Source organism: Scomber scombrus, chromosome 12, assembly GCF_963691925.1.
Source record: "Scomber scombrus chromosome 12, fScoSco1.1, whole genome shotgun sequence".
Lineage (NCBI taxonomy): Eukaryota > Metazoa > Chordata > Actinopteri > Scombriformes > Scombridae > Scomber > Scomber scombrus.
In genome coordinates, this window is record NC_084981.1 from 7,272,723 (window position 1) to 7,337,822 (window position 65,100).

At 39.7% G+C, this 65,100-nt stretch overlaps 2 protein-coding genes and 1 long non-coding RNA gene across 5 annotated transcripts; 1 reads left to right on the plus strand and 2 right to left on the minus strand.

Annotated features, from left to right (window-relative positions):
* Nucleotides 1-3,075: 3,075 nt before the first annotated feature.
* LOC133991495 (regulator of microtubule dynamics protein 2) lies at nucleotides 3,076-38,613 on the plus strand. 3 transcript variants are annotated; one of them, XM_062429926.1, is made up of 11 exons: nucleotides 3,076-3,197; nucleotides 8,305-8,765; nucleotides 22,631-22,808; nucleotides 22,902-23,004; nucleotides 24,719-24,779; nucleotides 33,756-33,831; nucleotides 34,369-34,446; nucleotides 35,913-36,011; nucleotides 37,331-37,384; nucleotides 37,527-37,607; nucleotides 37,778-38,613. In XM_062429926.1, exons 2-11 carry the CDS (start codon nucleotides 8,314-8,316, stop codon nucleotides 37,829-37,831), a joined length of 1,236 nt encoding a protein of 411 aa, XP_062285910.1. In that variant the 5' UTR covers nucleotides 3,076-3,197; nucleotides 8,305-8,313; the 3' UTR covers nucleotides 37,832-38,613. The 3 variants fall into 3 exon arrangements, with proteins under 3 accessions (XP_062285910.1, XP_062285911.1, XP_062285912.1); XM_062429927.1 differs by lacking the exon at nucleotides 3,076-3,197 and adding an exon at nucleotides 4,505-4,592; XM_062429928.1 differs by lacking the exon at nucleotides 3,076-3,197 and adding an exon at nucleotides 4,558-4,597.
* Nucleotides 38,614-38,751: 138 nt separating this feature from the next.
* LOC133991496 (uncharacterized) lies at nucleotides 38,752-41,797 on the minus strand. The gene is made up of 2 exons (XR_009927006.1): nucleotides 39,955-41,797; nucleotides 38,752-39,885 (listed from the first exon to the last, which is right to left on the minus strand). It is a non-coding gene; the product is annotated as an uncharacterized LOC133991496 (long non-coding RNA).
* A 2,332-nt stretch (nucleotides 41,798-44,129) lies between these two features.
* Nucleotides 44,130-48,830, minus strand: LOC133992025 (cytochrome P450 1B1). The gene is made up of 3 exons (XM_062430674.1): nucleotides 47,550-48,830; nucleotides 44,191-46,845; nucleotides 44,130-44,153 (listed from the first exon to the last, which is right to left on the minus strand). The coding sequence occupies exons 1-2, from the start codon at nucleotides 48,539-48,541 to the stop codon at nucleotides 46,233-46,235; spliced, it is 1,605 nt and encodes a 534-aa protein (XP_062286658.1). The 5' UTR covers nucleotides 48,542-48,830; the 3' UTR covers nucleotides 44,130-44,153; nucleotides 44,191-46,232.
* Nucleotides 48,831-65,100: the final 16,270 nt, after the last annotated feature.

Consider the following 65,100-nt stretch of genomic DNA (forward strand, 5'->3'; position numbering starts at 1 on the left):
GTGGATTTGTGTGTGTGTGTGTGTGTGTGTGTGTGTGTGTGTGTGTGTGTGTGTGTGTGTGTGTGTGTGTGTGTGTGTGTGTGTGTGTGTGTGTGTGTGTGTGTGTGTGTGTGTGCGTGTGTGTGAGAACCTCGGGAGTGAGGATCTGGTTCTTGTTTAACAGTAAACAGTAAACTGGACAAACTTGACATTCATTACAACTTAGATTAACAGTGAATTAACAAAGATAAAACATCTCTGATATCTGAGCTTCAACAGTGGGGTGCAATGACAGCGCAATGGTGAAAGCGGTTCAGTGCAAGGCCAAATTCTCTATGCTAGAGGGCTATTATTACAAGCATGATGTAGCACAGTAATTTCAGGGTTGCATAGTCATGGACGGGACTTTGCTCAGAGGTCACGGGCTGTTCCCAGCAAACAAAATACTGCTGAGGTGCCCTTAAACAAAACATTCATTCAAGTCCGCTTCGAACAATACAGATAACTGCTTGCACATGACTGCCTGAAGAAAAGATATGGAGTGAAACTAAAGTTAAAGACTTTCTTTTTGTGGAAGATATTTTCATTTGTCGACACATGAGCAACTAATGACATCATTAACTGCTACATTGCATTTAAATAACTACTGAGATGGACTACCACCTGTTCTTTTCCTGCTATGACATGTCAAAATGCTGGGAAAAAAACCATATGAATTAGATTAATTTGGCACTGATATACAAAAAGGTTTCTCATGACTTAATGTAAAACATGCATCTTCAATTATATTTCACTAATTTGACTGGGCTTCTTTTTAAATAAGTTTCCCAATTACTAGTACTAGAATACAATGCAATACAATACATTACAATAAAATAGAATAGAATGCCTTTATTGTCATCGCATGTTATCAAACAATGACATTTGCTGTCTCTTTAAAAAAAAAAGGAAAACTGTACCCCATTCACTCTACTCATCCGACCATTCATTCACATGCACGCACATTGAAAGAAACTGTGGGTTGAATGAGTAAATAACTATAAAAATATAACATAAAATAGAATATTAATGAATTTAAAGTGCTTATGCAGTTATTGCACAATAGTGTTATATGTTTCCATTGTAGAATGTCCTACTAGATGGTATACATGCAGTTAATTTACACTGTGGTAGAGTGCAGAATATCAAACTGGGATCACTTTGGGGAAACTATTCATGAACTCCACCTTAATGGCTGTAGTCTAATGAAAAGACAAAGTGATGGGTGTTTCAGTCTCATCGGATGTTGATAACACCAGTTGAACTCCATGTTTTAGAGTTGAAGCCTGAAAAACTAGTCTGGGCCCAGGGGTCAAGATCGAGTTAACTTGCCATACAGCAGGTTAGTTTCAGGGTATTGTTTGCAAATCTAGAAAACAGAATTTTAGTAATGCTGGTTTCTAGAAGAGAAAAGACCCTATTTTTAAAACCAGCATTTCCTGAATTCCATTTTATTCCATTTGTTTAACTGGCTTCTCCCTGGAATAACCGCTGGGCCACTATTTAACCTATACAAATAAACAAACCATTTTAAAGGGACAGTTAAGCATCGCCAAGGTTGTGCCAGAAGATTAAAGGCAATATTCTACAAATACACACATCCATGTTGCAAATTGAAACTTCTTGTAGACACACAGAGCTCAAATGTGACAGTTTTCATGATTTTATTTTGTCTATGTTGCAGTTTTTGCTTCCTTGTTGACACGCCCTAATTCAGTAAGTAGCTGAGCGTCTTGGTAGGCCTAAGGATAGGAACACCGAGTACTTGCAGTCGAGATAGACATCAGCAGAGCAAGTGTAGGCTTATGAGTTGGACTTCCCCAATTCCTCACGAAGGCTATAGCTGAGTGATATTATGTCTTCTGTTACACAACACTTGCCACATCTTTATGGCTGAATGAGTCTTTTAACTATCTGTAAATACGGCACGCAACTGATACAGATGTTAGTTTTCCTCCCACTGAGGTAGGCGCCTGATGCACATGAGCAGAAAAGCCTCATACAATACTGACAGGGAACAATAGGGCTTCACACTGTGGTCTGTCAGTCAAGTACTGATAGTGATGCCTTATTTCACCCTGATTCTTCTCCCATGTATTGTTTGACAAGTGTAATGTGCTTATTTCTGTGCACAAAGGCAAATCTGAGGTTGCTTTTATTTCCCTCCCTGTGGTATGAGAGTTTGGGCAGATGTGTGGTGGGTGGATAAAACGACAGTGTTGACAATATCTGCTTATCTGACGGCTTTGACCCGATGGGAGCAAGGCCATGGCTGGATGCGCCTCCCTTATCGCCATATCTACGTCTACAGGGGCAAACCCAGAGCTGCTGGCCAAGCTGCTTTTTTTTTGCACCACCATGCCTCCGGGTTTCAGGTGGGTTTTTGTTCCCTGTGCTGGCAGAATGCAGGCTGTGGGCTAAGGAACAATACTGTGTTCAGAGAGCAAGGAAGAAACTGCACGTAGCGATCCTCACATCACGTAATGCAAGGGAACTCCCTGTTACCTCGGCATCCAAGCAAGTATGCCCATCAGGCTCTCTATAGACTCAAATAAATAACTACTTAGAGAGTTCATGTATCACTGCCAAGTCAAATAAACATCATCATCCCAGAATAAGGCCATTTATGTAATGAACCAACTCTATAAGGTCATCAAGGTCTTTGTTGTTGTTTGCTTTTTTTTTCCTGATGGAAAGTTTAACAAACCGTTAATCAAAAATTGTATTTCTCTATGTGCAGATGAATATGATAATCTGGCATCTGGGAAAGCCAAACACACACACACACACACACACACACACACACACACACACACACACACACACACACACACACACACACACACACACACACACACACACACACACACACACACACACACACACACACACAAGAATATTACTAACATGTAATAAAAAGTAAAAATATCAGTTAAAAAGTTAACAATAATAGTAATTCTTCATCCAAATGATTAAAAAAAAAAAAAAAAACCTTTTCTAACTGCTCCACAGTTATTGTCATTTGTAACACTGAATAAAACCCAGTAGGGACAGCTCCATGACTACAGGTCCAAGGTGAATGTGATAATTCATGTGTTTAGTAACTTTTTAAATGCTGGTGCTCACTCTGTCCAAGTTCACTGCAGGGACACTACTTGTGAGAGGAGCAAATCATAGAGGTGAGTGACTGTTTTCTTATGTTATATTTAAAAAGAAGTAATATCAGAGGTGTAATATAAATGAGAAACTATATGTCATAGTTTACGCAAGATAAACTATGTTATAAAAACTTTGTTGAATACAGACAGAATTAGAGGTACAAATGAGATTAGAAACTTTTTATTTGACATTTATAAAACAATTTATATTGATTGATAACTTCCTTTAAGAACACTTATTATTATCAGTCTATTTAACTTGTTTTATGCCACATAATTCGGACATTGGAACTTGTTGTGAACTCTGGTCAATCATTACTAACATGTTGTGACAATAAAGCTGATGAGAGAGAACTTAACTTGAAGAATAAAAATCTGCTGCTATATATATAGACATACATAGATAATAAATATATAACATTTGATTATTGCACACAATAAGATCAAATGTCTTAATACTGCTAATTTTACTGTATGTTTAGAGGAATAAATGGAGACAAACACAGTTGATTATGCACTTTTCCTCACATAATGGTTACAAAATGTACAGCTTTAAACATGTGATGGACATGCCTGCACAATGCAATGCTTGTTTACTGTTTCACTTTAGAGGATTTTTCGGTTATTTGACATACTGTAATCAGGACAGAGAGTTTATGTTAGTTCTTATAAAGCTTATCTGTATTCTGCCATTATATGCATGAACAGGAAAGACATTGTATTAATGTGAAAGAATATACTGTGAATCATTAGGCTTGTAGCCTTAAGTGTTGATGATACAGAGTCAGTATTTTCTTCCAAGAACAGGCATATCAAAGGACCAGCTGCGTATATGCTCAAGGAGACAATAGATGGTCCTAATCTGTTAATGTAAAGAGTAAAAAAGAAGCCTTCAGTGTGTTCAGAAGTTTGCTGGCTCCTTGTGGCAAACAAAAGAAAGTAATGTGCCATTAGGGTAATTACCATTAGAGTTAAGTGTTTAATGGAATTAGAGACAAATGCTGCCAGAAACCAAAGGTCCTCAAATTATAATGAGAGTTTTTCAGTTTTTATGAAAAATGAAACTTCATTAATTGATTTTCCATACCCGCATACAACAATTATGTTTAGTCCTGAGGCCAAACCCAACATCAAACATCCAACAGTTTGGATTTAGAGAGGGGAACTGACAACAAGAAAAAACACGTAATCTTTACATAGGGACGTATTGAGATGCAGCAGCAGTGAAGACAAGATACTTCATATATATTCATGGTCTGATATTAAATACTTAGATTTTAATTGGGGTATTCATCGTGTTCCATGTATATCAGTAGACGCGCGGAACGTTTATTTGCCCCGCCTGGACCTACACGGAATATTTTTTCGGTAACACCACAGAGCTGTCAAACCACCTCCAACCCCCTGACATCTGCAGTAAGGTCTCTAATACTGTCAATTTCGCTTTTATTTCGCCTTAACGTGTGCATGTAATGACTTGTCGTGCTGCTGTATTACTGACATTATTACCCTTAACGCTTTTTTACTGCATTTAACCCTTGCGAGTAACTTTGTTTTGATCTATGCAGCGTTAGTGGACTCACGACCTAACTTAACGTTAGCTAGCAGCAGGACTGTTTGTCATATGTGTGCTTACAGCCTACAATTAAAACACTGGCTTTGTGTTAGTAAGGATAACACATGCTTGACACGGACTGACAATGTCTTTATAGAGCTGTTGTCTGCTGTCTAACACGCTCTTTGATTCTTAGTGTCTTAATCCAATTATCTAAGTAGCTAGCTGGCTTGACACGAACGTAACCCCTTTTAAACATAAGTAACAGTTTACTACACACTCTCTTATAAGTGAATGCCATTTAATTAATCGGCTCGTATTAAAATAGTGTTAAAAAAAGAGAAAAGAATGCCCATGTACTCGATATACCATAACGAATTAGGCTATATCAAACAAACGAAGAAAGTAGCATTATTGACTGATAAGGTTTAGGTTATTACACCTACTGTGTTAACCTCATACTAAAAACAAATAATACAAAATAATAGCCCCAAAATACAACGTCTAACATTTCATTCACCATTATGTTCATACCTCATTTGTTTACTATGTAACTTTGAACTCTTTTTTTTAAATGAACAAAGTGTACTACGCAGTTTTAATTCAGTCATTTCATAAATGAAGCTCATTAACAGATACACATCTATACACCTTGTTTATTTTTAAACATACATATCCTCCAAATTCTGTATTGACTCTAATATTAAATTTTAACCAGTGTTTTTTCTGTGCCCAGTCTATTACTATGACTTCAATATGACTCTGGTGTGGCCATTCATAATTACAGTCATTTAGAGAAAACACATGACAAGAGAAAGGTGTCTGAACATAGATGAGAGAATAACCTTTTCTTGTTGCTGCGTCCTTGTGCTTAACATTGAGTTACCAGACTCTTTACAATCAGTGTTTTCTGCATGTACTGTTCATGGACATTGTTCTGTGTAACATTAATCCTCACCCAGGTGCCAGCTGACTATTAGTTAAATGTTGTTACTAAGTCACTCAGTATCAACTTGTACCCAACATCATCAGACTGTTATGGCTACTTAGTGACAACCACAGAACTGTCTCCTGACACACAATGTTGATAAAGCCTATATTGTCAAACTGAACTCAATGTTAATCACTTACAAGTTGATGCTGAGATCAGTTTAAACATCAGATGGAATTAAACCTTAAGAATATATTATAAATGATGTACCAGACAATATGATACCATGTGTTGAGATTATTTTTTTTATTATTTAATTAGTTTGACTACAAATAAAGTTACAACAATTTTGGTAATAAATTATTTGTTTAAGTCAAACAAAAAGGCCAAATATTTGCTTGTTCCACCTTCTCAAATATGAAGATTAGCTTTAGCTTTATTTGTTGGACAAACTTAAGAGGCCATTTTTAGCTCTAGGAAATAATGACACGACATGAATTTTTAAAAACACTTTCATTGGATTAATAATTAGGGCTGCAACTAAAAACTGACTCATTTTTTGTTTCCCAAAGCCTAAAATAACATCCTCAAATATCCACAACCTAAAGATATTCAGTTTACTATCATAGACGACTAAAGAAACCATAAAATATTCACATAGGAGAAGCTGGAATCAGAGAATTTGGACTTTCAGTGACTCCAAACAATCAATCAAAGTTAAATACTAGTAGTCTGTTAGAGAAAGTGCTCGTCTGTTTGTCCAGTAGGTGGTGAAAGGGTGGTCAAGAGGTCAGGAGGTCAGGATTATCTCTAATGGATAACAGTTTGTTCAGTGTCCTCCTCTCCACCATAACTTTAAATGTGTCTGGTTTGTAGTCAGTTACAGAACAGGCCTTCTTAATCAGCTTATTAAGTCTGTTTGTGTCGCCAGTGAAGTGAAGTACAGAGCACTGGTCACAACACACTGGTAGAGTTCCTGGTTCAGGCTCAGGTTGAAGAGGTGTTGCAGAATAGCAGATTGGTGGTACAGGTCCTCAGAACCCTACTGTTGATACTGTGGGGAAATACAATCTTGCTTTGTTTAGTCTGTCAGGTGGGGGGAGGGTGCCTGTAGTGTCTGTGGAGAAAAGACACTTCAAAGGTGGAGGTTTTGGGACTAAGGAACTCACCAAATGGGGATTAAGGGGGAAGGGAGAGATAGTAGTGGGCAGTTGGGAATGTTTCTCAACTGAAACGCAGTGGTCTCCTTCATTCCAGTCATCATTCTTGTGTACTTCTGCTGGAGTTTGGCCTTCATCTACCTGCTGTAGGAGGTAGCTTCACCCCCAGGTTGTACTGTACACTTCTCAGTTCTTCCCCGCCCCCACACTTGAATATTTTGTTCGTCTTATTAAGAAGTACTTTCTGTTCACAGGTGATTCCGGGCTTGTTGTTTTTAGGGAGGCAGAGTACAGTCCGTGCCAGCAAAGTTGTGTGTTCACAGAATTTGATGTATTCAGATGTATGTGATGTCCTCCATATGTGGTTCATAAAGGACATCCCAGTCTGTAGTGCCTCATCAGTCTCCTGAGTCCACCACCTCACAATCCTCGTGGGTACAGGCTGCTGTTGGTCAAGGGGGACATACTTTGGTGCCAGCAGGTCCAGGTTTTGATCAGATCTGCCAAGTAAGGGGGAAGGGCAGTGGAACTGTATGCATTCTTAGCATTTGCATACAAGTGGGGCAGTTAATATACTGATAAAGTGTTGTCATCTTCTGTCCAGTGTCATATGGTTAAAGTCTACAGTCATGGCTACAAAAACATTGGGGTGCTGAGCTTGCAGTCTTGCAGCTGTGGAGTGAATGATGTCATACACTATGTCCACATCAGCTGATGGTGGGATATAGACAGCAATAAAAATGAGATGAAAACTCTTTCAGCATCCACATACTGACCACAGAAACGTTCTTTCATATTAACATGTCTGGGATTTAGAGACGCACTGATCCAACTTTTTCTTTCCTGATACCGATACCTAGGCTTTGGGTGTCAGCTGATACTGAGTGCTGACCAGATACCAGTGTTTAATTAAAAAGCTGCGTGCCTTACTGTGTCGAAGAGACTGGGATCATTCCTTTATGTGTAAGGCAAAATCAGGCCTGACTGAAACATTGCTTTTACTACCTTTGTAAAACAAAGTGCAACAAATGAATACGTAGATACACATTTACTGAATTGTTATGTATTAAAATAATGATGTGTTATACCAGATCGGCCCATTGTTACTGATACCCAATTCAGCTATTTGAGTCAGTATCGGGCCAATATACAATATTGATATTGGTACATCTTTATCGGTATTGCACCAATCACTTGCACCCACATTTGTTTTATTTCTGATGGTGACAAATAACAGCAAGTTGGTAATTGTTATCTTTAATCTGTTTATCAAACAGGCTGCCAATGTTAGTAGCAAATGCTGCGTGCTTGAGCTTAAATGTATTACTGCATGTCTGCTTAAGAACTTTAGAACTATAATTCTATAATGAACATATATAATTATTTCTCAGTCTCTTAATTAGAGTACAACCACAAAATACAGGAAATTCAGCTAGATATTAATGAACTCAGTAGTCTAAACCTGCTGTGTTGTCTCTACAGGCCTGCAGGATGGCCCAGGCAGACAGCAAGGTGCTAGTCCTGGGAGCGCTGGCTGGAATGGCCGGCATCGGCTTGGCTGTGGTGGTTTACCAAGGCTTCAGATCCGGACGAAGAGGCTCAGGGCCGGGCTTCTACCTCAACCGCAACAACGAACAGACTACCAGCCTCATGTTGGTGGACGGTCCAGGTATGCCCAGGGGTCAGGCTGTGGTGCTGGAGCGCCTCGAGGCCCTCATCCAATGCGTGTCCGAGCTGAAGGACGAGATGAAGGCGCTGAAGGAAGCTCTGCCGACGCTGCCGGACCAAGTCAGGGAAGAGCTGAGGGGACGCGAAGGTGCAGAGGCGCGACGGGTTAGCCCACTTCACAGGACCACGCCGACACGGAGGAAAAGGGCAGCGGGCACCGTCTCCGCGGCCAGACCTTCAGGTCGGAGCTCAGAGGAAGCAGAGAGCGAGGGAGGGTGAGTACTTCTGATTATATCGTTCTCAGAAATGACTCAGAACATCTTCATTTTTGCCACTATGATCTCATCAGCTTTCTTAATATTATGCAAACCCAATTTCCATATTGACAGTAGTGAGTTTTCCCAAATTCCTCCTCACAAATTACACACCAAGTTACACTGCTGCACTTTTACTGACCCCCTCACAATGACACACACACATACTGTACTTTGAAATGTTTTATTTGAACATACTGATTGAATTCAAGTACACAGGATTTAAATATTTACAGAATTTACACACATGAATGGCAAGAAAGAAACGATATTTGATCTATTTGTTTAAATTGTGACTTTTCCAAGTAACCTTTCATTGTGTGAAATGCTCAGGAAATTTTATTCTCAGCTGTACAATTATTTATTTTCTGTGGGATGTCGATGGCAAACCTAAAAGTGACAGAGTGTCACACGACTGGCAATTTTGACCATGGCAACTACACCATAATATTTAGTTAATAGTTCTCATTGCATAATATGTTCATCTTCTGGAGATTTGACAAGTCTAAGAAAATAACCCGTGAATATGTTAAAAGTGATGTCATCATTGTTATCTCAGCTGGAGCTTGGACACAGGGTTTAATGAAATGATCTAATTGGTTGCATAGCAAGAAGTGTTGCTTGACCATTAACAGGAAATAAAAGTTAGTATATTTTGGATTTTTTTTGGATCTTAGATTTTGACCATTGTTTTCTTTCATCTGTGTCTTATGAGTACCCCAGCTTTATAACGGTGCAATACTAAATTGTTGAAGTACTACTACAATCACTTGGCTGTAAAAGGAGCTCAGGTTTGTCAAGTAACATAAATAATCCGATCATTTTTGTCTTTTTTAATAAATCCAGTCCAGTATAAAATGATGTGAAGACTGATATTAAATAAATGAAATCACTCAGGTCATAGTACAGAGACAGGGCTGGTATTGATTATGAATCAGTGTCATCATTACATAGTTTGTCCAGCAGACTCCACTGTTTACAATACTTATCAGCAGCTCATGAGCTGGCAGGCCAGTAGAGCTGAGCAGGCGTTGGTGTGGATGCTGTTCAGGGGTTAGGGTTAGACACATACCAAGTGCTTCACATTAAAAGGGCTTGGAAGGAGCAATGTAAAGCAATGTTAAAAAAAGAACAAAAAAGATGAGAGAAAAAAAACATGAATGTAAGATGTAAAATAGTAAAAAAATAGTACTAAAACAGAATATACAAAATCAAGTAAAATACAACATTTTAAAAGAAGTGCATTAGTGTGACGAAGTTTCAATTACAGTAATTAAGATGGCTTGAGATAAAGGCATGAATTAGTCTTTCTGTGTGTTTCTCAGGGGAAAACATGTTTTTCGTCACTTTGTTAAAGCGAGACCTGAATCTAAGCTCACACCAAGACTTGTAACCTCAGATTTAATTCAGGGACTTAATTTCCCCCTGATTATTGTACATCATATTAGTGTACAGTGTGCATCTTTGTCACATCTATCTGATAACAGAACATCATCCTTGCGTGTGTGTGCATTGATGTGCTATACTAGTATCAGGATCTTTTTGTTGTTCCTAATCATCCAAATATAAATATTTCCCCAAATATAACCAGTCCAGCTAATGAAAATAATTGCAGCAGACGATCATCAAAGAAGGCCTTTTATTCAACAGGTGGCCAACTGACATGATATCCTTACTTGATTTCCATCTAATTTCCACTTTATTCAATAGACATATTTGCTCAATAGACTCAACTGTCAATCAGTACGCGAAGCAAACATCTCGTGTCTACCTTACTTCACCAGTTAAATGCGCTTGCTCATTTTATGTGCTAAATTATAGTTATGACAGTACGTACATTAGCCTCAGGTGGTGCTGAGTACAGCAGACTAATCAGGGACCACATGCCCAGTCATCCACCTCTGTGCACAGCCAAATAGCCTACCTTAAACTCATGCCAATCCCCTGGATAACATAAACAACAGATGAGTTTCTTTTTGAATGGATTACCATTTAAAATCTCATCTTAAAAAAACAAATATCTCCAGTAAAATGATGACGAGTAAGTTGAGGCTTTAATGTTTTCAGCAGTGAGGCAGACTCAAGTTTTTGTTGGACGTGATTGAGTGCGTTCTCTACACGCGACTCTGCAACTGTAACAAACCTGGTGAACAAATCAAAGAAAGATGAGATTGGAATTTTATTTGCACTGCACACACACACACACACACACACACACAGACCTGGAGGGACATTTTGTCTGCCATTGGAGCACTTAGCCCAGATTGACCTAAGCTTCCTTTGTGTAGGAAGTGGTGTACGTGCGGTGCCAAGAAGACATCATAACATTGAGAGCAGCTGCTTTTACATCCTAACCACACAGTTTGTAGGTGTGCAGCGAGCCTTAAATCAGAGCTTCACGGCTCCTCTCCATCTCTGTTACCTGTTACTGTCCTTGCAATGATTAATCAATCACCTCCAAGCTGTTTTAAAAAGAAATTATTATTATTTTTACAACTACAACAACATAAAGTAGTCCAACTGAACATCTAGCGTTAAACAATGCCTGTGTTCTCCAAGAATCATATTCCACACAAAGATTGGGTTGGGTGAGTTAATGTTTTTTTTTCCAGGAAAGAAGCCAAAATCAATGTGTATATAATGTTTCTTCTACTTAAGTTGCAACCAGATAAAATGTATTGTGACTCACTCAGAGCGGGTCTGCTAGGGTGTCACCCCTTAAAATATTTCAGGTGCATTCGTCGGCATTGGACGCGAGACAGCTGGAGGACAGGTAATAAAACCGTATCATATGAGTTGCGCATGACGAATACATATTTCAGGTCACCTTATCTCTACTTACATTAGTTCTGAAGTGTTGTGAAGTGTAAGGCTGCCCTCTAGCAGATGTGATTCACGGGTTTTGAATGGCAGCCGTCGGCCGCATCAAATGCTCTTAATTACAGCCGGGGTTATTATGCTTTAAAAGAAATCACAGCACGCACACACCTCCCATAATTAAAGAACCTTCCCTGCCGCTCTGTTATTTGTATGAGGAGAGAGGGGTGGTGGGGGTTAGTGGGAATGGTATGGTGAAGAAATTCCAGCTCCTTAGGGAATGTGCAGCGTCTCTCCCCCCCCCCCCCCCCCCCCCCCCCCCCACCCAAACCAGAGGAGCCAGTTACACCCCTAATCCTCACATCCATTTAAAAGGCTCTTCATGTCTGTTTGAACACAATATCTCCACACAAATATAAGAGCGGTGATGCTGAGCTGAGGGTGGGGTAATAGCCTTTTTGCTCAATGTTTGTTGCTCGTTTGTCAAAATCTAAAGCCCCGAGAATATTTTTTAAGATTAAGCGAGATTAGCGGCATTTATTGCTTTGTGCTGGATGTGAGTTTGCAAACACAGCAGTAACATTTTATCGTCAGGTGCTGTAAATCGCTATAGAGTGAGCACCTGATTAAATAAATCACAGAAACAACATTTACTAAATGTGTGTAAGCAAATGGTAGCGGGGGCAACAGACTTTTAACAGGGGACATCATGCGTGTGTGGACAGAGCCTTCAACAAATCCTGCAGCGAGCTCTGCTGCAGAACATAATACACGCTGGTCATGAATAGGCAAAGACCTGTTTTGATTCCTCTCTGGAAATAAGCTTAATGGTTTTCCAATATTTATGCTAAAGTCTTTTTCTAGTCGCACGATTGCATTTGATTAATAAAGAGTATCTATTATTTTTCAAAACCAACTCAGTCTGGTATGTTTATAGAGATATATCAGCTGTGTCCAATGCTGGAAAATTATCTGATGTGCTCCAACCTGAGTCTGTTAAACAAAGTCAAATTTGCTTCAGCAGAAATGTTCAATAAACAGCAGAGCTTTCAGTGTGACGTTATGTCAAAATGATGGAGGTGGGTAACGTTGATTAAAACGGTGAAGATGTAGACCCAGCCACTGAAACGTTGAAAGTTGGAGCTGTTTACTCCGTTCAGTCCTCATGTGTCACAGCGGCTTCCTCAGAGCTACCTCTCTGCAGATAAGGAGAGCAATCAATCACACCGTCCGTGTGCCAAGCTGTCAGAGGCTTCATTTAAACGTGTCTTGTAGGAACTTGTAATTCCTTGAACAGTTCCCACTGAGTTTATTCATATCACGTCGTCTGTGTAGCTCAAGGACATTGCCGCTTCTTTTTTTCCTTTTCCAAAAAAAAAAGCATCCATGACATCGGATAGTTGTTGATTTAAGCCGATTCAAGCTGAAGTTTTGTTTAGTGACGGGCAAGCCTGATCAACACACAAGAAATGTTTAGAAAAGAGGGGGAAAAAAGGAGCTCATTGTCTGCTTTGTGCTTAAAAGCTTTAGTGTAACTTCCATGTGATGTCATGGGAGGTTTTGGATCCACAGCTGTCCGCATCCAAGATGTTCGCATCTATATCCTCAAATTCAGTCTTCAGTGAGAGGTATTTAGCCAAACAAACACATTTATTGACTTTAAGATTTTAGAGTACAATGTATACAGAGATCAGTGTCTCCCGTGTGTTGACTGCTTTGGAATAAAAGTGAGGAGAGACTCAGCAGCCACACATTTCTCCATTCTCTTTTTCTCTTTGAGCGTCTTCAGGTGAGGCAAACTTCATGATTAACCCCTTTCACTTTTCTCTTCTGACTTTTCTTTTGAGAAACTGCAGCCTTTAACTTCCACCCTGTAGTCAGTACTATACATTCAGCGCCACGTTGACAACTTACTGCTAACCTTTTTTCTCTGCTTGTTTGCATCCAGCATCACTTTTCCGCTGCTCGCTCCCTCACACTCGCTATACACACACATTATGCACCACCCCTTTTCTTAAAGGAGCTACACTACCAACAGTTTCCCAGGCAACGACAAGGAGGTTGACTCACATGTCGGGACAGCGCTTGCACAGAGATGCCCCCAAACACTATTGATTTCCAAATGAATGGATATTTGGTGTTATTTTTGGAATTAAAGAAAGATATTTTTGGCCTTGGCAGGAGCTCTTGTTGGTCCAATTATAGAGAAAACCCTAGAGATATACACAGAGCAGACACATTGACCTGTCTGATGTGTCCTTAGTCACCCTAGATGGCCTTTGACCCATATATGTCAAGTTTGACTTTGACCACCTACATCTCCTTATCATTTACAATTTAGTGGCTCATGATGACTTTTCTATTATATAATATGAGGATCAATGAAATATTGATCTAGCTCTCTGGATAGTATTTCTCCTACTTTCTGTGATGCATTAAAGTTGCTGTCACATTTTTATATTAACAATAGGTCACAATAGGTATTTGACTTATTGTTTTTACCTGGAGCAGGCAGATTTATACTACCTGTCCAGCACCAAACAGCAGACAAACAAAGCTCGCGACAAGCTGCTGAACATAGTGGAGTATTTAGCAGCTAAAGATCGACACATTTCCTTCAGAAGTTGGTGGAGACAAAAACAGAGCTAAGAAGAGACTCAGTATTGGACGTATATTCATCAGGTGGCCAGAAACACGACTCTAAATAAACTCTGATGTTGCAAGCTGGCACCTGCAAGTATGAGAACAAGTTCACCATTAAAACTTAACAGGATATAATACACTGGTTATTATATTTGAAATGAGGGTGGAGCACTGTGTCAAATTACTGTTTAATTGAGTGTTTTTGTAGCTTTTCTGCAGCTGACCATTCCATACTTGTAGTGACTGAGCTCTGCACAACAGTAGGCAAGGCATTCAATTTATATATTTTTTATTATTTTACATCTTTACGGTAGAAATTTCACCTTTTAGCAGTTTTTTGCATGATAATATGAACTATTGAGTTCCCCTGGATGCTTAACTGTTATATATACACTACCGGTCAAAAGTTTTAGAACACCCCAATTTTTCCACTTTTTTATTGAAATTCAAGCAGTTCAAGTCCGATGAATAGCTTGAAATGGTACATTTAAGATAAGTCGTGAACTGCCAGAGGTTAAAAAAAAAGGTAAGGTTACCCAAAACTGAAAATTATACAAAAACACTTAAAAATGTAGGTCTTTCCTACAGAGAAATTGCGAAGAAAGTCAAGGTGTCAGTGAGTACAGTTTCCTCCTCAGAAACTGGGGGAAACTCTGAAAGGAAGAGGTCTGGCAGACCCAAAGCCACAACAGAGTCAGAAGACAAGTTTCTGAGAGTCAACAGCTTGCGTGATAGGCGGCTCACAGGACAACAGCTTCAAGCACAGCTTCATAGTGGTCGTAGTAAGCAAGTCTCAGTTTCAACTGTGAAGAGAAGACTTCAAGTTGCAGGTTTGACAGGTCAAGTTTCAGCAAGAACGCCATTGCTAAGACGTCAGAATAAGAAGAAGAGGCTTGCCTGGGCCATGAAACACCACCAATGGACTACTGAAGACTGGAAGAAGGTGTCATGTACTGATGAATCAAAATTTAAAATATTGTGTTCATCACGCAGGAGTTTTGGTAGTAGGCGAAAGGATGGTTCCTCAGTGTGTGACATTAACTGTCAAATGAGGAGGAAGCATGATGGTCTGGGGCTGTTTTTTTGGATCCAGGGTCGACCACAGCATTCTGCAGCGATGCCATGCAGAACCCTCTGATATGCACGTAGTTGGTCAGGGGTTCACCCTACAGCAAGATAATGACCCAAAACATAAGTCCAAGCTATGACACAACTAGCTTAGGAAAAAAGACCAAGATGGTAAGCTTGAAAACTTTTTTTCAATAAAAAACTGGAAAAATTGGGGTGTTCTAAAACTTTTGACCGGTAGTGTATATGTGTTATTACCAGTATCAGAAGAGTCAACGTAATTTTCACCAGTCATCCTCACCAACAATGACTCTTTTCTTTCATATTTCATTTCTTTCGCTTACTCATTCCCTGAGTTTCATTCTCTGTGTCATCCCACCTGCCGCTTCAGATGTCTTTCTTACTTGTTTGCCTTTTGGCAAGACGACAATCCAAGGCGTCATGTATACAGCTGTGTATAAAAACCTCAAGCTTCCAAATTTGTTTCTTCCTGCTGCTATTTTAGGAACAAAGTATTACAACATCTTAACATAAGAGCTATTTATGAAATGGAAGTATAATCAGTGAGATGGCATGCTCACTTCAGATGAATCGCTGCATTCATTATTGAGATGTTATGTCATGATGTGTCTGTGACAAATGACAGGTTCATTTTCACTTGTCATTGTTAGAAACCCAGTGATGAATGATTAAGGGAAATTTGATCTATATATCTAACTCTGAGTTTTCTGACAGATATTGCAATTTGATTTGCGATGTAATTTTTTAAATCAAGCTTGAGTTCAATATCCACAGATTAAAAACATGTGATGGAGCATTACCACATGAGATACCAACAAAATATGAACTGCTCTATATTCTAATGCAAGGACGAGATCTTAAAGATATGAATTCCTTCCGACATGTATTTATTATTATTCATACTTTAGTTAGCATAGAACAATCAAACATATAACAATTATCAAAAAAGCTGTAACTGTGGTAAATTAAATAAATACAGTGGTCTTCCTCTCCATCATGTAGCTGTTCACCTCAGCAGGGGGGCCACAGTGCTGCTCTTAAAGAAGCAGCCCCATGAACACTTTCCCTTCTTCACAGTAGATGGCTCTGCCTCTGCTGCGCTTTGCAACACAGCGTCTGTGGTGCTGACACGAGCCCTCCTCTCCTGCAAAGCACAGGGATGAGCCTTGTCAAGTGTGATCAAAAAATACAATAAGTTATATTGCATGTGGCACCTTTTATTCACTAAACTGCACATAAAAATAAGAGGCAATCTTTAAAGCCGATTCTTCCATTTCAGTCTTCTCTCTTGCTTTGACATTTGAGACATTTTCTGCACTTATGTAGTTAATCTTGAATGAATAATCTTGCTCTGGTCCCAATCATCCTCTGCCTTGAGCCCTGGCTTGTTGGACACTCTGTAATCAACAAGTGCTCTGGCAGATTTAACCGTCAGTGCAGCCTTTTTTTTCCAACTGTGAGAGAAAGACCTGCTGCCAGATTTACTCTTGTGTCATTTTTTTTTACAGCATTTTCTTAAAATGGAAAAAAAAATCATAAACCAAAACATTAATTGTGTAAAGTACAGTATTTTATCTTTTTAGACTGAAAATGTGATAACACCAATAACATTAAAGATAATCTAAAAGACAAAAATGTTAAAGCAATAATGAGGACATTAGGCACAAAAAATAAACACAAACAAACACACACACATGCAGGAAGAGAGAGGGGAGAAAAAGGCGTACACTTACCAGTTGCAAAATGCAGCCTGTGGCCAAAACACTGAATCCTAGTTCAACAGCTCTGATAATGTTTGGTCCATTATCAGCGGTGATATATGTCTGGCTGTTGTCTTTCAGACACCAGCTGGACAAACACTCACTTAGTCCATGAGCAATATTTTCTCCTGTGTGGTCAGCAGGAAAGTATGCTGTTTGCAGGCAGTGACTCTTCAAATGAAAGTCATCACCTATGCAGTGTTGGTGAGACTTTGGCACGGATCGGTCGTTCTGCTTGACTACAGATTGATTGTTGTTGTGTGATACTCCACATTTACTTTAAACTTTTGTAAAAGTCGCATTGGGCCACTTCTGATTGGTGACCATGACAGTCAGAAAGTCATGACAGTTTAAACCCTCGCTCAGCAGTGCTACATAACATATATCCTAAATTGCTGCCTTTGTGATTTTCGAATCAAGCGTTTCAAATTGCGGTTTCGTTTTAAAATCAACTCGTCGTTGAGCCGTATCACCTACGTAGTTAAACAGCTGACTAGTGGGAAACTGGGAGTGAACCTCTAAAGAGTCAATGCCTGCTGAGCCTTTGGAAAGGGTAGAGAATAAATTACTGGACTCTCTCCAGTCAACCATTGTTGTAGAGAGAAGGTCCTGTCACCAGAGATTCGCTCTGAATAAACTGGGCTGCATGTTCCAAGGCCCGGTGATGTTGGGATGGTAACTCGGGTTTGTTTTGAACGGTGTAACCACAGAGATTGCCAACGCTAAGCTCTATTGAGTGCTCCCTTCATTGCCCCATGGGTTATTTACACTGAATGGCTGATCTCCTCTTGTGAGCACACATCCTGCTTAAAACGGAGGTTAAAGCCTTCGAGTTCTGGACAACTTTACTGTTTGTTGAGGGTTTGAGGTTGACACCGTATGGGTAGACGTAGCATACTGTGTCCTTTTAAACAAAGTGGACCATAAAGGACCCTGGTTCTGGTTGTCATTGTTATAATGAATTTTACACAATAAATATGAAGTATAAAATACAACCCACCACTACCACACACACAAAATACCCAAATTGAAAAAAAACCCCAAACCCAAATATTCAAATTACTGAATCAATTAGTTGTTAATCAGTCAGTTGGAAAACGAGTTGCCATCAATCTCCACAAAGTTAAGTCAATCTCCAATGACTAATTGTTTAAGACAACTATTAAGCCAAAATAAATATGAAGACTCCTGTCTTAACTGTTTTGTGTCATTCATTTCACTATTTTTAACATTTTATTGAACAATCAGTTCATTGGCAATCAGTATATTGATCAGTTAATGAAAATCAATAGTTGTAACGAAATGACTCGCTTTTTTAACTTAGTGAAGAATTTACAGTAATATAAAGCAAGCAACTGCTCACATTTGTAAAAACTGTAATTATCAAATGTATTGTATTTATATTTTCTAATGACCTCAATTATCAAAAGTGGTTAGCTTGTTCGTGGCTCTCTCTTATTGTTATTTTTTTCTGGATGTATGAATAGGTATATAGTTTCTTGTGCCCTTGCAAACTGAATTCGCCAGCCGAAAACAATCAGATTTCTTGTCCTGTGAAGGACCGACGAGGGCCTGCTGGTATATTATGTACCTGGTCAGTGTTGAAATAGCAATGACAATATTTAGACATGTCCTTTCAGAGCTGTGCACGGCTAGTAACATTGCAAAGGATAATAATGGTCCCTGCGCAAACATACATACATAACGTAAACACGCGCAGCCATACAAATAGAACCCTAGTGTCTTTACTCTTTCAACTCAAGTGATTCATGAGCCGTGGAATGGCGTGACAGGAATGCACTGATCACTTAGTACTCTGCTGCCTGTCTCTCCAGCTCCACTGAGTAAATAACTGTGGGGAGGGAGGTAAAAAAGACTGCTGAATGAATAAAAGAACAAAAGGATGAATGAATTAGGGAATGAATGAATGACACAAGTCGAAAGAAACGACTGTCTTACCATTGTTAAAGGCCAGGTCTGTTTTTTGTTTTTTTAAATACAGGTATTTTTAATACAGGTATTGCTCTGTATTAGACAGACAAAGAGGAAGACCACAACAGTCAGAGTAAGCACAAAAGCACTAACACTCAGATTCTTTAAGCCTAGTTGCATTGGCCAATAAATGGTTTGAGCTTTGCCTGCAGGTTTTAGGATTTACTCAGGGGTTAGTGTAGAGAGGGGGATTGTAGACGGGCTTTGGCGTACGATCCCAAAAACAGACGAAGATTAAAATAAAGATACTTTAAAGTCTCTTACGGTTATAATGAGTCTCTGTTTCCTACCAAGCCACTGGAAATGAAATAAATACAAGCCAATAGGTTAGAGAGTTCTCACTTTTATATGAAGAAATGCAGGTGGAGTGTAGCCAACAAAAAAAAAGTTACAGAACTACTGTAAATACTACCTATAATAGAGCTGCATGGTTATCTCCCACAATTTGGACATTTCAGGCAAAGATCCGCTCAGAAAAGTTTTAAGGGGTAGAATGTTGAAAATACAATCTCACTGCAGTATAGGGAATATATCGCAAAACTAGCAAAAAACAAGTGAGTATAAAGTCACTAAAACATTATTTATTCTGACAGACAAGAGTTTCCTCAGGCCATTAATAAACAAATATTGTGACCAGAAGCTTTGCAATACTAGTGACCGTAACCGTCAATTTGTACATTCCGTGTCTATATTGCCACAAGTGTCTACGTGACATAAATGTCATCATCCTTCCATGAATGTCATCATCCTTCCATGAATGAATTGGTACAGGAACATGACCTCAAGGGTTTGCTTGCATTCCTCTGATGACATCTTTGCTTAGCCCAGAATTTGTGATGGCATCAATATGCTTGAGAAGCAAAAAGGAATGCCTGTCTTGTCTACTGTACTTCGTTGTTTCCTGTTGTTCAGCAACATACAGGAACTCGGCTGCATTCAGACCAAAAACAGTCCTTTGTAAAACTATACAGGGGCTGTGTTAGTGTTGGCTTGTTGTTTAAAGTGCCTGAAAACTGATCAGTAAACTACAGCACAACAATATGTCATACTCACAGGGCCTGATTTACTGAGATCCCAAATAAATACTAAATTGCGTGTGCAGTACAATAGATTGCACGTTTGGTTAGCGTGCGTTTTCCGGGCTTCTACCAAGAGTTTGGACGAGCAGAAAGCCCGCAAGCGCAAAATGAAATGTGATCCCATGGAATTAGAGGTTCTAGTGGAAGAGTTTAACAAACATATTGAGTTACAGCAAAATAAATATTACCAGAAAAACCACTATATGGGAGAATATTTGTGTGTCAATGCTGTTATTACAACCAAAAATATTCCACCCAAAAAATATTGGAGAAAAAAAATCTGTTTTCGGTGTATTCTGTCATTGTGCCTCCGTCTCCTCCTCTCCACAGTAACAGCAGTCATTTGTGCGCAGTGAGCAGCAGGTTAATACCTGCCCTTCAAACGTATTATTTATAGACGCAGTTACCCTCAGCAAAATTACCTCCAGGTTTGGTAAATCACAATGCGCGTGCTAAATAACATTTTGCATTTGCATTTTCTCCTCCTTGTATTTTGCACACTGGGGTAAAAACGCCCCATATTACATATTCATTATGGCGAACGTACTAAATGTAGAGCACGTATTAACTTGCACCTTTGAAAGACGCATACCTTGGTGCGCTGCGTTAGTAGATCAGCTTGCACATTTCATTGCGGGTAATGTCAGGTTTGCACACGTTTTTACACACACAAACTTTTAGTAAATCAGGCCCATTGACGGGATTTCACAATTAGAAAGTTATCACGATGCAAACCTGTTTACTAGTATGCAAATGTGAAACGCATTTGTGTCTGCGGACCCCTGAAAAATATGAATGAACCTGCATCTGTGGTCTCTGTGCACGTTCACATCTGTCCACAGAAGCAGGACATGGAAGGCCTTAAAAGTAGTGTCATTTGTGGCTCAGGGGGTCGAGCGGGTCGTCTTTGATTCCCAGCTCCTCCAGTCTACCTGTCGAAGTGTCCTTGGGCAAGATACTCAACCCCATATTGATCCTGATGGCTGGTGTGTGAGTGTATGTGTGAATGAGTGAATGTGGCCTGTAGTGTAAAAGTGCTTTGACTGGTCCAAAGTCTAGACAGGCGCTATATAAGTGCAATGCATTTACCATTTATACATCTTCTATCCACCTGAGAGCTCCACTGGTCTGCAGCACCTCAGCTGCTGAAGGAAAGAGCTCTTCACCATTTTTGATTGCACATGTTTATATTGACTAATATATATATATATATATATATATATATATATATATATATATATATATATATTTATATTAGATATTTCTGTGTGACATCACCAAGTCAAATCACCAACTGTTCAGCAAAAGTTCGATAGGCTCACCTTAAAGCACATGTATTCTCATTGAAATTAGAATACAGGTGGTAGCAGACAAGTAGACATAAAACTTAAATAATGAGGTCAGAATTCTTTGATCTCAGCGCACCAACGCATGACTGAAGGTTATGTTCTTGATTGAAGGGAAACGTCTGCAGCTCAGATGCCCTCATATCACTCCTGCAATCACTGCACTCATGTTTGAAGGTGTGTGTGTGTATGTGTGTGTGTTGCGGGGGTTGAGTCAGGAAAGCAGCCTCCGGCACGAGGCACCTGTTGGGTCCATGGTGTTTCTGTCTGTGGCCCGCTCTGACACATCCCTCCAGAACCATGGCTCGCAGCCCAAAATATTCCCTTAACCGCCAATGACGCACATGCAGAGGCTGCCAACGCTTAAAAAAAAAAAAGCCTTCTCATATTTTCACTCTCGTCTGCTTCTTTCATTTCTACCTTTACCATTAATATAGCAATTTTTTTTTTACTACCGCTTCTTAAGTGTTAGCTTAGGGTGTTAGCGCATACTTACAGTAGTTGAAAGGGCACCATAAAACATCTAATGTGAGTGTTGCATGCCTCACCCTGACAAACAAGTCTGCCTGTGTTCACAGAAAAAGCCTTCAGGTATCCACGGTAAGACGTCAAGACTTTCTTTACAGCCAGTATTTATAAACAATTAAATGACCCACTTATGTAAACAAACTCAGCGTCATTTATGTGTAAACAGGCGGCGAAGATTGATCCTTTTAAATCAGCACCTGGCAGGAAAAGGGACCGTAAAAGTGCTCGTTAAGATGGGATGTTGATTGATTTAAAAAAAAAAATTTTTAAAACCCCTCCTCCGCTGAGGTGTTTTCATTCCACCTCACAAGTAGAAGATGCTTTTTGATGGAGTTACCGGGACACAGGCCATTTTTTCTCTTAATTCAGGGAAACTGGCAGAGTTTAGGCTGTTTATTGATGCTTCGTGATGCCAAGTCGCACATCTTGCTGATGGCAGGATGGAGACAGTCTGGCCCCGGCGATTGGAACCGCCAAGCTATTTCGGCGCAGCTTCTAATCCACGTCAGCAAAAGAGGAAAGTGAAGCTAGACTTTTTCCTTTAACTACACTGTGTTTGTTTGTGCTTTCAGGTATATGACTGCACTGACAGACTCTGAGGAAGAGGAGCAAAGCGATGCAGAACCGGTTGGCGAAGAACAGCCCGAGGACAAGTTGTCTTCCTTCCTCGAAAGGATCGACCGTTTGCATCAGGGCGCTGAGTCTGACAAAAGAGAAAGTCTCAATATCCTACTAGAGCAGAGAGAAGAGGTGTGGCAAATTATACAGTGTGATAAATTTATGGATGTATGCAGCCTCTTTTAGCTCAGTACCGTGTCCTAACACTTTGATGTGCTTTTCTAGTTTGGGCAGAACTCGACATTTCTTTGGCGGCTCATCAGAGCTCACTGTGATGTTCATGACGTCAGCTCTGCTCTGGAAGAAAAGAAGATCCACGCAGAAACCGGTAATCTCAACACTGTCTACTTTTGCTTTGTTTTAAAGCTCATTTGCCGAGCTTTCCACTCTGGACGCTTAAATGTCACAACCACAACAGTTTTATTGGCCAAACCTCAAATTTCAGCATCTCATCCGGAAAAACCTAAATCCATTCAAGACTCTGATTGACCTCAGTCAGCTGGTTTGAATTGTTGGCCCTCGGAAAACTGGCAAAAACAATGTTTGGCAGCTTTGACCAAATTTCTAAATTGTCTGTGTAACAGTCTACAAAAGGCCAGGTAGGATTTACTGCTTCAGTAATCTTTCAACTGTTGCATAGTCCAAATGAATCAAACAGCAAGCTTACTTGTAATCGACTCGTCCATTTCAGAATGAAAACAATCATTAGGTCTGAGTATTAATTGTCATATTAGCCTAATTACATTACATATCCCCTGTTTAGTAAACTGTTTGTTTGCTCTAATCTAATTCTAGTCAAATTAAAGGCCCAATTCACAATTTCAACCCCATCACTCACATCACATTCATTCTTCCAATTTACCTCAGTGTTGTAGAGGGCACCAACTAAGGACTGAGCACAATTTAAAAGAAGTTTTTTGTAGGTTCCAAGCTGACATCCAAAAACACACATCCTACTCGGATATTGCTCTGCTTCATATGACCTGGACACTAGTAGTAGTAGAAACCTTTATTTATACTTGTGTGACCCTCATTTAAAATGACATTGAGTCAACTGCAAAGACATAAAAGGCCAAAAATGGAATAAGAAAGAAATATAAAATAATATAAATAATAATTACAAGTGGATGTTGTAGATGTTTAAGATCAAATTTCCAAAATGTCCAAAAGGCTGTTTATTTTAAGGAGGGGTTCCACAAGCATTTTGTTCCACAAGTCAGGTGCTAATGATCACTAGTGGTATCATATGATTTACAGGGTTAACTAGTTGATCCAAATGACATTTTATTGGATAAAAGTTGAGTGAAGAATGAGTTATAAACAAAAGAAGAAAAAAGTCTCATTTGTACACTGTGCAGAACATACTGTGAACAGAACTGAACTCAACAAATAGGAAATCTTACAGTCTTAAAGTCAACTTCACAATTACAGAACCCTTTTCTCGGTAATCTCCCGCCAGGCCTTTAAAAGCCAGGTACAATGACTTTCCATGCTTGTCTGGTTTTAACTTCACAGGTTGTGAAGTAGACCGTAATGCTTTTTTCTCTCAAACAGGCTGTTCTGTGATTTAACTAAAAGTTCAGACTGGATTGACCTGTTTCTTTGTAAGCCTTCCTCATCAATGCACCTCTGATCAGAGCAGAGCAGGTGCTTCCCGCAGAGACACCTGTGTCAAAGCATCTGATGATGATAAGACACAGATATTTAAAGCACTGAGGCATCATATTTAACATTCATGTAGATATTAATAGATCAGGGTAGAATGTGACACTTTTACCATGATGATGATTTAAAAGTAAACTTCCGCCCTGGATTGCATTTCTTATAACTTCTGTTTTTATTGCTTTGATCCGCCGTTCAGTGACCTTCCTTTCATGTATCCTGTTGTGTTTTCTCAGTCAACACACACGCTCATTGTCTCTACTAATCCAGCCTCTGTTCTCTTGTCATGTGAACAAAAAAATGCGCGGGGTGAATTGCGTGTGTCGAATTTTTTGTTTTAATTGAACATCATCTGTTTTCTATCTTTCCTTTCCTCTTAGGAAAGAAAGTTGGTGAGGAGGCGGTGAAGCTGAACCCAACATGTGCTGAAAGTCATCAGTGGTAGGTACAAGTTGTTCCCCAAACTTCTTCTTTTATACACTTGGTGTTCCGTTCGATAAAGCCTTTCCAGCTGCCATCTCCAAACCCAAAACTTCACTTGACACGATCGAGGATGCTCGTAGACGCAGTTTGATGGCATGTGAGTTGCCGTTCAGCCCCATTGTGCGAATCACTCATCGTCGGACTGTAATCCAAGTTAACTTTTCAGTGAATGTGATGAGACAGGATGAAAACATGACACAGGTACTTTCCCCAGATGAGATGTTAAGGGGCTTGTGGTTTTTGAGTGGCGTGTCAGCCTGGAGCAGCTGTTCCTCGATGTCTGTCTTGGATGTTTACCTCCGGCATTTCTTTGAGAAGTTCAGCACGAATCAAGCTCACAGACGCAGAAGACAAACTTATTCGTTTGGTCGCTCCAGACAAAAATAGGTTGAAATATGCAGTGTTTATAATAATGCAATAAAAACACATTTTAATAGCTGAAAAGATAAACAAACACATATTGTCAAACGAAGGAGTAAAATAGTGGTTTTCAGCAGAGCATGGATGCACGATTTGCAGGTATGCATGTTTGTAAGATAATAGCAGCTTACATCCTAAACACCTCCTGCTTTCAGATCACCCCCCCATCCAACCCGATAGCATCACATCCAGTTTCAGGAATGTAAACACGGACTATGTTGCTCAGGTAGACCGATGGCAGCACTGGAATAACTCATGTGAATAATGGTCTCATATTATTTCAGTTCATCTATTTTGGTGGTTGCTTCACTTTATGAGCTGTACTTATTCACACATTCACATTTTTAATGCTCGGGGGTTATCCTGGTGATAAATCCTGGTCTGTGCTGCTGAGGCATTCCCACACGCAGCCTCTGTTTTTTATTTTATTTATTCACATTGCTGTTGTTTACTGTCTGATTTGCTCCATCAATTGCTGCTGGACATTTAAGGTGGTCCTCACTATATAATTAAGAGTTGAGGGGAATTTTGCAGCTGTAGGTGAAGACAAATTAAAGGAGAGGAAATCAGGAGAACGTTTTCTCTCCTCGTATACCTCCCTGGTCGCTTGTGACTCAGTTTGAAACAAAAAAAAAAAAAAATCCCCTTGCTTTTAATTAGTTGTGCAGAGTGGGCCTGATGGCATGAATCCCTTTTTATATTTGCGAAGGCCCCGGTGGTGCATTCCTTATGTGAAACACTCGCTCGTGTCAAAACTTGACTGCTGATCATACACGGAATCCACGGCAGGCAGCAGGAGAGATGAAGATTGCACCAGATGCAGCTCTGAGATCAGTGAGCAACTGCTGGAGTCTGAAAACAAGTGTGGTCCGCTTCAGACACAGCTTCAATAAAATTACACAAGGCCACTTTTTAAATTTTTTTTTTATTTTGACTTGACCAAAATGAGCATTAGACATTAGTATAATAATTACACAACGGTGTACTGTGTTAGCTTGTTTATATAATACTAATAGTTACTCCTGTGTACTTATTTGTTACTGTTAATTACATTCCCTCAATTAGTGTCCTGTGTAATTGAGCTCATGTGGTTACTTTCTGTATACATGCGTGTGAAGTTTTTCTCATGGAAAACAGGCCCAAACCGCCTGCCCAGAGCCAACAGTCCGGCTCGCCTCTGTTCGTTAGGAAATAATTAGCATTAGCTCATGCACATACCGCAGCACTCGAGACGTCAAGTGAAATAGAAGGCCGTGTTTGTTTAGTTAATTAAGAGCAACAGCTTTAAAAAAGCTTAATGCTTAATCCTATATCCACTAATGGAATTTGTAAGATTCTTAAACCGAGCAGAAACGCTGTCTAAGTTGAATGGACAGGACAAAGTAGGTAAAGCCGCACTTTGGAGAAGGGAGGAGGCAGGGACTGGGGACGGTGCCAGGCAGTGTTGCAAGGAAGTTTATGTCTGAGGTAACTGTTTACTTAGTGAACCGATGCCGTGAGAATACTTGTCACCTGTTTTCCTGAACGCTACTCAGTTCATCAAAGTTTGGCAGCTCTGATTTAGAGGTCAGTTCCTGTTCTGCCACTGAAACTACTTACATAAAAATAACTATAAATCACTTGCAACTGACATTGAAGGAGCTATTTTTTGTAATTGTAATGATATATGCACATATATATATATATGTATATATGATGCAGGCACAGCTGAAATTTGCATGCAACACACGGATGGAAATGATAGAATTTTGTATATAATAATTGGTGCAAAAGACTAACTTCACAATGAGAAAATAACAGCTGAGCCCATGCTGTCCCTGCATGAAGAACACAATTGATGAGAGCACCACACCTTACACAGTTATGGTTTTAACATGTCAATTTAACGCTGTTAACCAAATTTGTTATCATTGAGTTATGACATTCAAAACAATGCCCGCGGACTCATTCTTACTCTGCATGGTACAGTACCTCAAAGCTGGCTAAAATCCTACCTAGCCAGCTGCACCTGGACGCTCTCCAAGACATTTGTTTTGAAACTTCATTCAGTATTACAAGTTTACTGACACACACACAAACCTCGTTGAGTCAAACCAGTTTTACACATCTCTAAGAACAAATGATCAGATTACCGTTTCTGACCTATAAATAAGTTTGGAGCAAATTATGCAACTTCCAGGACAATTACAAATGATTTTTTTTTTTACATTCATGCAAACTATTTTGTAATTGTGCAAATGCATTTCTCTGAGATATTTTCATTCATTACAGCTTGTAAAACACTAGCACACACACAGGCCTTAACACCTAATAAATATTCACCGAGACATCTTTTAAGTGACAGTTTGGCAGGTGTGGTGGGAAGACAGTCTCAACAAACCTGATTTATTGTATCTGTAGCTTGCACGGCAAGTCACTGATGTTAATGTATACACTGTGTTTCCAATGAAAGGTGTTCCACTGCTACTTCTCTAGCAGTCCCAGTTTCGCTCTTCAGGTCCCCTAAACAACCCTGAAACCCAGTTATATCTGGAGTGGCAACTACAGCCTGACCAATAATTTACCGTATCGGCATGTCTTTGCCTATAAATAACAAAAATTGCTTTGTGTTTGTTTACCAGAGAAACTGTAAAGTATTCTGCTCAATAAACACCAGTTCTTTATTAACCAAATTCAAGAAACATAAAAGTATACAAATTGATACTGTTTATCAGATTTTTCTATCTTTTTTATATATGAGTATTGCTATCGTCCAGTATCAGTCAGACTCTTCTGTCTTCATTCACAAGAGTTGACATTTTGAACCCCATTCTGCAGGTTTGTATTCATTTGTGTAATGCCGAGATGATGCCCGTAGTGAAAGATGTCAGACTTGTTATCATAGAAGCGAGGATTACACTAAATAACCCAACGCTATCACACATTAAACTCCGCTGATGTGCAGCTACAAGTCGTAAGACGTTTGCGAGACTCACACAGTCAGAAAACATGCAAGACTGGCCGTTTTGAAGACCCGGAGCGATGAATGCGATGTCCGCTTAACAGTCATCACTTCACAAGAGATTACGCATACTTTCCCACTCTGTCATGTACAAAACCCCTGTACTTTTCCCTAAGGAGAGGTGGATGAGGACTCTTTTGAAGTTGGGATATGTATGCGGGCACGACTCAGTCAAAGAGCCCCACTGAGACGGATACAATCTCAAACAGTAAAACACACTCTCAACTCCTAATTTTTTTAATTCTCTATGCTTGTCAGAGTAGTTGACTCCAGTAATGTGCATCCACCTTGTCTGCTGCAGCTTTTTCTAGGCCTGCACAACTTTTTTCCCCCATGATTCACACAAGTGTGACTCAATCCTTTATCTCAAACATTGTTTTTGCAATCCATATCTTCTACATGCAGACATTATAATCATTAGCTGCTTTTTGTTTTAAAACAGACAGCTCATATGTAACCACATGACACACAAAATCAGCTAAGTGTGTTGTCTGTTCAAATTATTATCCTTTTAATACAACTCAGCTGTAGCCAGATGTAAGTGAGGGCCTTAAACACAGAGGCCTAGTGTAGTTGTGAAGGGAGGCTAATTTCACAATGTTAAAGCTGCTGTTAGCAAACCACTTTTTACACCTCTAACCTCCAGCAGGTGAGAACAGCTTCAGTCCTATGTGTGATCTCCAAGTGCCCTCATAGTCTTTAGCTTATTACTAAAGACAGTGAGGGTATTAATAACAAGCATGATGAAGTTATCTGCATTTCTGCCTTGACTGTCAACACTTTAGAGCGGTTACACAACATGAAGAACAATTGCGGGAAGGCATCAAGTAACATTTGCATATCCCTTAATGCTCGAGTGATCAGGTGACAGTTCTCCTGGCTTTATTTTTTTTAAAACTCATTCTCAGTGTTAGTTTGAATTGGGTGTACACAGCAGCACATTTTTCAAGTTAATTCTTCTCCACCATTGCTGAGTTTCTACCACTCTGACAGAGGAGTGAAACGCAGCCCTCTCTTCCTGTGTCTTTTTCATGCTGCTTAGGGTGAAATTTTGAGCATTTGTTTTGACGCAATGGTTGCTAATACAAACAAAGCAGAATCATTTCATATGTTAAATCATTTTTTTTTAAAGATCAAACAAGGGCCTGAATCAAGAAGAGGATTATATTTCGATTAATGTCGCAATCCAAACGCTTTCTAGGAAAACCACTTTACAAAAGAGAGCTAATATGTGGACCACAAGTGGGGATATAGTGTAAGATGTGTTTTTGTCTGTGGGTGTACAAATGTGCGCGAGTGCATTGGGTTACACTGGGTGCTTTCGTGACAGCGAGTGTGAAGCCTATTTGTATAATCTCCGCTGGGGCTGACGGCTGGGAGATGTGATTGCATTCTTGCATCGGCGGCTTTGTTTATAGGTGCATTTTCAGTGATCCCACTGTGTGAAATTCAGCCCATGTAAATCCCCAACTATAGGGCCTCTCTGATGGTACAAAGGCCCACGGATTAAGCAGGAAGCCTGTGGCAGTGCCAGTCAGAGGAGGGGGAGGATGGGGTGACTTTGACCTCTACAAAGACAACTTTAATTTCAAACACGTGCCTCTGTTGCCCAGTCATCGTTAGCGTCGCCGTGGCAGCATTGTGCTCTGTATCGGTAGCCGTGGAAACCCCCCTGCCCCCCGTGCGTGCGTGCGTTAACTTCAGACCTCACCGCACTATGGTTCCAGTGACAAATCCCATACTCAAATACAGCAAAAAAAACCCACTATCGCTCCTGCTGCCACGAGCAAAGTTTATCAGCGCACTTCACTCAGTGGCGCTCATTGTCTCACAGGTTGTCCTCGAATTCCACGAGTTCCTCCTCCTGTTTCTGTACAAGTTTTAGCCTGGAGTCCTGCCTGGCCCTCTTCAGCTTTGAATGAGCCCTATGTTTGGATTTGAAGGCTGAAATCAATCTGCTGTTTCCGCCAAGCAGCTGACACGTAGGCCCTTTTGTTTTTGCCCAGTAGAGTGGGGGATTTCACCGAGCCGCGATTAAAAAAAACACGGACTAACCATGCGTAATTAAGTGCTCTGTCTTCCTCTCATCCTCCCCCCCCTGTCATGTTTTGCCACTGCCCACCTTTCCTCCTCCTCTTGATATTTCCCCCTTTCTTGCCATAATAGACAGTTGAAGAAAGCTAGTATTTCAGCTCAGAGAAGAAAGGGAAGGATAAACAACAGCAGGTAGGCCCCTGAGGCGAGACACACCTCTTCTACACCTTCACATCCCCTCTCTTTATAACACTCTCCCTCCCCTTACTTCTCTCCGCCTTCAGCCGAAGGGCCCGGTGCTGTTTCACACAATGACAATGGAAAGGTTGCATGAGAACAAAAGCATCCCGCTCTCTCCTTCACCGCGCCACAAGCCATTTTACCACATAAACAACAGAAACACAGGACTGGGATGTACTTTATTTTTGTTAAATCCAAACACCCTCCAGTCTTCCACCACAGGGGAAAGTCCAGGTGGTCTGATGAGCCAACAGCATCACACAACGAGCCAATCACGAACAGCTCTGCCACCCGCACTCCTGCGTCCACATACTTCGTCAATAAACACTGCCAGAATTGCTACATGCTGAATAATGGCAGAGCAAACCAATCAGAGGGAAGTAAAAATGTGTCTTGCGGTAAGATGGATGTTGAGCAATCTACCCCCAGAGCCCTCACCTGTGCAATGCTCAATCTCAATAATGATTACTATTCCCCTCTGGTATGCTGTTTCTGGTCGCTCTCCTCATCCGCGCCTTAGATTTATTGCATTTAATCACATCAGCATATTAAAGCATGCTCTTAGAAAGAGAGGAATGTCTAACTGGTTAGCATAACTCCTTAATGGAGCTGAGTTCATTAGTTTATAATTGACTCCTCAGATTCAGGGAGCATTTTAGGTGACTTCTAGGAGTGAAGAGAAGCTGGATGCATGGCAGCAAATCATTATTTTCTTTATGGATTTATAATTTTGATTAATTGTGTAATCCAAAGTGTTCAGAAATAGTTAGTATGGTCAGAATTCGTATTTATCACACATCAAGGTGCCATCTGCAAGTAAGTAAAGGGAAAGGACCCAATTTCTCACATTTAAGAGGCTGCTACCAGATATGTTTTTTCATTTCTGCTTTAAAATTACTAATTGAAGGATTTTGAGGTTGATATCAGTTCATTTTCTATCCAGGAACTAATTGGTTAATAAACTAATTGGTAAATCAAGAAACCACATCAGTGTCCTGGCTCCGTTTCCTCACAGCAGATATTTAGTCACCGGTGACAGATTCGCTCAAAGCCTTTGCATCCAGCAGTCTGTTTTCATTGGAAGCCAGGCAGCACAACTGCAGACAGATAGCATCTGTGCTCCTGTGATATCGTGGAGCTCTGCACTCATCGAGCGCCAACCAGCGATAGCATGGCAGCGCCCTGAGCTACCCTAAGAAAATAAACACAGACCTTTTTGATTACAGTTACACACCATTCGCCTCCTTCAGTTTGCTTTGCTGTGAATATTTAGGGCCCTTAAAAGTGATGTGGTTAGTACTTGTCTTATCACTGTTCATTTTTCACACCACCCACACTAAGTGGAGGTAATGATGGTTAACATGAAGATTGATGCTCGCGTGAAATTTTCACCAAATTACAACCACCTTAATCATAGTGTGTGTGTTTTTTTTCCTTTTCACACATTTCAATCAATTACTGTCTGGAATATTGTCAACTGCAGTCAGATCATCTTTTTTTTTTTTACAAGCCAGCGAGACAGCTAAGTGTGCCCAACATCTTAAATTTGTAATTGCCTGCTAATCATGTAGTACAATTTGCTGTCTGCCACAGCTCACTAGATCTCACCCGTATTTTTTTTTATCAATTGTTTTTTTTCCCCCCTCTTTGGTGTTGTAATCCATGTTGGCATGCTGTGTCTGATCCAGAGAGTTGCAGGCGACCACAGAGAACAGTAGCCTGCTGCCAAATCATGCCCTGTTAAAAATCCATACACACATACCAGACACTTCAGTACACACACACACACACACACACACAGTTGCAGATTCCATCTACCATCAGCACCACCATGTCAGACGCTGTCGGGTGACCTTTCTACCCGCTGATCCTTCATATATAAAAAGGTGTTTGTGTCGCTCTGCGGTGTTTGACAGAGTACCAGCAGGATTAAAGCAGCCGCGCGGTGAAAAGACTTTGATCAGCCTTCTTCGCTCCTCTCCAAACCCTCAGCGTCATGCTGACTTACAGATCCCAGAGCTGAAATCGCTCTTTGTTTCCCCCTCCCACCTGCCCGCTGGTCAAAGTCAGTGTGTTAATTAGCGAGCGAGGGAAGAAGGTGAAGTGGATTATCTGTACTGATGTTGTCTAATGAAGAGTCACGCTAGAGAAGGTTGAGTGTCATTGGTTTCTCGGGGGGCCCCCTTGGGTGTGCTCATCGTTAGTGACCCAGAAAAAAGGTGGCGTGACTGAAAGGTGCTGCAGAGCTTCTTCTATCCTCCCGTCACACAAAACTTTAGTATCTTTAGTAACGTCTTTATCGTAGTAAGTAATGGCTGGGCAACCAAAAAGCAGCGCCTGTTGCTAACGCTGTATATTTCATATTTTTAAGATGTCAGAAATGCTCCAAATGTTGTTGTTTTTTTTAAGTTGGATCTCAGGTTTTCAACCAACATACAAGATCAGAGAGTTTCATATACCGTCCATAAGCATAGTAAGGACAGCGGGGATCTTGTGATACAAGGTCAATGATTCAAATAGCTGGACCAGCTGGGCGGGTGGATTAAGTGATGATGTTGAGATGCCCTTGTGCAAGACATTTGATATCCAGTTGTCTTAATGCTGCGGTGTGCTCCAAATGAAACAGCTCGTACGATGTGTCGTCCGGCCACATCTGACAGCAGCCGTGTTTATAGCCGCTCAGTCGCACTTAAAGGCAGAGTGAAATTGTAAAAGAAAGCTTGCGTTAGAAGTTAAAACCATGTGGTTGGCACATGGTTTGACCACCCAGCGAGCGCTTCGCCTGAAGCGTACTGACATCTTTAAACCGTCTCACACTTGTGAATCTATGAATCGGTGTGAACGTGAAGCAGAGTGACGTTGCTCCTTCCTGTCTGTCAGGAGAAATAAAGAGGAGGAAACGCTCTTTGCGCTCAAGCCGAGCTTATAGATCCCAATAATAATAATGATGAAAAGTCATTCATTTCTGTTTGAATTAAAATGAGAGTTTGTAACATCCAAACATAACAGCTTTTTCCTGCCAAGATCTAATAAAAAAGAGGATCAGATTTTCTGCCAGCTGTGGTGGTCAGCGCCTTCTTGCATGAGGAACAATAACGAGCTGTTGGGTGCGGTTTACATGAAATCTGCAAATCACTTCAAATCAATCTGGAAAACTAATGTTTTAGTAATAATGTTTTGGATTTTTTTTTCCGGCAATGTAACTTGTTGAATGTTTATCTGGCATGGTCTCTCCACAGGTATGCCATCATGTGTGGAATTATGGCAGAATACGACACAGTACAGAACAAGATAAGGAACGGATACATCTTTAAGGTAAAGAAATATTATGAGTATACATTTTCATACATACTATATATACTGGACATTACTTCTTCTCTTATATACTTAGAGTAAAGGGGTATGGCTACACACAAAGCCACTCCTACAGCCATTCAGTTGCATAAGACAGCGTGTGGATCAACAGCACGTAGCATTTTATCTTCTGTCAGCGGCTTTTCCCCCCAAACACTGTGTACCTGCAAAACTCTTGACAGGTGAAAGAGAGAGATAGAGTGGCGGAGAGGGAAGATATGAAAAAAAAGAAAAAAGAAAAGCGGAATCGGAGAGAGGGAGAGTGGAAAAGAACGAGGGAGGGTGCGTGACAGGCAGGAGTGTGTGGTCGCTCGGCAAGATCGCGTGTGTGAGAGGTGTTTGTGAAATACTTGTGGGTTGGTGAAGCAGGACAGATCAGGTCAGAACAGAAGGCAGTGGAAATAGCAGCCGTGTCATGAATCAACACTGCAAAAAAAAAAACTTTCTCCCTTCTCCTCCTGTCTGTCTGTCTGTCTACATGTCTGCTTCCCCTCCCAGGATCATCTGGATAAAGCCATCGAGCTGAAGCCGCAAGACCCGATGTCCTACTACCTGCTGGGCCGCTGGTGCTACGCTGTATGTGACCCCTCCCCCCCTGACACCCTGACACACCACACATCTATCTCTCCTCACATCCACAAAACAGTGAATTTACAGAGGCCGACGAGCCTGCATGGCCTTAACACACCCACGGTTTCCCCTCATTCATTTCTACTGTTTAAGTTTCCCTGAGGTTTGTTTTTCCCTCTGTGATATTCACAGCGAGCGCTACGGGAGGTTAACACCAGCCATTGTTAGATTCAAATCAGATTGTACCAGGAACATATTTTCATCTTGTTTCTGTTGGGCTCATGTTCTTTCAGTGCAGGAAGTTTTTTTTGTTGTTGATGCAACTCATGATGGTATCTATGAGCATCACGTCTCGTCTGCCAGTAATTTTATTATCACTGCTTTATTTGAATATAGCTCGATGATTTATAATCATTTAGATATAAAAGTCTGCAGCCATTCTGCCTGTAACCGTTCATGTTGTTTCACGAGCTACTTATCATGTCATTTGGTGCCAGTTGTCAAACTAACTGCCAGAAAGTAAGGAAGCTATTATAGAGATTGCTCTGATTAAATTCTATAATACTCACCTTCACTTTTGGAATCAAGTCAGTAGCGAGGGCCTGTGCAATTTCGGACTAGTAACACCTGATATTATTCAGGGATTGAGTTTTATGGGGCTTTGGTGTGTTCATGTCACAATGTTCAACAATGAACTTACTGTTTGCATTCAGCCAGCGGTTCTGTTTGAAAGAACCTGCGATGACGCCAAAGCAACGCTACACCTGCAATTAGACGTTCGCTCTGATGAATGGTGAGAGGCAGGAACATTACATGTTTGACCCAGGCTTCTCCTGGCCATTATCATCTTCTGTGAGAAGTGTCAGTGGAAAGGTATCAGTGTACAAGGAGAAATTCACAGCTGAGAAATTGTGTTTTACTAGTCTGAAAAATTAGAAAAAATTAGATGTAGCCAAACCTCTAACAAATATCCACTAAAATGATTCAACTTTGTTTCTATTAAATGTTAAAGCACTTAAATACACTGTTGGTTGCTCTGAGACATACATGAATTACTTTTAAAGTACAAAAAGGAATAAGAGATATTATAGTAGTGTTTCTAAGCAAGATTGGAGACATATTTAAAAAGTTAAATAACAAACAAATAGTTATTCCAATAAATGAAAAGTTATTGATTTCATTTTAGAAACCTCAGGGAATATTTTTCCCTTTTTTGGAAGTTTTTAGGAATTTAGGGGGAAAAAAAGTCCATTAAATCGTGTTTTTTTCTGACCTCCAGTGTTTTACCTGCTCACCTTGCAGCAGTGATGTCGTGATGCTGTGACATCACTGTTCGACGTGGTTACAGGTGCACATTTCTAACACCACCCAACCACGTCCAGCATGAAACACAGGCTTGAGTGAACCGCTTAAGTTACTCTTTAACTTCATGTGCAGAATTGACTGTTTACATTGAGGTGTTTATTTTGCAGGTGGCCCAGTTATCCTGGATTGAAAGGAAAGTCGCCGCCACGTTATTTGGAGAACCTCCAAGCGCAACAGTGGAAGACGCGCTGAAGAAGTTTCTTAAGGTACGTTGAATAATTCTGCAATCATTCGTCTGAGTAGTTTTTTTGCACCAATGTGGGGAAGTTCCACTCATTCAGGTCGGAGTTTGCTCAAAACAAACTGAGAGCTGTCATGAAAAAGGGCTGCATAAAGAGCCTGCTGTCATAGAAAGGGGGGCAAGACATGATCCGGGTTCAAATGGGGACGACACCACACACACACACACACACACACACACACACACACACACACACACAAACACACACACACACACACACACTGCACTGTTTTTTTTTTTCTAAAGTAGTTATGGTGTAGTACTTGTTAGAACACATGAAAATTGACAGAGGTAGTAAATCCTGCCTACTCTCTTACCTCTCTGCATTTATGGCCCAATCGCTGTGAGAAGTGGGTGTGATGGTTGGATCATCAGTTTTGGAAAGTTACAAATTGTTGGACCCTAACCCATTCCGAATTCTGATGGTTTCGGATGCACTTTAAGCACCTCATATGAAGCATGTTTACCAATTCAGAAATACTTGCAGCCTTTGAGTCTGGTAAATAAACAGCTAGAAAATAATGACATGACAGATATCTTCTGATTTTGCATTGATTACTCTTTTATTTTAATAATCAGTCCATTGTTTGTGTTTTTAAAGCACGCTCAGCTGCCCCTATTAAAGAAACATGTAACATACAGCCTCCTGTTTGCCTCCAGGTCGCTCCTGTACCCAGTTCCCAGTATTCCGAAAGCTGTAATCTGTGTTTCCACATTTCGAATGTTTACATAGTAGTGAAATGAATTTAGCTCCTGGCCAATATTCCTGTGCATGCCACCTCCTTCTCACGTCTTGTGTATCTCAGCCATTAATTTGATTTAAGCGATCCCTGTTGGAACACGTTGCTCGTGACCTCGGGGGGAGCCTCCAGAGAGGCTGCTGAGCTTTTTAACAAATGCATCCTACCAGGTTCAAGAAGATCCCCTGGGCTGTAACAACTGCTTATCTGGATGTGACTTAACTGTGGGAGAGTTGTTTTGGTTGCAGGAGCTGCAGAGAAAGAGAGGATGAAATGAGCTGATGGTGATTCCTCCAGTGCTTTTCATTGATCCAGATTCCAAATCCACACCATAGAAAGCGCCAATCTGTTAATGAACGTGTATTCCAGTTAAATTTGACAGCTACCATTAAAGCTTTCCTTGTGAATTGTCTTGAATATGTTATGTAAACAGTACTGCACTATTGCCTCTGTATACATAATGAACGGAGATATAGTTTCTCTCTAAAAGCTGAAAGAAAGCCTTTCCTTTCTTCTTTTCTTTTTGTCTCTTTGTTTCATTCAGGTTGAGGAGCTCCAGCCGGGATATTCCAAACTCAACTACGTGTTTCTAGCTAAGGTCAGTACCAGACACTCGCATAAATGTTGAGACTTCTTTTTCCACATCTAGTTTTTCTTGACTAAGACTGGGCTCTGTGTTCTGTGAGATCTTGCTCGGTGCAGACAAAGCTTTTGACAGTTATTGTTCTTTTCTTTGGCAGTGCTACAAAGACCTGGGGCAGAGGGGAAACGCTAAGAAGATGGTTGAAGCCGCTTGTTCGATGAATGCCGTTTCGAAAGAGGTAGGGACCCTCACTGTCCTATCACGACGTCTGAAAATCTTGCCGAGTTATTCCTTCACCCTTTTCCAAATCCTGCAGCTGTTTAGATAGCTGGTTAATCAGTGCATACTGTACTCTACTGTGTTGTACTTCAGTGTATTAAAAGTGTGTTTGTGTGTGTTTTTCATCAGGATGAAGAGGCACAGAAGGAGCTGGACTTACTCGGCCCAGCGCTCGGAGTGTGACATCACTGTGCAACACCGCAACCTTATGGGAATTTGTGTGTGTGCGTGTGTGTGTGTATTGAATTGAGAGGCCATCATTTTAATTCACTCTGTGAGTGGAGGGAGGTGAGCTGTGGCATTATATCATCATTGGGAACAATAGGCTGTTAGTCTGAACCGTCCTACAGGTTTTTTTTAATTGGTGTTTGAGACAAATTTTTTAAATGGTGGAAAACAAGCTTAACCACTTTACAAAATAATCTAATTCATTAGTTTGTCCAATCTCAAATAATCATCAAATGTGAAAAGTGGGTAAAGATTTCAGTTGATTTGAAAGATTCTACAGAAAACTGGATAAATCATAATTTGTAGTGAATTCGTTGCAACTGTTATTATGTGTTATGTAAACACTGCTGATCTATTTGTACAGCAGCTGTGTGTTACAAACGTTCTCTCTGAGGTCTGCTGGCTCTGATACGCAGTCCAGAGTGTGTCTCAAGGATACATTTCCTTCCTCCAAAGAAGGACACTTCACTTTTTGGGAAAGTGACCCACAGGACTTGTTGTTCCTTCCTGTTCCGTCCTGTTTTTTTCGTCGAGTGTCCCACCACCCGTTCAAGTGGCAATAACAAAAGCACACCAGACAATAGCGCACCCAAACAAAGATCTTGGAATGCCGTGACCACTGGATGACCTCCTGCCCTCTACACTCTGCCGAACATGAATGCTCTGTGGCTACATTTACATGCAGGCAGCAAGCTGATTACCTTCCTGACTTTATAAAATAATTACACAACGCAGTGAACACACAGTCTGTTTTATAGTGTCTTTCATGAGATCTCTAAACTGTGGTTGTTGACTCTGGCTTGTGTCCAGGAGGGAAGTGAACCACAATTCATCATAGTCTTACCTCATGCCACTCAGCTATTGTGACAGTAATGCCACTCTAGTACAATTCAGCGTATTAAACTAAGACATATCACACAGAAACAGAAGATAATTTGATTGATTTAAAGTGTAGCAGAACTGTTTTTAAATGTACCATCAACAGCCTTCATTTCATGTCTCTATTCAGAACTGTCAGTTTTTCACAGTTAAATATAATCACATAGTTAAGTTGTTTCAAACATTTAAACTATGGATTACCACCTCTGCATATTCAGGGGTTCTGAACAGGATATTGTTTTTTCCCCCAGTTGTAACCTTGCAGAAGGGTTCATCTAAGTGCTTTTGATTTCTCACAGGTTTTCCTCCCCTGTTTATATGGATTTCTGACTCCTGCTCAGATTTCATAGCTCTTACATTGTTTTTAAATCTGCGCAATCAAAAGTAGCTTTTATTGAGACATCTGGGTTTTTTTTATGAACTCCTACAGATGTCAGAGAAAGTGGAGAGGCATCTTAAACACACCACTCCAACAAGTAAAAAAAAAAATGGCTTCATGTTTATAGAAGGCTACTATTACACTGCACATATACAGCACCTAATTATACTGCTAACAGTTAAATTAAGGTTTTTCTCATGTTTCAGTTGATGTGAAAAACACCCTGCTTCACCATCCACATGATCTATAATGTTTCATACACGTAATGTCTTAAGATGTTTATTTTCGTCGAAGTAAGTGGAAACTTCCTGTGAGATCAGGTGTCATCGGTGCACTGAAGAACCAATCATGTAGCTCGATGAAGGTGCTATAAATCACCTCACTGGTTTGCATGTAAATGGAGTCACTGAAGGCAAGTTGTGTTATAGTTTTCATCTGTGTCTCTCTGTGGCAGAAATATTAGACCTATGGCTCTCTAATAATACTCCAATGAATATGTGGCTAGATATATTGGTACGATTCCACCTTTTAAAAAAAACAAACAAAAAAACCTAAATTTTTTCTTCATTAGGTTGAAACTGAAAAGTATATTCTTCATTTCACATTGAATATAACTGATAACGTTGCTTTTGATTTTACAACTCAACGTATTATTCAAAATAAAACAAATGAAAATGGCATAGCCAAAATTATTGGTACCCTTAACTTAATGCCTTTGGAGGCAATAACTGCAGTCAAGAACTATCTGTAACTCTGAATAAGGTTTCTACACTTGTCCACAGATAGTTTGGCCCGTTTTTCTTGCATGTTTGATGGGTACCTTCTCCCAACTGCAAGTATCAGCTCTTTCCATTGGGATGGGATTCAGATCAGGCCACTTCAGAGCCTCCTCCATGTCTTACAGTAGACACGGTGTTCTTTTCTTTTGAAGGCTTCATTTTGTCATCTGTAAATATTGGGTTGGTGTGCTTTTCCGAAAAGCTCTGATTTAGTTTCATCTGTCCAAGGCACGTTCTCTCAGAAGGACTGTGGCTTGTCAAAAGTCCACTCTGGCTTTATTTTGTTTCCCCTCTTAGAAGTGGTCTTCCTGAGTCTTCCACCATGGAGCCCATTTTCTTTCAGATAGTGACAGATGGTGGGACTTGAAACTATTGTACCTTGAACTTGAAGATCAGCTTGGATCTGCACTCAAGTTTTCCTTGGTTCTTTCTCCACCATTCAAGCAACCCTTCTTTTCAATCTCAGGCCAATTTTCCATTTGTGACCACATCCTGAGATGTTGGCTACGGTTCCACTGGCCTTAAACTTCTTCATAATATTGGCAGCACTGATCACAGGGACATCAAACTCTTTGGAGATGATCTTGTAACCTTTACATTGACCACACTTGGCTATTACCTTTTTCTTAATCTCCTCAGACCACTCTCTCAAGTTTTCCTTCTGTTTTCCATGGTCAGACAGCAGTTTGTAATTTCCTCCTTTTAAACTGGCTGCATGAGTGATTATATGACTGAAAACACATGCGATACTAATTAAAAAACAATAACCTCCTTATAGTATCACTACAAATCAATTGTTTCTTACGACTTCAGATGGGTACCGATAATTTTGTCCAGGCTATTTTTTAACGTCTTTGTGGAATAAGCACAAGTTCAGTTATTTTCACGACTTTTCTGTCTCGTTCCACCGCAAACCAAACACAGACACGCACTGATGATAAAATATCTCCTCATTTCAGCACAGTTCAGGGCAATTGGTTTATTATTTTAATAAAATGCAAGGGTACCAATCATTTCAGCCACGTCTGTAACAGAGGATGCAAACCCATTGCTCTGGCACGATGTGATGATTGCATTCCAGATCAGATTACCCCCACTCAAATGTGACCCGATCAGAGTGAGGTTATATTTAAATGTTGCTTTCTTTTTATGCATTCCTAATTATTTTACATTTTTTAATGGTTTTTCCCAATCTCAATGCATTTTAGACATGCATATTGTGAGTTCTGTTTACTCTTGAGATTTGTTTGGGAGGATTCTGTGGATTTCGAGTATGATTGATTTTAATTGAAAAAAAAAAAAGTTTTCATTTGTCACTTTACAGATGTTTCTACCAGCACTACGAATGTATTTGATTTTCTTCAAATGCCAAAGCAAGTACAATATCCCTCATAATTATATCTAAACAGATACACTACATAGAGATTATACTGTACAATGTCATGGATGGTACGCACTGAATGATTAATGGTACTGGAGACTATAATTAAATCTGTGCAATATGTGTGATATGTGTTGCCGGTTTGACGTTTGTCTTTCTTGTATGAGAACATAAACTTGTTTGTGTGCTTGTAAGTTCTGTTGCTGTTTATGAGGAATACCCTCGTGCAATACTTTATGTAATCTGTAACTTATAATTAAAATTCACAATGATTTTTTTTTTATTATGAACTTAACTGTTCTTTGTCCAACAAAAAAAACAGAATAACAGGCTCCTGCATGAGTAAAAATGATTGTGCAGTTTTAAGGCTTCCCTTTTCCCCAGACTACATTTTGTGCCAGGACAATTTTGGATTTGTTACTGGATCTTATTCAGGACAACTTCCCGCCAGTCTAGTCATGTTTGAGCTTTTTTTTTTTGTTTTCCATGGTCGAGCCACTGGAATACGGTACCTCCCTAATGAGCACAGGTGTTTGTTTATACAGTCATGAAAACTTTAGCTTTCCCTGGCTGATTTTTATAGCCTCCCCTGCACTTCAATCAAAGGCTTCAGTCAAGACAGCTGCAGAATTCACTTACACTTACTTTTTTTCTATTTATTCACAGGCATCATATAGTATGCCTGTGGATGTGATTGCATCTAATCTTGATGTCTGTACATGTTTGGCCTAAAAGACAGGACCCCATGTTGCGTAAGAATTTAGAGGCTGCAGCTTTTAGCTTTTCTTTATCCTGAAGTTCAAATTCCAGATGGGGGATGAGTTGATGCTCATGATTGGCTGCTGTCTATCATAATGACTGAGCATCACCTCTGCTTTCTTCGGTGAAGGTTTCTGGATCTCCAAGTTTGATGCCACTTAGTCTTAGTTTCACTTTGTCTCATGCATGTGCACCTTGATTGAAGTTTGGTTTATTTTGACCTCAGCACTTGCCAACATGTATAGCAAGAATCTGACATTTTCGGAAATGCGCTCAGTCTCAGCTGATTGCCTGGCAGCCTCATAGTGACTCCTGAAAGTAACTGCACCCAACCAAGAAATAGTCTGGCACCTCACCTGCTGTAAAACCAAAACTTTTCATTTTCTCCGTTTTTTACTGATCAAACAAGCAAGATATAACGTGTTTAATCACGACAGGAACATGTAAGCACTTTCCCCCTGCTTTTACTCTTAATGCTAAGCTAAACTAACCGGCTGCTTACATTAATGTCTATATTTATGAATGGTATCAATCTTCTCATCTAAGAAAGCAAATTAGTGGATTTCTCAAAATGTTGGAATATTTTCCAAATGAGGTTGTATTAACCCAGGGTAGACATGATTGGATGGCTCCTAATAACCACAGTTTCTCCCACTTTCTGTACATTGGGTACTAGGTATTAGTAAATTGTGGTTACTTGATTGAACCCAAATGTATTGAGGAGCATGTGCCACATAAGCACAGTATAAACTGAAAGGATAAGGCCTTAAAACTAGATTTTTAATTTGGGTCCCTACACGAAAGCACTTCAACATTAAACAGTAATGCAATTATTAGATTAAGGCCTCTAACATTTCACTTTATATTTGTATGCATTGCTTTTGTGGTGCAAACAGTATTACCAATCAAATTTGCAATCAATCAAATTACTACAAACCAATTATCATGCAGTGAACCTGGAGACTACCAGGACATCAAACTGTTGCTCACTATGTCCAGTTGTCTGGCCTTGGCTCTAAACATTTGTATTTGCCAGTCTGCCCCAATCGGGACCTGATCTCATACTTTTCTAGACATCCTGGACCTAGTTTTGACTTTGCATAGGACTGAACTACATTTCAGAGCCATTCTTCCTTCCTCCCTAAGCTCCTATCTTCCAGTCTCAACAGCAATCTTCTTTCTGAATGCCACATCTGTACAATCTTGCTAACATTCATTCATATCTCCACATTTCCCACCGTTCACAATCTAAGCTAAGGTATGTCTTAAGTTACACAACAGCAGGAGATTGCTGTGTGTATGTGCCGTACGTGTATTATCTTCAACCAATGCAGTATACCAGATTTAATGGAGAGATTGACGATAATCGGGTTAATGCAGTCGTGACAGGTCTAAGCTGTAATGACATAGGACGTCTCTTACCATTACTTTTAATATTTCATTTTACTCATGAGGGTTATAATGTGTATCACACAAGACACCTGTTTTATGTGACATCTCTAGTTTAGTTAGTTCAGTGTGACCAGTTTAGCCTCACATATTCATGCATTTCTATAATCAGTCATCAGCCATCGTCCCATTGAATCTGAAGCATATTATCCATGACCTCATCAGTTTCTCCTCACTTTTCAGCCCAGTTGTGTTTGATGACCTGTCAGCTCGCATTTCATTAGTAAGAGTGTCAAGGCAAACTTTGTGTTTCCTTTTGATGCATAAAGATTATGTTTGGACCCTTGCCACACGAGTATGATGGCACTATTTAGTCTTCAGATTTCATTTTGTACTTGTAAAAGAAAAATAAATAAATAAATGGGGCAGCGAAGGAGGAAATAGTAGGAACACAGTCATATCAGTAATCATCTACTTTATTTTTTTCTGAATTTGTCACGCACTCTGAAAGTTGTCTGGCTGATCAAGTACAGGATGTTCTGGCAGGGTGAGATAAAACGCTGTTCAGGGAAAGGGATCTCCCAAACACTTCCCTTTTGTTCCCACCTGACCTGGCAAGATGCCAAAGTTCATTGCATTTTTCTAAGAGTTCACAGTGACACTTGAAATGTTATGTTAATCAGCTCTGCTTCATCAGCAGCGAATACAGAGCTACTTTAGTGTCAAAACTTCTGAACGCAACCAGAACTAACTTATGTGCGTATACCATTCTTAACTTAAAATACTGCCCGTGCTTAAGAAGTTTAAACTTTTCAAGCTCATTTTGAATGTGTTGTTATCTTTTTGAACCTATTTCCATCATATGAAACTGCATCAGTGAATACCAAAAGAATAGTTAATATTCTTTTATTACAATAAAATATCAATCAAACAATGTTCAGGCAAGCGAATGAATCACAGATGCATTAATGTGTATACAAAAACTTAAAGTATTCCTACAGTGAGAAGTGATAACATTTTTGTGTTTCACTCATCTGATTTGTATAGTTCTGTAAAAGAAGCATATATGAGGTAAAGACACTGTAAATACTGGATTTGAAGTATTTCTTGACCCCCATCATGTTTTTATGAGATGTTTGCAGTTGGTAAGTCTCCCAAGTTACATGAACAGGATAATAGCAGGTCAACTTTATTATTTGATGACTGAATCTACTTTTTTCGATTTAAATTATGTCAAAATAAGCATGTTACTTAACATTTAATTATTTCTTTTACAGAAAACAAGGAAACATGAAAGCTTATGCAATGCTTTTCTAATCTTATGAACTTCATCTCAGCAGTGCTTTAATTTCATGTAGAATTTGGATTCTCATTGTAAACATTCATGTGTTTAAAAAAAAAATTCTACATTCTGTATATGTAGCTCTAGATACATTGAGATTGTTACTGTATTAAAACACAAAAATAACTGTTAACACTTTCTTAAAGTCACATGTCATTTTGAAGATGAATCTGAGTTTCATTAAGCCAAACAGGAGACCAACAAATGCCCAAATCCAATACATTACAGTCAGTGCATTAGTCTCCCATGCTGAGACCGCAGTTAGATGAGTCTACACAAAAAAAAACAGTTACCCCCAGTGTCCCCACCCCAAGTTTGACAGCATGACTATTTTAGTAGATAACATAAATCGTTTGGTTACTGGCATCTTGAAGAGGGAACCTAAATGACAGGATAAGGGTTCTTTTTTCTTTTCTTTTTTTTTTTTTTAAGAGCAGCTTTCTAAGACATTCAAACTTTTGCAAGTGACAAAAAAATAGAGAAATAAATGGCTAAATAACACTGATCTAATATTAGTCCTTTTCATATGTGTGTTGTACAGCAGTTCACGGACACAAGCAGCACATGCAGCAGGTCTGGTTTACTGTTGAAGCTCCTTTGCCTCATCCTTTCAAACAGCTTCTACAGTAAGTTTCAAGATATATTAGATTACTTTCAAAAGCATTCTGGTTAAAAAAAACAAACAGTATATTACATTTCATAGGACTTATTCCTGAGAAACTATGATTTTATGCTATATGTCAAAAAACTACACATTAGTACTGGGCGGTTTATTTTAGTAGACATTAAGCTGAAGGGCTGAAGCACTCCGTGAGCTTATTCAACTGAATCACTGCACAGATCAAGAGTCTGACCCTCGATGGCACATCACTTTTATCATGTCAAAAAATCTCGAAAGTCCGGTTTCGATGAGTTAACTTCACAGATTAAACATTCTTTTATATGTTGGAAAATTTGACTTGAATTCGAAAGGGTTTAGAACTCTTTATCTGACATCAACAATGACAACATGATGGACACAAACTTGATGGTTTCTACTTGTCATTAAACTCTTGCAGTAATGCCATTCACACTAAAATCAACAAATGTTGCCTTTACTGAGTTCTGATGGAGGCTGATCACTGGTGATGTGATGCTGGCTGCAGTCTTTGATGAATCAAAAGTGATGTGTGCAGTTCATCGTGTCTCCTAGGAAACAGATGCCCCATCTGTTTCTGTCTGGCGCTATAATACTTAAAAACAAGTCAGCAATCGATGATCACAAATGTGTAATCATTCTCAATTCACTGTCATATGAAGTGTTTTATATACAGTGTATAAAGGATAAGAATTTAGCCTGAGATTTCAGCTTATAAATATATTTTTCAGGCAGCTCACAAAGATGAGCTACAGTTCATAAGTCTTTATATTTCAGCCTTCATTTGTAGTCATTATAGTTCTGATTTCATTTATTCTTGTGTTTGGGAGTCTGATGAGGGCTCCACCTTGTCCTCCTTAGCCTGCCTGGTTGCCGTGTCCAGCAGCGTCATGTCTTCCCGAAGAGACACTGCTATAAAGAAGGCGTGGGGTTTCAAAGTCAGACCGTAGTCGCAGTCCAGTTTAGGCGGTCTGGCCGGGTCTGCGGTGATGTTGCACTGGTGGGTGATGAGGGCCGTGAAGAGGAACAGGTGCATCTTGGACAGCTCCTCACCAATGCACCGCCGCTTGCCCAGCGAGAAGATGAGCACGTTGCTGGTCAGGTCTTTGTTCAGTGCACCGTTCTGGTCCAGGAAACGCAAGGGGTCAAAGGTCTCTGGGTGGGACCAAATGTTCGGGTCGTGGTTGTTGGACCACTGGTTGACGAAGACCACTGTGTTCTTTGGTATGGTGTAGCCCATGATGGTGGTGTCTGTGGTGGTGGAGTGGGGGATGGTGAGAGGCACGAAACTCGTGAAGCGCATCACCTCGTAGATGAAGGCCATGACGTAAGGCAGCTGCGGCTGGTCTTCGATGGACGGGAGCCGGCTGCGGTCCACCACCTTGTCCACCTCCTGCTGGAGACGCACCTGCATCTCCGGATACCTACATGCACAGGTGAGACCTATGCTTAAAGTGACTGTTGAGGATGGAAGTTATTTTCAACTGTTTTTAACTTCACAGAAAGAAATGTGAAGTTAAAACTTTATCTGACATTTAGATACCAAAGATGCAACATATGATTTGCTTTAAGGATTTTTAATGTTGGCACATTTTCATCCCATCATGAACCTTTACTGCAACTGAGGCTGAAACACAGTTATTTAAAAAAAAAAAGAAAAAAAAAAAAAAAAAAAAAAAAAGAAGTGCTACAGAGGCTTAAATGACTTTTTTCTTTCTTTTTTTTTTTTTAAATTTAGGCTTAAGGTATCACTCCATCCTGATGGCCGTGATGGGACTAAACAATCAAGCAGAATTAGTAAATGGAATCGTGAGAAGTCTGACCAAGGTCCAGCTACAGTACATATAAAGTAAAATGCTGACTGGGCGTTTCAATCACCCTCACTGGTGTGCAGTTTCAGCCCTTTCATGTTTTACTGCAAGTACCTGCCTGAGTCACAGCTCCCCAACTGTTACATAACACAAATGCTACTGAGCTTCCTCAAGTCTGAGTAGCTTTAAAGCAGCAGGATGACGACCCACTCTGATTTATCACTCACCCTTTAGAATCTACAGTTTATTGTAAATTGTCATTTTAAATGCCATAACATTAAAATATTCTCTATAAAATCACAGGAAAAGTTGCTTACTTGACAAGTATGATGACGATCCATTGCATGGCAGTTGACAGTGTGTCTTGACTTGCACCAAATATATCCCCAAGAGTGGGGGGCACGAAGTCCTTCCCCAGTGAAACTCCTTTTTCGCTCAGTTTGTCCAGCGCCACAATAAAAGCATCTGTCATATCCCTGATGGTGCTGGACTGGATTGTTTTTCTGTGCTCAATGACTTTATCTCGAATGAAGATGCCAAACTCCAGGTTGAGCCTCTTGAAGTTATCAAATATTGTTTTGATGGGGTTGGGGAAGTATTGGAGCCAGGGCATCACGTCCACTATGCTCCCTGCGCCTACAGTTTGGGTGAACTGGTCGTTCCTCCCCACCACCTGCCGAAACTCCTCGTCCTCATAGGAGTAGCGCTTCCCAAAACACACCGCGCTCATGGTGTTGGCAGTGGACACCACGAGATATGTCAAGGGCTGGAAATATTGGTGCTCCTTCGTTTTTCCAACAAACAGCTCCAGAAGCTCTTTGAACTCGCAGATGATGTGGTGCTCAAATGTTTTTTTTGTTTGCGGGTTCCCGGTGGAAAACATGCGGACAGTGGAATGGGCCACTCTGCGGTGCACCTTCCACCAGTCCGACACGGTGCCAAAAGCGAGACTGTCCCCGTTGGAGATGTACTGGAAAGAGGTGAAATCCGGTCTGCCGGCAAATTGAGGTCCCTGTTTGACCAGTGCTTGTTTGATGGAGTCCCCGTTCAGCACCACCACGGTCCTGCAGCCCAGTTTAATTTGGAAGATGTTGCCATATTTCTTCGCCATGCGCGTAAAATACAAGTGCGGTGCGTTGCCAAGTTGCGCAGCGTTCCCTATGACCGGCCAGGCGAGCGGACCAGGCGGGCAGGTTAAAGACCGCTGCCGGAGCCACCGCCACAGTTGTAGGGAGAACAACAGAGTCACAAATGCCACTAACAGAGCTCTGGGAGTCGCTGGGTCAATCCTCTTCCATATAATATCCATGATGGGGATCTGCCAGTTGGAATATGATAATAATATCAATATTACGCGCACATATTATTCAAGATTTAAAATATATATATATATATATATATAGCTATGGGTATGTGAAATTAACTAAATTAAATTATTAGGTGATAAAACACTAATGTCCTTTGACTTATCCTTCCAGCTTTTACGATTTATTCCAAAAAAATTATTGTTTCAAAAAAATCCCATTTCAGTTGTTTCTCCATAAACTGTGAAACTGTGAAGCACCAAGTGCAACTATTTATCCCCAAACAGCGCAGCATCACGGCCCGTCAGCGTCTGTGCCCTGCTTTGTTACAGTGGGCAGGTTTGTTGCAAAAGTGCGTGTGTGTGTGTCTCCCCACCCACCCACCATCAGCACCTCCTGCACCCACCTCTCCCTCTCTCTCTCTCTCTCTCTCTCTCTCTCTCTCTCTCTCTCTCTCTCTCTCTCTCTCTCTCTCTCTCTCTCTCTCTCTCTCTCTCTCTCTCTCTCTCTTACTGTCACTCACATACAGGCGTTATTGTGTGCTTTAGTAAATGTGCGTTTAACCTCAATGCTAGTTGTGCAAAGTTAAGGTAAAGTGAACTGAAGTGAGATGATATTCCTTGCCATCAAATATTATTGAAGCCATTATACTTCTAGATTTGGCCATATTAAATTAGTTCTAAATTAGTTTTTTTCACAATAACAATAAATAATTTAATAATTGTGCTTTTAACAATTTTTAGCAATTAGCAATTAACGTTATTATTATTATTATTATTATTATTATTATTATTATTATTATCCATATGTAGTGACAATACATATATTAATGCCGTTAATACTAAAATCGTTGAAAAAAGAGAAAATTAAAATAACCCACATTTGATTCCAAACAATATACTTTGATATTTTATTCAATTTAATGATGATAAATGTAGTATTATGGTTTCCTCAGCAGAGCTTCTAAAAGGGTGTATACAGTATGCAATGTGCAGCTCACACGCATTTTAAATGTTAAGTTATGATTGTTGCTTTAAATGAAATGTGGCGTCGCTTTTCACAATGACATTTCTTCTTTTTTTTCCCTACTTTTTTTCTGGATGGATGTTTTAGGCTACGTGATCAGCGTGTAATGCATGATATCTAATCTACTGTGCGTCACACACAGCAGGGACGATTCCTCATCACAGTCTGAAATATTGTCAGTGTGATATTTTGCCTGATAGTAAAAGGTAAAATAAGAATAACTTAAAATGTATATATTTTTGTCCTTGAATTGTATGTTTAATTAAAACCTAGACTTAGAAGGCTTTACTTATTCACCATCGACATTTAAAGTGTTATAAATAACAGTCAGGGGTGTGCCTTCCTCTCCTTCACTGCTGCTTTTTTACAGCTGTGAGAAAAGAACCGTGGTGTAATTACATGAGATAAACTGTCTGCTGTGTTTCTTTTGATGCCTCGGATGCCACAGTGTGAAGCTGCTGTAATGAAAACACATTATCAAGGGTGCGTTTTCATATCAAGCCACCAGGAGGAGGCGAACCCCGTGTGGTAGCTCATTAATAACCCCTAATTAAGATAGTGAGCATCAGACCTGTGCTGCACAACACTGGATCATCTGGTGCGTCTCTCTTTAAGGCTAATAAAAACCTACTGAATGTAAGAGGAAACGCCACCCTAAATCATAAAGGGAAATGTTATAAATGTATTTCGGGGTGCTTTGTTAAGGCTGAACAATGGGAATAACTGTTAGGCCACATCTCTTGGCTGCGGTGTGTAGCCTGAAGCCGTGATAGTGGGTTCATACCTGCCTCATCATTTAAGTGTGACACTTGTTTATGATGCTTTCTTAGGATTTGTTGTTATTTGTTAGTTTCTGCTGTGTTTCAGTCTGGATGATAGCTGGCTTGCAGTTTCCTTGCTCAGGCCCTCTTGCTCAGGTCTGGTCTGGATGTGATTCGGGGATCCTGCTTCAGCACCGCGGACAGCGGCTCAGATAAACCCGGTGATGTCCTCTGACCCTCAAATGCTGCTTAACACAAACAGACGCCTTTCAATACTGTTCATTTTATACTTTGGCAAGAAAAAAAAATCCACCCATGTAATTATTAGTTATGAGTACGTGGGTCATTGTTGGAAGTTAACACAAACACTCATCATTAATTCATCCACTTATTGCACTTCATACAGTATTTATAGTAGTATTTTATAGGATGCTATGTGGGTTATACTTTGCCATAATCTTAATGTGATGTGCATTTAATGTGAAAACCATATTATTATCCTTTGTTGTAATAATGCAGCTAGTCTCGAGGACAAATAAATAATACAGTATATATAGGCCTACTGTGTATTTATAAAATGAGTGTTTCATGTGCTTTGTAATTTTACGTTAGACAATCACGTGGCCTTTAAAATGCAAATCATTGTTACATTTTTAAACGATGCATTATTGGCCTTAAAGCTTCTTTTTTTTTTATTAAAAAAGCTGTTCTTTATTCCAACATATTACTTATAATATAATCAAGTCAAGTCAAATGTATTTATATAGCGCCAAATCACAACAGAAGTTATTTCAGGACACATTTCACAATTTACAGACACCAGGAGCAAGCGGCGGCGGCCAGGAAGAAGCCAATATATTATAATCTATATACGTATATACACTAAACGGTCACTTCATTAGGAACAACGGTCCAATACAACAGCGCTGCCAAAAATTATGATATTTTCAGAAATTTGATTCTACTTTATGTTTTACTTTACTTTATTGAATGATGTTCCTATTATTTTGTCCACTCCATTAACATCCATAAGGGTGGTAAAATATTAGGAACACTTTCAATACAATGAACTCTAGTACACAACTACCACCACCAATCACTATGACCTCAATAATACATAATGTAGAATTATCACCTTTCTGACAACGTCAACAAAAACTAAAAATCTATAAGCTTCTAAAAAATAATTATGACAGAGCTGTTGTATTGTATTACATGGTGTATATAATGAAGTGATTATAACATTAAAACAATCTAAATTTTACCATAAATGATGAATTACAGAATTAAATTAAGTATATATGTAAATCACACAAACACTTACTGATTCAGTACCCTTCAGTTATCCTCCACTTGATGAAGCTCTCACAAGGTGACAGTGCATGATCTCTCTTTCCAGTACTAAATGGATCCATGAGGGCGGAGACAAGCTGGTAAATGTACAACTGGTCCCAGCCTCCTTGACTGGAAGGACCCAGTTTATAGACCAAACCACAGCAAGTCCTCCCCTGCCTTTTTCTTTCACTTTACTTAAAAGCAAGCTGGATTTGATCAGCGCCTCTCATGTTATATAGTAATTGCACTGAAACTATAATAATAATTAATTGCAGATAAAAATACTTTTTGTTGCATGGATTTTTTTCAAACTACATAAATAAATACATACATACATACATACATACATACATACATTCTGGTACAATATGTGCTCTTATTAAAGTTTCTTATCCGCACACAGACACACACGCACGTACGCACACACACGCACACACACACTTACTCCCTAAGTGTGTGTGTGTGTGTGTGTGTGTGTGTGTGTGTGTGTGTGTGTGTGTGTGTGTGTGTGTGTGTGTGTGTGTGTGTGTGTGTGTGTGTGTGTGTGTGTGTGTGTGTGTGTGTGTGAGGTCAGTGGTCGGTGATCCTGAACATCCCATGGTCATATGACTGACTTTTGTCCCTCAGTAGATCTTTAGTTTAACTCTGTTTTGTTAAAGGACCATATACTCTGAGCTTGAACGTCAGGTTAATCCACGACAGCTGCATTTTTATTACGCTTGCAGGTTCATTAATTTCCCAAGATCTCAGAGTTCATATTATTTAAAGAAAAAATAAGTAAAATGCTGCTTTGTATAATAAAAGTGAGTCTGCTTCTTTCTTTTCCTAGACAGGAAAAGATTCAAAGATTAATGTAAAAAAAAAAATACAACTTCCACCATTTGTAGTCTTCATTATGTTTTGTGTTCCTGTTTGAAACTTGATATATAGTCTTTTCCTTCCAGACATCTACCCAATGGAACTCAAGTATTCTTCATTTGCACATTTCCTTTTGTCCTGATTTTTCCCCCACTATTTGTCACGGCTGCAGGATCACACATATTTGTGTGAGGCTGCCCTATCATTGGCCCACAAATTTAGTCCAATTAAAGACCTAAATCCTCTTACATGAAATGTAAAAATAAATCATTTAATGATGATTGGGTGGATATTTACTCTCCCACACAGAGAAAAATGCCATATTTAATTCATATGTACAGGTGTTATTGTAGTTTCATGCGTCGAATCAATCAATCTCGCTGTTTCCGTGTAAGACAAATCCCACTCTTAAACCCCACATTTGTCAGTGTCTGGATGCCGAGCCCTTTAGGTAACCCGCTCAAAGGTGCAGTGAGGTGACTTGAGCTGCAGATCAACATGTAGGGTAGACGGGCCCACACAGTGGCCTTTGCCTTGGGCCACCAAAGCTCTTCATTGCTAACAAGTTGAGTTTCAACACCAGTTTCCCTTCCTGCGTGACTGACAGCTCAATTGCTCATCGCGTGTGAATGAGCATGGAGGTCAGGGAGGAGCTCTGGAAGGTGTGTGCAGGTGATGATTTGCTCAGACTGTAAAGGTACAGTTACATTGTAAAGTTACAGGCTGGCAGGGCAGCGATCATGTCTGATTCCAACAGCATTTCTCACATTCAGGGCATAGTTTCACATGGAGGAAATCAGAGTAAGCTCTGATCAGGAAGTTACATCATGTGCAAATAAAAACGACGAATGAAACAGGCCATTACTTTGATTTATGTGTATAATTAGTGGAAGTTTGCACAAGACCTCGAAAGAGCTGCGCGCCTTTTACAGCACTTACGGGGCTTATCTCTCTGAATCAATGCTGTGAACTTCTGGGGAACACAGAGGAACAGAGGGGACTGCCCAAGGCTATTCTAAAGGTGCAGAGTAGTCACGCACATGTGCTTCATCATAGGGGTGACAACTGAAGGAAAAGCCTTTGACAACTTTACTGAATAGAGCTGCTAACTCACTCACAATTGGTTACGCTTTTTAAGAGAGACACTGACGTGCCAGTGAGTTTTTACCAACCATGCATGCATTTAAACATTTTCAGATGTAAAGGTTAAAAGGAGTAAGGAGAAGATGTTAGGAGACCTTATTTACAAAAATGCATAGGCCTATTGAAGATAAAAAAAATAAAAAATATATAAATTTAACTCAAAAGGTGTACAGATAAGCACATTAACATTTGCTTAAGTTGCTGTTTGTGTCTAGTGGATGTCATTCATTAGTTTTATTTTAATTTTTTTTTAAATAAAATAAAAAAACTTTTCTCAATCTAATGATCCAATTAATTATGTTGACACTGAATAACATGTTTTATCTGTGGGTACACAAAACGCCAATACAAAAAAAAAAAACAATGAACCTGTATCAACTTTTACAAATTATTATGGACAAAAAATGACATCATATTGCTTCAGGAGAGGCAAACAGAGGTGGTATGTTGGACTGAATTTTTATTTCCAGCTTTAAAATATAAATTCATTCAGAAACTGGTGTCATGTCAGCACATTTCTCACTATAATAATGAGCTCCATCAGTTTATTATGTTGAGACTGAATAACAAATGTTTTTATTTATGGGTATAAAAAATGCCAGTGTGAGAAAACAATGAATGAAATGTGAGCATGGAACAATGATGCTTCTCTGAACCTGTATATCAAGTACATTATATTGCTTCAGGAGAGGCAAACAGAGGCGGGTATGTTGCACTGTGGGTAGTTTTCTGGCAACCTATCACATGATAGGGACTTTGACAGCTACAGTTACTAGAAAACACAACACAAGACTTCTTGGAAAAACTCTCTATCTCTGACGTCATTCATTACACTTTACAGCCTAGTAGAGTTGTCACAATGAAGTCTGGTAGTCAACACACTGAAATGTGAGTTTTCAAAACAATAAGACAACTGCCATTTTTTTTAAATCCACACCAATTGATATTATTATATTAAAAATGGATTAAATGACTTTTGTGTAATGTGAGAGTAGTATTTTGTAGTGATGAGACCACAGAGAATCATTTTACAAGCAGTGACTTTACTGCTCCCTCTCTGCTCTTATCAGTCTAATTTCTAATAAACCCATCTATATGAAAGTGGCAGACATATACATTTAGCATTAGCTATTTAACATAGTGGAGTTTTAGCAGCTAAAGAGCTAGAGAGGAGGAGTTTGAGAAGGCTAAACCTTAGCTAACACAAGAAACATGACTCAGAATGAATGCTAATGTTGCTCTGTATCTGCTCAATGTGTCAAGAAAAAGAAGAAAAAAGAGAACATATGAAACCTCAATTAAAAAATGTTAGCATAGCTTGCTAACTGGGGCATTTCATCATTCTACAGCTAATGGCATTACCATGACTGTTGTGTTTGTTTTGCTGTTCCTGTGTGGCCTAAAATCATGAATACTGCTTTAATATGTCAGACAACCGTGACAACCAATCCCCAAAACAGACAAATTGCAAATAAAAAGTCACAGTGAAACAACATGTTGAAATTGTCTATCGAGAATTTGACAAGGACGCTAATGAGTTGATTATATGCTTGGCATTCAACCCGATATGACCCACAACTGTAGCAGCTTGCGCTTCAGCGATGAAGTCCTTTTTCATGACATGTTTATACTATTTTCTCTACCGCTTGTCCAATTTAACCATCTGTAACAGTTAGCGGACACACACACGCAGAAACACACAGACACACACATCAGGATTGTACGTGTGGTCCCGTCTTGTTAATTACTTTCCATTAGGGATGAATCAACCTGCCGCCGTGTGATTGGTCTGACTACCACCAAACCGAACTGTCATCTGGCTTGGCGATGAGTCAAGGAGAGTTGAGCGCTGGGGCAAACCCTTTCACTTTGGTCCGACCGCGAGCGCCTCATTACGACTGAATGACCCCGGTGACTCCAAATGTCAAACTGTCCCACAACAACCCCCCCGGCCCCCGCATCTCGCTCCACAATATTTCCCAGAAGTCCTCGAATTCCGCGTTTTTCTTTTCTTCACAGACGATGGAAAAAACGGCCTGCCATCTAAGTTCATGAGAATGATGCTAATGAGTGTTTCAAGTATCCTAATGACCTTGCAGATTAACTGAGCGCTCATTGAGGTACCTCTATCTGTATGGTCTTTTTTTTTTTTTTGTCCGGCCAAGTTCTACGGAGGCCCTTGCCAAAGCGTAGTCAGCAGCCCGTGAAGGCGTCTACCCTCCATTCTCACACTAAAAGGGCATTTTCCCCCTCGAATTCTGAATCGACGTGCATGTCAGATTTTTTTTTTCCTTTCTTTTTTTGTCTTACTGGAGGAAAATCTTTTGAGGGGTCTGTGGAGTCCAGTTGAACTGTTGTTACTTCTTTGGAAAGAATGGGAGGCTTATTACGCTTTCAGCCGCATGACTGCGCTTTTCAAATCCACGTCGTCTAAAAGTGCTTTGCCCGCTTTTACCCTTGTAGCCGTTGTTGTCAGTCATTGTTTTTATTGGCCTAATTGAAGAGACTGACAAAATAACCAGTGAATTGGATGTGAATGGCTTTTAATGAAGGCGGAGGTGATTTGTTATTGCGGATTACTGTGTGAAAGGAATGAATTGAGGTTTGTGTGAAAATGAATGTTGAAAGACAAATTTGATCAGGACTTTTAAAATTAGTGAAGACACATTTTTACACTTGAGTGAGTTTGCATCTAGTACACTCCAAGTAACGGTGTGCTTGGGATTCTAAATAATTGCTTCCTGCAGGAAGTTGCAAAACAAGTGGCCTCTGAAGTGCATTTCACATCTGATGGTAGTGTGTATGCAGTGTGTAAATACAAATTCTACCTCACACACAAAACACACATCTGTTCTCCTGCATACGGACGAATGCAGAAAGAAAAAGAGCACCAGAGGCTTCTCTCTCCTTCCCTTGCCTGATGAGGCCTAATCTTATCTAGTCTCAGCATGATGACAGTGTTGCTATTCTAACCCAAACCAGGTCTGTCATTAAAAGTCACTGAAGCTTAGTTATCTCCCCCCTTCTGTTTATTTCTTCCCCCCTGTGAGAGGTCAAAGGTGAAGCAGCACTCAAAGAGAAGCTAAGCCTCTCCTCGGCGACCCCCTCGGGCCTGTCTTTGGTGTTTTTACAAGAAAGTAATGATGACGGACAGTCCTGCATGATGGGCTGCGGCCTGCAGAGGTGGAAGTCACGCGAGGTGCTGCGTCTTATATGAGGCAGAGCTCCTATCTGTAGTATGAAGCAGTGCAGCAGCATACAAAGGAACAGAAAGTAGAGAGCAACGTTGAGCAGTAAATAGTCCAGCAGTGAGCTCAGGGGAAACACTTCAGAATGATCTTTGAATGGTTTAAAAACTTCCTTATGGCTTTGCTGAATATGGGGCTTGAAATGGCTTCATAAGCCTAATGGTTACATCATTTTTTTTACAACCCATCACATGCAAGCTTTTAACTTTTGGGTTTTCTGGTGATTTGTTTTCCATAAAGTTGGGTTACTCACAAAAGACTGATCAGAGTCCAAGCAGCACAGGCTGGGATATCCTGTTTTTTAGCAGTAAGTGTAGGTCAAGCTTAAAAAAAACCCTCCTACATTTCCCATGATGCACCTCAACAGCATTTTTCTTTCTGTAGAGCATCTCTGCCCGATGACTTGAGTCTTTCAAACTCCATGCCCCCTGTTTGTAGCATGTTTGGCTTTCTGTTTTAAACAGTCTCCAAGCCCAATCTGAGATGACCCTGATGACATCATTAGGGGTCTTTTTCTCAGACTTTGGAAAGCTTCCTGAAGAGCCACAGAAGGTGTTATACAAGGGATTTTACAGGCTGAGTGGCACTCCAAACATGAACAACAGTAAAACTGTACTTCCAATTACAACAAATATAATTAGTGGTAGTTTTAACACAGTTAAACATATTTTTTATCAGACCGTTAACTTGCTGAACGGACACAGTATCACAATATAAGTACATGAATGCGCTCTGAGTCTTTGTCTCACTTTACAAATGGCTGGAAAAACCCAAACAAATCCAGCCTCGGTCCTCTGAAGCATTAAACTGTGACTTATTTTGCCAGTCATGTGAAAACAAAGGGTGTATAAAATGCCCAGCCACAACTTTGGGATGATCTGATTTGCATGCCCAAGTAAGTGAATTTTGCCGGCAGCGCGGTTCTAGATGTGGACATGACTGTATGGACTGTTCTGTCTTTATTCATCAATGTTCATAGCTTTAATATGCTGCGTTGCCATGACAAAAAGGGATGTAATTCTGGACCGTGTCTTTGGATGAATGTTCTCCTGCTGGTCCAATCTGTGGTTCCTCTTCTTTTTCTTCAGTGTTTGTCCAAGCTGGTGATCCATCTATCAGAAATCCTTGATTACAACATCATAGCAACAGGCGCAGTGAATCACAAACTGTTTTTGATGCATTTCTGTGGACAAAGCGTTTGTTGGAAGTAAGACCGGCTTTGTGGAAGATTATGTCTGATAATGTTGCTTTGTTGCATTTTTTATGTTTCGGGCTTTGTTATTTTAATCATTAAGTGTGTCGCTTGTTCATCCTCAAATAGGTCATATTCATCCTTGAAAGGATGCCTCTTGAATGTGTGTAATTAATTCTACATTATAACTATTTGAGTGAGGAAGGCGATAACAAAACCATGAGTTAGCTTTGCCTAATAGCAATTTATATATACTTTATACTGTGTTTCATTATATTTATATGTGAAGTTTTAGTTGATCATCTTTCCATACAACAGTTAGTTTCTTTCATTTCCATTCAGAGTGAAAATCTAATGGCAGATTTTTTTTTATCTCGCTTGAGCCGTCTAACCCATCACAGTGAACATCAAGCCTGGATCATTTTTGTTAAATTTGAATCAGATGATGTAACACTAAAATATGAAATTAAAACAAAACAAACTTTAATTGCTGTTGTTGTTTAATGCTGAAATAGTTTCAAGAGTCTGCTAAGAGATTTTCATATCAAACATGAATGAATGGAAACCGATGGATGCTTGAAACAGCAGAAAAATGCATTGAAAATTCTAAAACATGCCATACTTGCAAAATGTTAAGCTGTGATGCAAAGTATGCAGTTTGTGATTTGTGCTGGATAAAACATGCAAAGCCGTCGGTGTGGTCCTTTAAAAGCCAGAATCCAGCTTGTTTTTACAGATGATTGTCATTTCTTTTCATCAGCTGATGCAAATTGCAATTGTGTGCAGTTCATCGAGGGCATCATTTGTCTCGCTGGAGGAAGCCACATGAAATCCCTCCCCTATAGTCCCATATGAGAGTGTATTCAGACTCTGAACTGTATGTTCGTAGCTTATTGTTTCACAGGGGGATTGGTATTTCCTTTGGGCCTGTGGTTGCTGCTGATATTGCGTTTACAGTCCATCAGATAGTGTCATATTAAGGCAGATTAGGTCCTGTAGTATAGCTTTTTATTTTTTAGGCTTTAGATAAAAGCCTTGTAACTGCATTTTGTGGATTATGTCATTTATTCTGTGCTTTATTTGTGTGTTTATTGCACAGAATGAAATGACTGACCGGAGAAAAATAAGACTAACATATATATTAATGTCATAACAGTATTTTATATTTTACAACTGCATGAATGTGCACATTTGAGTGATAGTAATTCAATTATTAAAATAATATGTGTGGCTATATGTTGTTAATCTTTTATATTTCTCTTGTATATTTAAGTCCTTTCAATTGTCATTCATTTAGATTTACAGGATTCTGTATGTTAAACTCCCCAAAAAAGGGTGCAAACAGCAACTGGTTGTGCATGTTTATGTTATCACTGTGTTAATAAATAGGAATGACTGGATGCAGATAATATTTGGTAAGGATGAGTCACAGACTGTGAGTGGTGTAAAACATTTTAATATGCTGAAACAATTCATTAAGATGTTCATAATTCAAATATTTATTTATTTATTAGATAATGTTGAATACTAGAAATTATGTCAAAACATAATAAATAAAAGTTATATGTAAAGTCCTCATTCAGTCTTCAGTTGAAGTGTGGTATTTTATAGTAATATCTTTCGTCATCTTTAATAATAGCTGTGTGATTGATGTAGCATATATAAAGACCAGAGAATATTACAACTTTTTTTTTTACTGCAACAATATTTTTAGATTAATATTTTTTATTCCATTTTTTTCTAAACCATTATAAAAGTGATAACTGATTACTGTAGAGATAAAGCAATAAGGAAACTAATGGGTGAAATTGACTGAGAGAAATAAATACCACTGTGTACAATGACGGTATTACTTACAGTGGAAACAAACTACTTCCTCTCCACCCACATCCCCCATCTCTCCCTCCCCCCCTCCCTCCCCCTCCACATGAGGACGAAAAACCCCTGACAGAAATAGAGTCCCGGTGGATCTGATTCTATTGAGAGAAGGAAGGGTGGAGGAATACAGAAAGAGCAACACAGAAAAACATACTGTACCTTATCTTCTGAGCTAGGAACCAACCGCAGTGATGCACACACACACACACACATGCACGCGCACACACACACACACGGTTTGCAGTATTGTTTTGGTTGTTGCTTCAATGAATCAAAACCTATATAAGTCCTAAATGATAGTCAATGCTGATTATCATGTATGCATACATTTAAAAAAAAAAAAATCATATCAAACTCATCATTCATTATCTCTATAATATCTTTAGATATTGTCAAGAAAGTACTTAAAATAAGGTACCAGCTGTACATGAAAAACCTGTTATGATAGTTTTAAATTTAGCTGCTTCCTTTTGGGAATCATAAATTATGTTTCACTTTGATCCACTACGTCAACAAAGTCCTTATTTTAGGGCAAGTGAAAGTCGTCATAGAAATACTTTGGATTACACACTTTGAATTATGAAATATAATCACTTTGAAATAAGATAAGAAAGGTGCAGCTTTTAAATTTGTTGGACATGTGCCGTCCTGGTTGTGGTGATTGTGGATTGAGGTGGCACTTAAAAGCACCAATCAGAAAATACATTAATAAGTGTTAATTCTCAACAGCAATCCCTTTTTCTGTCTTTTCTAATCTAGTGTTTTGTGGTAAAACCTGCCGACTCATTATCTGAGATTTTAAATCTTTCATTCAAGCTTCAGTCTGTCGAAATCCAATAAGATGTGGCTTACGTGAATTGAAGCAAAGCTCAAACTCAAGACTCTAGGCCCCAGGTGGCCGTGGGAGTTAATACGATAAGAGAATAGTGGAAATGTGGCCCCAACACAGCAAAGGGACCCCTGCTAAAAGCAAAACCCATAAAGCATTGGCAGTCCCCTGTAGCGTTGGGAGGAAACAGTCCCAGAAACACACACACACACACACACACAAACACAAAGGCACCAAACTGACTATGGAAACAGTGGCGACAGATCTCTCAAGCATGACGTTCTCATCATGTTGCCACAACATTGTCAGAATGTCACAGCTCCTCAACATGTTGCAGATAAAGGTGACACAGGGGGTCCGTGTACACTTGGACAATCAATCTGAAAAGCGGTGAACGGATTTGGGAGTCATGGTAGAGTGAGCAGCGAACCATTTTGTCAACGGTAGTGGTTTGGCGCGACAATGGTCGGCCTTACACGGCCTTTTTACATTTTAAGGTTTCTTACATTTCAAATGAAGACGAGAAATGCGATAATTTGTAGTGTTTTATTATCTGTGAGGCATTAAATGCGCCTAACTTAATAGATCTTAATCCTGTATCTCTTGGAGTGATCAATACAGAACAGCACTCAAGTAAAAAGCCATATTGATTATCTTAATATTTTACTAATACCATAAAAAGAACAATTCTTCACCCCCTCCCCAAAAAGCATCCTTTCCTCTCAGAAACCATGTTTATATCTTTGGCTAATTTTTTTTAGAAAACACATGTGTTTGAGGGTCATTAAAGTTGAACCTACAATACAAATGTTGACAGGTCTAATTGAGGTCAAATGTACAAGGTGCCCATGTTCTGCCACTGTTTGGGTGTGTCTAACGGTCAAAGGCACAAAGACAGACATGCTCTAATAACTCAGACTGGACTCTAATTAGATCCTAGCGTTAGTAGGTCTCCATTTGCTCTAGCTGAGTCTCGCCCCTTTCCCTAAATCAGGGCGTCTTCAACGTATGGTACACAATGCCCACGCTGGCACATATGGCCATTAAAACGGGCACATAGAGCAACAAAAAGAAAATGATTTTTCTTTTTTTTAAATAAAAAAACTTCATATAAATATAAAAGCCTAATTGATGATTGATAATATGAACTAAACAATTTGATTTAAAATAGAAGTAGCTATTTGTACAGATTCCCGCATGTCAATAGTCCATTTATTTTTGGTACAGAATCATTCTGCGTGCACATTGGTATGGATTGCGCAAGATCACATGATTAAGATAGGGGAACATTTTTGCTTTCAGGTGATATGCCAATCCTTCCAGTGGTTTGAGTTAAAATGGTTAGGGTTAGGCACAAAAACCACTTGCTCAGGGTTAGGAAAAGGTAATGGTTTGGCTTAATAAAGTAAAATGTAGGAAAAATGATACAAAAAGGCCCAACATGATGGTAAAAAATGTATGGTAAAAATGCCCTCTTTGTATTAAAATGCAAAACATGACGGTCAAAATGTTCGGTAACAATGGCGCATTTAACGGCACTAAAATTACAGATGTTATATAAAGAATGTCTGGTTAGTGGTGAACAAGAGGTCCAGTGTCCTCAAACTATGTTCCCCTCCAATAAAAAATATGTTTATGCACCAACAGAACAAACCACTCTGCCTTAGATTGACCTCAAACAGGCTTTCCCTGCAATGAGAACCTCAGGTGTTAAGCTCCTGGTCTCTATCCTGGTTCATCCACTAAAAAATACTCTTATTTCTAGTCTACAATCAGTTCAGTAGGAATCCATAAAGGAGTCATCTGCAGCTTTCCTATGGTGCCACACTACATATCCACTCCCAGTGTAAGAATCAGGCACTGCGGTTGCCAAAGAGCTAGCAAGGTGTACGAAGCAGTGCCAGGATTGTGTTGGATTGTTTTGTTTCTTTTTATTTAAGGCTGGAATAAAAAAAAAAAGAGATGAGCTGTCATGACTTTGGTACTCTGGCAGAGAGGTGAGAGGCTGGCCTGTCACTCTGGATTACTTCTGTCTCAGCAGAGCTTTGATGTGCACTGACAGCCTCAGATAGCTGGAGTAACATACGTTTCCTTTCTATGTTTGGATTGGCTCCCATCAATGGGACACCGATTCAATTGTGATTGCAGTTCACTTGTACTGACACTTTTCCAGAGGAAGAAATAGCTAGAGCGGCTTCACATCACTGTCTGGATGTGCTGTGTACACTTTGAAGAAATGTCATCGAAGAAAAGACTAGTTGTTTCAGTTCACAACATCACCGCTTGTTGTATTACCTGTTTATTTCTCAGTGCAGACAGCTTAGACTCAGTTTGTTCAGGCACACATGATGCATGTAATGTACATTGAGCTGGATTCATGAATGGTATGTTAGAAAAGCCTTTTCCATTCATAAAAGTAGCTGTGTTCTTCCCAGTGTGTCTGAATGTCTTTTTTTTTTTTCTTCCTTCGCCGACATTCTTGGAAGTTTACATTCCTGTTTGTAACCAGGTGTGTGTCGGGCTGACACACCAAACTGGACGGACGAGGTTGTAGCGGCAGAAGCACGCGATGCTCTGTAATCGTCTGACTCTTTCGAGGCACTCACGTACGCACGCAAGCACGCAGGCTGGAAGCTTTTCTCTGCAGCCTGAAACATACTCTAAACAGCTCAGAAATCAGCAACTTGAGATTGTTCATTTTTCACTTGTATTTGTAAATCAAAAATGCATTTAAAGTATGTTGCACAGATTTTTCTTTTCTTTTTCTTTTTTTGCCATTGCTATGAACTGCTTGTTTTCTCATACTGTGATTTATGAATAGCAGGAATTGGCTTTGGCTGCTAAGTAGATGGGAGCAGATGAGGGTGTTCAGAGGTAAGATGAGCTGTCGACAGGTTATTGTTACAGCGCAGCCATCACGTGTGGTGGCTCTGCCCCGACAACTCTCTGTTGCACCGTCTTCTCACGAAAAGATCGAGCGAGGGAGGGGAGAACTTGCGGCGCGGTGCAATATCTAATGAAGGATCTCTCAGAAGGAGCTATTAGAGTCTGTTGCATCAGATAAATGGCAAGCTTGCGTGTGTGTATCAAGATTCTTCTAGAGGAGCCCACCCACCTCAGTGGGTCAGAGCAGGAGGGGCGTCTGTGGCATACTGAGCAGTGGGACAATACAACAGAAGAATGAAATGCATAAAAGGAGCATACCACAGGGAATGTGCAACAGAAAGCAAATGTAGCAGTTTAAAGATTAAGTTTGTGTGGGATGACATTTTTCTGCATTGTTTATTTTAAAAAAGACTCATGGAACATTTATATACAGATGTACCCATGCAGAGCAGTTATGTCTAACAAGGTAAAAGATCATTTTGGTGATAGTTGTGAAGACATTATGACAGAGTTTTTGCTGACTGATTACTGCCTGATACTCTTCGCAGTCTAGACACAGCTTCAACTGATTGATGATGGGCTCAGTAGCCTATAAAAGTCAAATCCGGCTGTTTTAAACTCAAATCCTAACAAGGTTTATTGTGAAACATTGTGCCTGAGCAGTTTACGGTAAGCCGGCTAAACCAGTGTTCTATTTTAAATCATACCTTAAAATACAGGCTATGTCCTGTCATAGTTTCTGTCTGGTAAGCTGACCAAGTCCAAATATAGAACAAAGACAAAACAAAAACTGTCTAAAGGTATGTTGAAGAAGTAATTATTTTACAACCCTGTCACAAGACAAGGCAAAACCCTGGAATAAGCTTATTATTTATGTCCAATGATACCATTTTACAATTCTGCTTTCTACAAAAATAGTGCTTGAAGAAGTATTCATATACTTTACTTCTCTAAAAGTACCAATACAACAATGTTAAAATATGCAAATAAAAGTCCTGCATGAGAAATCTTAATATGGCGTAAAAGTACATTAGTATTATCAGCTTGATGTGGTTAATATATGGCAGTAGAAGTTGGGGTTTGGTCCTCTGACTGATGACATCATGAGATTATAAGTAATGAAGCATTAGTGTGCATGTAAGCAGCATAGTTACTTTCCACTACTGTACAATATCTCCACCCAACAACCATGATGGTGCTGCCAAACACTTACTGAGCCGCACAAACTTCTTTCTTGGACCTGGAAAGAAGACAGACTACACATACATGCAAGAGGCAAAACTCATACTGAGCTGACACGATAATGCCTTGAGTATCATAAATCGTTTTTTATTTAATGCTTAATTTTGATGTCAAAACCTGCTGGCTATGAGAGAAAGAGAGAGAGAGAGAGAGTACCTGCTGTAAC

Bases quoted from the DNA above. Each gene is read 5' to 3' on its own strand.
- LOC133991495 (XM_062429926.1), top strand. From the start codon at position 8,314: ATGGCCCAGGCAGACAGCAAGGTGCTAGTCCTGGGAGCGCTGGCTGGA. The intron at 23,005-24,718 runs GTAATCTCAACA...CTTTCCTCTTAG, and splicing joins GAAGATCCACGCAGAAACCG to GAAAGAAAGTTGGTGAGGAG. The intron at 24,780-33,755 runs GTAGGTACAAGT...GTCTCTCCACAG, and splicing joins TGTGCTGAAAGTCATCAGTG to GTATGCCATCATGTGTGGAA.
- LOC133992025 (XM_062430674.1), bottom strand. From the start codon at position 48,541: ATGGATATTATATGGAAGAGGATTGACCCAGCGACTCCCAGAGCTCTG. The intron at 46,846-47,549 runs GTAAGCAACTTT...CTGTGCATGTAG, and splicing joins ATCGTCATCATACTTGTCAA to GTATCCGGAGATGCAGGTGC.